The sequence below is a fragment of the Beta vulgaris genome, chromosome 3 (assembly GCF_026745355.1).
Source record: "Beta vulgaris subsp. vulgaris cultivar EL10 chromosome 3, EL10.2, whole genome shotgun sequence".
Lineage (NCBI taxonomy): Eukaryota > Viridiplantae > Streptophyta > Magnoliopsida > Caryophyllales > Amaranthaceae > Beta > Beta vulgaris.
In genome coordinates, this window is record NC_079204.1 from 32,425,124 (window position 1) to 32,484,342 (window position 59,219).

Sequence of the window (59,219 nt, forward strand, 5' to 3'; positions counted from 1 at the left end):
AAATAAACTAATTGAAACTGAAAGAACCAAACTAACAAAATAAAATAATCAAAACAGAAAGAATAAATCTAAAACACACGAAATTAAGAACTGAAAGAACCAAACTAACAAAATAAAATAATCAAAACAGAAAGAATAAATCTAAAACACACGAAATTAAATCTAACTAAAAACGGACTGATAAAATAAACTTTAATTATTTGTCATTATCAAAATAATGAAATAACAACCCACAATAACCTCCTTCCCTTTACCCTTATTCTCACCCCCCCCCCCTTTTTGAGTAACATGATGATCTCACTGCAAAACCTGAGAATAGAGGGCCTACGAACAGAACTTCCTTGTTTCTTCTCCTCCACTACATCATGCATCACTTCATTCTCCGTAATTATTTATAACTTCACCATCCTCTCTAAAAACCCTAATTTTTCTTGTTCCTCCTCCTCACTATCGGTATCAATAATCTCCTTCTCACCCTCTAACAACGAGTCATCATAATAAGTTAAATCCTCCAAGATTTGACAGTCAATCCTCTTTAACGTTTTCCGCAGCCAAATTAGGTGGTAATTTGGGCCTTGCCTCCCCCAATTGAAAGCCCTCCATCTCCTCCAACTGCTCATCCAACGCAGATTCAAGCGCCTTCTTTGCGCTTGGACCCCTATGATGTTCCGCACCCCCAGATTCATAAAAATGACGAGGCCAAGTAGATCTACGCTCGAAGGAGTCAGAAATGTCCTTGATTAACAGGATATCCCCATCGTCATCAGTCTCGAACAACGCATCAGTCGAGGGACTCAAATTGGGGATAAATGTTTCAGCCATAATTTTAATTTGGTGTTTAAGGAAGAAGATAAGAGAAGGAGATCTGGGTTTGCGTTGAACGTTCTAGGGTTTTTGTGTTAGGGTTCAAGAACAGGGAGGAGAGAAGAGGGGCGAGAAAGGAGAGAGAGGAGATAGATAAGATAGAGTTGAAAGATCGAGAAATATGAGGGAGTTGAATCTTAAATGTGGGGGTTGGGTTGATTAAATGTACTGTTGGAGGTTTTAAATTTGGGGGGTTTGAATCTAAAAAGTGGTTGGGTTAAATGAATTATGGTGGGAATCATCAAATTGGGTAGTGTGTTTAGGGATTTAATTAGGGGCCACAAATCAGTTTTAATTTTTCAGTAAGGGTAATGTTGTCTTTTTACCCCCTAAACTTATTTAAAAAGGAAAGAAATAAAGTGTTGCAAATATTTTGAAGCATCACGATATAGAAAGTGTTGTAAATATTATGATACGTAGGAAGTAATATAAGTATCAATATATAACAATGATGAATGATCCAATATTATATTCGCCCGATCACATGTTATATGAAAATTAATTATAATTGCATTTTACGATTATATCGATAATTTTCTGAAAAAATTTATAATTTATATAAACTGTTTGCGACAATTTACGAACTAAACCCCGACAAAGAAGCGATGTAGATCTACCCGAGTTCAAACTTGACCCAATTCATCTCGAGACTCGGCTTGAGCCAACCCAAGTGGCCAACTCCACCCAAAAGACGGCTCGAGCCTAACCAACTCCACCTAATGTCGATTTGTTCTGACCCAACTCAACCATATGTCACCTTGTTGTGAGAGCCGATTTGTCCCGACCCAAGTCCTTTCAAGAGCTGATCAGGTTTGACCCAAGTCAATTCGGTGCCATATTGGGCCGACCTAAGTTCTTCCGATACTCGCTTTATTCCGACTGAAGTCCTTATTAGAGTCAATTTGTTACGAACCAAGTCATTACGAGAGATGATTTGTTTCGAACCAAGTCATTTAGAGAGCCGATTTGTTCCGACCGACCCAAGTCCATCCAAGAGCCGATTTGGCCCGTATTCACCTTATTCCATTCCGACCCAAATTCAACCAACCCAAACACCGGCCGACCCAGCCCCACCCGACCCAGTTTTGGCCTAGCTACGAAAGCTCCCTCACCAAGATGGACCCAACCCAACTCCACCCAGACCCGCCCAATTTTGACCCTTGTCCCACTCTCACCTGGATTGTTATGATCCAAATATTTCCGACCTTGGTCGGGTCAACCCACCCAGTGGCCAAATTCGGTACAACTATTTTAATGCATTAAAAATTTGACTTCTTTTTAAGCTAATGGGAAAATGTACTCCTTTAACGAAAGAAGCTCGAGAAGATTGTTTACGTGGTTAGTGCTTGCATTTAAGGAAGACTACAACCTAATTTACTTGTGGAGTCTTTCTAGATTGGAGTGTTGGGTTTACTAAATCTGATATTTGAACTGATCTCTTGAATTATTTGAAATGTTTTAACTTAGTGTATGAAACCTACAAGATTTCTTATCGGTTTCTACATGTTGAAGTTGTGAAGTTTTTTTATCTCAAGTTTGGTGATTTGGTGTGCTAAAGTTCCAATTATAATTTTTGACTTGTATTATATGGAGAGGATAGACACTCAAATTGAAATCCTATTTTAGTTTAATGAAGGTTTGTCCAATATTAGAGGGTATATGTCATAAAATTTTATTAAATATTAAATTAATCATTTAAGCTTTGAGATTCGAGTTTGATACTCTTCCTTTTAGTTCGATGATTGTCATTATAGTTGTTTAGATTAGCTCGACTAGATTGAGTGTTTTATGTTTTTTTTAGACAAGTGTTAAAACTACACTAGACAACATCAAGTAGAAGAACGAAAAACTCTAGCTAAGTCATGAGCATATTTAACTTGGTCTTGGGAAACCTTACAAACCAAGCATAAAGGAAGAGTGTCAGCCAAGTTGATTATATGTTGGACCGTCCATCGAAGCACCACATTAGTTGAACTTTTGTTTTGTAACAGTTGGATGCAACCAGTAGAATCTGTTGAGATCTTAACAGAGCCAACGTCACTTTGAATGATCCATTGAGGACACAAAAGAAGGGTTTGAACTTCAGCTTTTAAGGTAGTTTTAGCAAGAAACTTGCCACCACTATAAGAAAGTTGGTTGTGACTAGTATCACACATAACCTAACTAGCTCTTGCATGTTTTGTGTTTTTGTCCCAAGATCCATCTATCTGTATAATATGAGCAACCAACACAGAAGATTTCTGACCTAAATGGAGCAACATAAAACTAGGAGGAGTAGTCTGGATATATTCTGGAGGATGAAGGAATCTAAGTTGTTTTTGCAACAGCTCCACATATCATGTATGCTGAGAATTAGCAACAGCGATAGAAACTTGATTCTGAATTTGCAAAGAATTAGCAGCTTGAAAAATGGTATTATTTCGGGAAATTCAGATACCTCATAATTGGGATAAAAATTCAGCAATTTTGAGATTTTGTTGACCATCATGACTATTATACTGTTGGATACAGGAGCAAATCCAATCTTTCATCGAAATGCTTCGTCTACATTTGATTGAGTTGCAAGCTTGCTACTCATCCCTAGAATTTGGATTCTTGGGCACATACGGAAGAGATGAATATCATCCTCATTATCATTATGACAAAATGGATAAGCAAAGTTAGACAAGATACCCTATGAAGCAAGATTAAATTTGAGAGGAAGGACATTATGACATATCTTCCATAAAAACAATTTTCATTTAGGCTGAATATTAAGGTGCCAAATAGGGGTGTGCATTGTCGGATATCGGATCCGATCCGATCCGAAATTTCGGGTACCCGAAATTTCGGATCACCAAAAAAGCGATCCGAATCCGATCCGAAATTTTCGAATATCCGAAATTTTCGGATCGGATTGGATCCGATATCCGACAAATATCCGATATCCGATCCGGAATTTGTCTTTATTTAAATCTCGCTAAATCTATCCGTATACATGCTGTCCAGAATTAAGTATCATCTTAGCAAATAATGCAATCCATGTAATCCAACCATGTGCCCAATATATTAATCTTTGTTTTAAGAAAAATGGAACCAAATATTAATTTCTCTTTCTACTGTGCTAGAGAAGTAACAATGGTTACAAAGAGGCATATCATGAAGTCTTGACCGAATCTCCTCCAACCAGAAGACTAAATACATGGAGCTTAGAGCCAACTAAAAATCTGGGTTCTTTTGGAGAGAGAAAATGATGATTTTTTTATAGGATTATATTGTTTATTGCAGGTTGTAACAATATATCAATCTCTCTTGGCCGATGAGATAGAGATGACGCGACGCTGTGAAGAGCAGTGGCCAGTGGGTGAAGTGAAAGAGAGTGAGTGTGAGGAATGAGGATTGAGAGAGAGTCAGAGAAGTGAGAGAAGGGTGGGTATTTGATTTGGGCCGGGGTTTCTAAACTACAGTCTACAGCAGCAAAGGCTATTAGGAATTTAGGATATTTATTAAGGAAAGAAAATTAAAATCGGATTTTCGGATGATCCGAAAATAAAAAAACCGATCCGTATCCGATCCGAAAATCCGATTTTTTTCGGATATCCGATCCGAAATATCCGAAAATCATAAAACGGATCGGATATCCGAAATTTTGGATCGGATCGATGGATAATTGGATCGGATAATTCGTATCGGATCTTTTTGCACACCCCTAGTGCCAGATAAGCTTGAAAATAGCAGAAGAACGACATTGAGCAGCACCTGATTCAGCTAGTTAGAAGAGCGAAACGCGTAACCAATTTTTGTGGTAAAAGAGCGAAAATTATGAAAATTCCAAACCATAACATCTGGCTCTTCTCTAAAAGAAAGTTCATAACTTAAAATATTTTGAGCATCCTTGAAGAAACAAAACTGTCTAATTAAAAGATTTTTCCACTTTGGAGTTGGATCAGAAGAAACGAAATCACTCACCTTAGCAGATTGAACCTACTGAAGAGTGATGGAAGATTTGGCTTCCGGAATAACATCGTTGACCCAAGTATCAGAAAAAGCTCGAATGCTCTGACCATTACCCACTTTCCAACTTCAACCTTTCCAAAGTAATAATTCAGCATGAGCAATACTTCTAGCTCCCAAGAATGCGATCTAAGAGACGGTTTATTCCTTTGAGAACTTAAAAGGGAAGGATCCATAGGATTAAAAACCCTACTAAGCAAATTGTGAGGTTGAGAAAAGATAGACAAGCCTTTTTCATAAGAAAAGATTTATTAGTCATAGCAATGGCTCTAATTCCAAGCCCTTCTAAACCTTTTGGGAGATGAACAATAGAACTTTTCACCCGATGAATTCCTTTAGATGCAGAGCCAGCCCACCAAGATCTTATAATGAGTGAATCAATATCAGAAGAAATTGCTTTAGGTAATTCATAACAAGAAATAACATGAGAAACCATGGCTATTAGAATAGTATTAATGAAGACCAACTTTGTAGCTTGATATAATTTGAGAGAGTTCCATTGAGCAATTTTTGCAGCAATCTTATCAAGGAGAAAAGAGAAGTGTTGTTTTTTTTGAACCTTGTAGATCAATAGGTGCACCAAGATGTGGAGAGAAATTAACAACCTCAGTATAACATAAACACTCTAAGATACTTTATTGAAGTGAATCACTAACATTTGGAGAAAATTTTCTGGTAGATTTCTCACAACTCCCCATTTGACCTGAAACATAACTAAATCTTGCAATCAACCGCTTCATATTCATAGCAGCTTCTTTATTTGCTTGAAAAAATAACATCACATCAGTTGCAAAAAAAATATGTGAGATAGAAGGACTTCTTCGAGACATCTTAATACCTCTGAAGGAATCAATATCTTTCCGTAGAGAAAGCATTCTAGAGAAAACACCCATCCCAATAATACATAAACCAATTGGACGCAAATGGTTAACGTTCTGAGGGGATGAGTTCTTCGGAATCATGACAAAAATAGAGTGATTCCAAGACTTAAGGAGTTGACCCAATATTTTGAATACCTTCAACTGTATTCTGCCCAACAATTTCCCAATGTGTCTTAAAAAATTTCATAGTCACACTGTCTTACCCTAAGCATTAACTTTCATAGAAAACCTAGTTTCTTAATTTGAGTCGCATAAGGGATAGAAAGAAGGTGATTTTTTTTTTATGTTCACTTAGAGCAGGCAAATCCAATTCATGTAAAAGGTTCAAAATATCACTAGTGTCCGCTAAATTTGAATCCTCAGAATAACCATTGTGCAAAGCATTAACAACCAAATGGAGCATATCTTGGTTACCAAAGACACCATGTGGTAATGGGAATGAATTTGTGTGTAAATTTGTGAAAAATATCATTATCCATTCCCATGATAATGCTAATTTATCCTAAAGTGTCTACTTTTCTTCTTGAATTTTCATTCCCATCTAATACCACCTTGTAGGCTAGGTGGTAATGAGTGGTAATGAAAATTTCTTCCCCTTGGAGACAAAAACACAAGTTTAGGGGTGAGATTGCTTGGCTACGGACAAAAAATGACTTCCCATGGAGATTTTAAGGGTGCTTTCCTAATAACATTACACTTAAAATTCATTCCCATTACCGCAATTTATTAATGACTACCAAACGGGCCACAAGTGCCATCATTGTTTTGTAAAGAATGAATAAGGTTTTTGGACTTTCTAATTTTAACTTTTGCATAGCAAATTCTAGCTGAAGAATCTGCATTAGTAAGCCACAAATCCTTCATTCGTTGCTTCCACTAGGTGAAGGCTAATTCGGCACCTTTCATAAGCTCATTATTAACAAGAATATAATCTGCAGCTTGTTCTAAAGGATTCAAAATATTTTTTCCAATCTATATTGTTAACTCTTTTATGATGAATACACCCATTTTGAAGTCTGTGACGAACCTTAGAAATTTTAGAAGCCAAGATACAACTATAGGATTTCCAATGAAAATCTCAATCCAAACTTGACGAATTAATACCTTAATCTCACTAATTCACAAACACTAATTTTCTAACTGATAAGGTCTTTTGTTTGAAACAGAAGGGCAAATTTAGAAAAAATAATAGCTCCATGATCTGAGCAAGTGATAGGAAGATTTGTGATTAAACTAAAAGGAAAATTCATATGCCAAGAATGAGACATATAAGCTCTATCTAAGCGTTCAAAGATGGTAAAGGGAGGAAGCCTTTTATTTGTCCAAGTGAAATGGGAGCCTGAGTAAGGAAAATCAAGAAGGGAGGCATCAATTTTGAAGTCATCAAACTTATCTAACTCATTAAACTCTCCAATGACTAGAAAACAATCCAAATTGGAAAGTAAAGGAACCAGTTGATCCCATATGCTTTGCCTATTTTGGTAACAAGGCTCACCATAAAGAAACACGATATACCAAACCAAACCTGAACCATCCTTGATCTTACATACTACATAGTTGTTAGAGACATTAATATAAGTGATGTCAAAATTACTCCAACTTAGAACAACTAAGCCCCCTTTAGTCCCTAAAGCATCATAAATAAACACAAAAGTGGGGGAAATTTTAAACTTACAAGTAGAAACAACATCAATAACATTCATCTTAGTTTCACTAAGGAATAAAAACAAAGGATGGTTTGTAGCAACAATGTTCATTGATCATTTGTTGGTTGTACATGGCCACCCAACTCACCAGGGGGAGAAAAAAAAAAATCAATGAACAATGAGCATCACAGTCCATTGCCGTCGATGAAAAAACTACCTAGATAATATGCTTTTAATTAATTACCAAACATGGTTTGGACATTACCAAACCTATTCAATCATAATTCACTTCAATTACTCATCAAAGCGATTTTATGGGGATTGTACAATCGTGCCACTGGGTCTATTAAGCCCAATACCTCACACAATCCCGTGGACTTGAATTTTGGGCCCCCATTGTCTCTCCTTGTACTAAAAATCCAAAATTAATAACATATCATATGCTTTTGGGTAATTACAAAACATGTTTTGGGAGTTACCAAACCTATCCAATCACAATCCATCCTATAGGGATGGGACAATCATGCCACTGTGTCCATTAGGCCCAATACCTCACCAAACCCTATTGACTTGAGTTTTGGGTCCCCCATTGTCCCTCCTCCTACTAAAAAGCCCAAATTACTCTCAAATCATATGGTTTTAGGTAATCACCAAACGCTGTTTGAGCCTTATACCAAACCTATCCAATCACAATCGTTTCCCATTAGTTAAATAAGTCATCCTATGGGGATTGGACAGTCATGTCACTGGGTCCATTATGCCCATTACCTTACCAAACTCCAATGGAGTTGAGTTTTGGGCTCTCGTTGTCCCTTCTTGTAAGCCCAAATTAAAACCAATCATATGCTTTAAGGTAGCTACCAAACATGTTATGGGGATTACTAAACCTACTAAGTGGAGGATGTTCTCCCAATCACAGTCCTTTATCATTACTCATCAAAGCAATCCTATTGGGATGAGACAATCATGCTACTGGGCAAATTAGGCCCAATAACTCACCAAACCCCATTGACTTGAGTTTTGGGCCCACATTATCTCTCCTTATACTAATAAGCCCAAATTAACCTCGGATCATTTGATTTTAGGTAATTACAAACATGGTTTAGGGATTACCAAACCTATCCTTTAACTCCATATCTTACATGTTACAATTTTATAATTCTATTTGGCTTTTTTGGATTAACAAATTTATATTATATTAATTAATTTGTACTTAGTATTATTTCGTTCAATTGTTTATTTTTCAATACACTTTGAAATTGGAGGTTTTGAGACTTCTATTAGTTTCTGTCATGTTTTGGTAATTACCGGAATCCTATTTAGTGATTACGTAAAATATTTGTTCAGTCATCTTCTCCCAACTTCATCTTCAACCTTTAGATTGTTTCTCTCTCCTAAAATTCATAATCTAATAAATACTGAAAAAACGCACAAATCGGTCCCACATCGGCGGTTTTCCAACATCTTACAACAATCCAAACCATGTTTTTGTTAAATTCATAATGACCTAGAATTTTGATTTTTGAGTTTCTTCATTTTGAAACTCAAACCTTGATTTCCATGGAAATTCAGGCGTTCATCCACTTTATGTTTGTTCATCTATTTCATGGATTTACAAATATAAAAGAGAGGAAAGTGAGAAAAATTCCCCAAAATTTTTCTCGAAAATCTAAAATTAGTTCTTCGATTTCACAACTTCTCCATCACAAATTCATGATTTCTTCATGAATTCTTACTATTTCATGGAAAGAGAAGGGTCCAAGTAAGAGATCTACTGAAAATTCCAGAAGAATTGAAGATCCATGGAAGATTTGAGGGAGGAAGGGGTAGAGGAGAGGAGAGAGAAAATATGGGCAAAAAAAAGATTTTCCTAAAAAAATTTTTTGGCCGAAATTAATTTTTGGATTTTTCAAAACTTTTTCGAATTTTTCAGCTTTTTTTTATAATTTTCGAAATTATTAAAAATATTTCCAGAAATTAGAATCAATGATTTTGGAATTTTCTAAAATCATTTCAAAGTAAAAAAGAAAACGTAGAAGAAGGCTTATGTGGATGGCTGACATTCATTGTGGCCCCACATTTTTCATGATCCTATTTCAAAATAGACCATCTTAAAATTTTTGAATAATTTATTATGTATCCATCTTATTTAAAAGGAAAAATTGATAAGAACAGTCCCAACTCCCAACTATGAGCGTTCCGTCATTTTCAGTCCCAATTAAGGATTATTTCTAAGAAGTCCTAACTTTGGGTTATGTTTTATGAAAACAGTTCCGATTGACTGGTAAAGTATTCAACGGGTTAAAAAAATTTTAAAAACCAATTTTTGTTCTTCCTCCTTTTTTTTTCTTTCCTCCCTCCTCCCTCTCCTGCCACCCCTCTGCCTCCTCCTCCCCTAGCACCAGTCTTCCTCCTCTACCACCCTCCAAATTCATGACTTTGACACTCTATTCCTCTCTTTTTTTTCCTTCTCAACAGTCAACTGATATAGTCAAGCAGCTTTTGAAAATGGAGTCACATGAAAACCTTCCACCTTTCATAACCAACCCACGAGACACCACCACTTCCACCACCTCTAAACTTTCATCCCTACCACTCCTCTTCTGAATTTCTCTTTTGTTGTCGGCACCGAAGCTTTCTATCCTTCCACACCCATTACAAATATGGTCGCTCCACCCCTCATCTTCTCTCTCCCCTGCCAGCCCTCCTCTTTTCTGACCAAAATCAAATAAAAAACTAGGATCTCTAACACCCCCTCCTCCTCTCCTTCTCTATGTTTGGTGCCTCATTTTTCTCTCTCCTCTTTATTTTGAGTTTCTCCGTCCTCATTTATGGGAAACAAGACCCATCAGACCCCTTCTTGTTTCTTTTTCTTCGTGGCTACATTTCCTACTTCATATTTCAATTGTTTGCAATTTACTCTTGTTTCGACGTAGCACCATCTCATGGCCATTGTTTTTCACTGCATCATTATTTTTTGTACCAGTTAATTCAGGGACTTTCTTCTCTCTTATTTTTTTGCAAAAATGACTTTAATCTTTCTTTGTTTGGTTTTTGCTCTTTTCTTTTGAACTAGTGATTTTTCTTTTTGATTGTCATGCCTATATTCTAGCTTAATGATGTTTAGGCATCTTATTGATTTATCATTGTTTGATATTTTTGTCGATTATGTGCGTAATTAATGAGGGGTTTTTAAGGAAGGTGGCAGGGGAAGGGTGGCAGGTTTGGGGAAGGAAAGGGGTGGTAGGGGAGGGGAGGGGAGGGGGACGGGTTTAGGGAAGGGAAGGGGTGGCAGGGGAAGGAAGGGTGACAAGTTAAGGGTTGAGAAGGGAGTGGCGAGGGAGGAGAGGGGGTGCTAGGGGAGAAATTGTGGCCATTCCAACAACCCACCAGAGGAAAGAGAAAATGACAGGTGGAGGAAAAAAATCGTTTTACATGATGTAGCAGGTAATTGACCTGTTGTGACCAATTTTGTGAAAAATGATGCATAGTTGGGACAGCTCAAAAATAATCCTTAGTTGCGACTAAAAATGGCGGAACACCTATAGTTGGGACTGTTGCTATTAGGGGGTGTTAACGAGTCGAACCGAGACCGAACATGTCCAGGCTCGGCTCGAGAATGATTGAGGATCGGCTCGGCTCGAGCTCGAAGCTCATCGAGCTCAATAATTTAGGCTCAGCTCGAGCTCGAAAGGTTCAATTCCAAGTTTGGCTCGAGGCACGACTCCAAAGCAAAAAAAAATTCAGATTTTAAAAAAAGTTCGGCATAATTCTTATTCATCAGGCTTTTGACAAAAAATACAGCCCAACATAATTTTGCCAAACTTTAAACTACTATGGAAATCAAATAATCATGCCCACCGAATATATTAGGCCTAACTTTCATTTGTTGTATGACCAATGCTATCCGTGTGCCTTTTTAATACACCCTCTTCATCCCTTCCTTTGCTCTCTCACCGATGTGGGACGTAAGAAAACTCCAACAACAAACAATACTTGCTAGTTGCTTGACAAACGTTGAACTTTACAATCAATTTGCTGTAATTTTTTTAAAAATTTGTAATTTATAGTGCTGCACCACCAGTCGTAAAGTCTTCTCTTTTTATTTTGACAGTTGTACCTTGTAATGTCTTCAATGTTTATATACATAATTTGGAACAGATTTAATTAGTTAAGTAAAGAAATGAAAGACTTCATAAATAGGCCAACAATATAATTAAGACATAATGTAACATGAAGTATATGAAAAGGTAGGAAAATTTTATGGAGAAAACAAGGTTGTTGTTTACCTTCTATGTCGATGTGGGACATTAAATCTTACATAAAAATTATCTAAAATAGTTTCGAGCTTGTTCACGAACTCTCGAGCCGAAATTAAGGAGGCTTAGGCTCGGCTCGTTTATGTCTCGAGCCGATCCCAAACTCGAGTCGAGCATCCCGAACTGAGGCTATGTTTAGTTCACCTGAAATTTTCTGACCTGAACTTATCTGATCAGATTTTATTTTTCTGATCTAATCTGATCTGATCTGATTTACAAGATCTTATCTTTTAGACTTTTCTCAATATATAAGAAAAAATATAGTCATGTGGGGTCTCGTTTGATTCGTCTCAATGAGTAGTTTATTAATATTCAATTATTATAATTTTTACTAATATGTAATGAAAGAAATTTAATAGTAATAATGATTTTTAAATATAAGCATGATCTGATCTGAACTGATCTGAACTTATTTTTTCTGATTTGATCTGATTAGATCTGAAATAAGCAAAAATAAAGTAAACTGAGAATTGTTTCCCCATCTAGTGTTGGAAATAAAAAAAATTTCAAATCTAGTGCTTGTCTAAAACTAATTCCTTATTCTGGTGTCCATGTAGGCTTGGAATCCCAAACCTATTATTTTACTCCCTCACCTTTCTCTCTCCAGTAAAAAAGAAAAGAAAAAAAAAATCTGATTTCATCCTTCACGCCAGTTTCCTCCACAACTCCTCTATAGCAACACTTCACGTCATATCACTCACCGCACCACCCACCAGCCACCGCGTCCGCAGCGGCGCATTACTTCATCCAATCGCAGTGCCTCCCTCCAGGTAAATTGCACGTTTTTCATGCTTTTCGAAATATTGAAAAAACTCATCATGCCCTAGTTTTTCGTAATTCTTGAAAAAATTGGTATGGATTAAGTTAGATTATGCTCAAATCGACTCTTGAATTGAGTTTAGGAAATCTAAATTACTTATTTCTTATATCTTGTAAATTCAATTGGATTTTGATTACTTGGTTTCTCTTGCTATGTGGCGCACCACCTAAACTTATTTTAGAGGAAAAAGAAGCTTATTTTGTAGTCCTCTATTTCTGAATATAGCTGAAGAAATGGAAAATTTGATTTATCTTTGTATGCCACTAGTATTCATACACCCAATTCCTTTATTGTTTGTAGAAATGGAAAACTCAAATTACCCATTAACTGGCCTATTTATGATGACCAATTTTTTATCGATCAAATGAATATTGAAGATGAAATTCAACATAATAGTCAATTACAGACTTCTACATCTACTATGGCCAACCAACAACAAAATGAACCAATAGGATTAGATCAACTTGAGTTTGTGTCTTTGAGTTGTAGTGATGCTGATGTTGATGGAGTAGACAGAGAAGGGGAAGAGGCCAATGAAGAGCTTCATGCGGTCATTGGTGACAACATCCTTGTAGAGGAGGAAGTAGATGAAGAACAGAATATTGTGGCATTAGGTGCTCCAGTTCAAGAGTTTGCCCGTTTAAGTGATATTGATGATGCTGAAGTAAATAAATGGATTAATTGGATTTCCACGGTGTCTTATAAATCAGGTGTCGAGTTTTGTGTTGGACAAGAATTTGCCTACAAAGCTGCATTAATTGATGCTGTTACTAGCTATTCTGTTAAAAAAAATCAACGTTTTATGGTGTTTGAGTCTAGACCTCACACAATCACTTTCAAGTGTGGTCGAAAACCAGTTCAGTGTTCTTGGAAGCTTAGAGGTTCACAAAAGAGTTATTCATCTGAACTATTTACAGTGTGTCTTACCAAGGTCCTCATGGTTCCACATGTGTTAGCGACACCCTTCAATTAGATCATCGAAATATGGACTCTAAGTTCATTAGTTACCATATAAGGAATCTTGTTGAGATAGATTTATCCATAAAAGTTCGACATCTGATTGAGGTTATCAAACAACAATTTCATTTCACAATCTCATATAAGAAGGCTTGGCTCGCAAAACAAAAGGCAATAGCTCATGTATTTGGTGATTGGGATGAATCTTTCCAAATACTCCCACACTTTATGCAAGCAATGAAGGAAGCTAATCCAGGGACTATTGTTCACTTTGATGACCATCGAACTGCTGATCCCAAGTTTGAGATGTTCCAAAGAGTATTCTGGGCATTTGGACCCTCCATACAAGGTTTCCAGCATTGTCGGCCCCTTATAACCATTGATGGGACCCATTTGTATGGTAAATATAAGGGACACTTCTTATAGCTATGAGTGTTGATGCTAACAACCAAATATTTCCCCTTGCTTTGCCATTGTTGAAGCTGAAAATGGTGACAGTTGGCCATGGTTCATGGCATGTATTAGGAGATTTGTGACACAACGAATTGGCCTGTGTGTACTTTCAGACCGACATTTGGGTATTATGAAAGCTATGAAGGAAGATAATAGCGGTTGGACTAAGCCATATGCATACCATAGGTTTTGCATTCGCCACTTGACTTCAAATGTCAACACGGAATTCAAGAACAGAGAGTTGAAAAACAAAGTTGGTTGGACAGCTTTCCAGCATCAAAAGAAGAAATTTTATCACGGTTTGAATATGATAACAAAGATGAATGAAAAAGCTCTGAATATGGGAAAGATCGATGATTCAAAGTGGTCACTTTGTCATGATGGAGGCTACAGATATGGCCTCAAAACAACTAACTTAGCGGAAGTGTTCAACAATGTGCTTAAGGGAGCTCGCTTCTTACCAATCACGGCACTCGTGAAGCTTACTTTCTTTCGAGCTAACACATACTTTGTGGAGCGACACCGATTGTCAAAAAAAAGGTTGTTAGATGGTCATGCATATAGTGTAAAGATAACTAAGGACTTGGATGCTAATACAGAAAAAGCTATGCACCATAAGGTTGATATGTTTCATCACGAACAAGGCATTTATCAAGTTACAATAGGCCGTGGTAGTAGGAGTGATAGAAAGGGTGGTCATTCCACACCGTGAATTTTAGTCTCAAGACTTGCACATGTAAACAAACTTCAATTTATAATCCAATCCATGTCATGTGCTTGCTTGCTGTGGAGCATATAGCTTGTCTCTTCTCAGTTCATTGACCCTTTTTTCACATCTGAAGAATATATGAGAACATATGATGCTAAATTTTTTCCAATTCCTGACAAAGACGATTGGTCTCCTTATAATGGACCTAATGTAGTTGCTGATGCTGACCAGAAACGCTCTAAGGGGCGACCTCCATCCAAACGATTGCGAAATGAGATGGATGAATCAGTTCGGGGGAAAGTAACTTGTAGTATATGCAGACAAAAAGGTCATAACAAGAAAACATGTTCATTAAGGTAGTGGTCTGGAGTATTACTTGAAATTCATATCTATATTTTTTTTACTAACTTCATTTGTAATTGGCAGATCACGTGGAGGTTCATCAACATCTGCATCCTGAACCATGTGACCAGTTTCTTTTTATATATTGTCTATGGTGGAAAAAGATTCAAGGAAAGAAGTGGCACCATTTGTCACATATTAGTTGTGATTAGGCTTTTGAAAATATAATGAACTTATATCTAATGATTTTGTATCTGAACTAGTTACATATCTTGTTTTTTTGTACCTCGAGATATTCGGTGTTTAATTATTTTGCCGGCACTATGTTTTCAATGTTGTATTATTTTGGTGACATCATGTTTTTACCTCAATTTTGGCAATCAAGATGATTAAATTAGCAATGTGAAGAAAGCAATGATCGTGAAGGACGGCTGGTGATGTTTTCAGAGCAATTCAGGCTCTCATGCTGTGAATTTTGTAGTATATAGGCTATAGGTCAACCTGATTATTCTTCAGATCTTAGAACACTAATGCTTGACATATGCATCGTTGTTTACAATTTACAACTATATATGTTGGGCTCGGATGTGTGTCGTAACCCAAATGATTGATTGGCTTGAAATTTTGATGTGTTAGTAGTCAGCACCAAATAGCTTAGATAGAAATAATGTGGTAGTAGGCGTTTGTGATACTACCCAAATGATTCGTTGTTTGAAATTATGATATGTTTCATCTCATTATAAAAAATGTGACATCCCCTATCAAAAGAAAAAAGTCTTTATTTTCCACAATTCACAAGATAGTGAGGACTTGAGGAGGGTTGGAGTATTGTTAAAGTAAAAAATATTAGCTTTGTGATTCCAAGCCTATATGGACACTAGATTATGGAATAAGTTTTGAACAAGCACCAAATCAAGAATTTGTTTAATTTTTAACACTAGATTGGAAAACGATTCGTAAACTGAACATAGCTTGAGTTTTGACCGAGTTTTGATCGAACCAAACTCGAATAGTTTGCAAGCCACTTGACTCACACGTTGCTATCAATTTTTCCTATTTGAAAACTTTGCGTTTTTGGATTCACGCCATGACTAGTGGCTTTGGGTGATCCGTACCCCGATCAAAGTATGTTCTGAACGTGGCAGAAAACTCGGATCCCAAGAACACCCGTCATCATGCATGTAAAGTAGAACAACCCAACTCCAAAACTCTCAAACGAAGAGTAGTAATCTATACCAAACATATATTGAAATTGAAACATATCCCAATCTTAGGACTATCCTATGTCTGAGCTTATCCGTAGTCCACTTTCCTTCTATATATAAATTTCTCCATGAAAAAATCCCATCACAAAACCAAATAATCAATACTAAAAAACTCGTTACAATGAAGCTTGGAGCGAACTCTTCATTACCACTCTTATTAACATTATCACTGGTCCTACTTGCTTTTGCTTCCGTCTCACAGGCCACCGACGAGCTGAATAAGGACCCGACGCAGTCGCAGACGTGCGAGCAGCGATGTCAAAGACAACAGCCGTATTTCGAAGAGCATCTGTGCAGGCAAAAATGCGAGGAAGAGGAGAGACAAAGAGGAGGTGGAAGACAAGATAATGTGCAGGTCATGGATGTAATCCCAAATGTAGTAGGAGATGCACAGGAGGAGTATGAGCGATTTCAAGAAACGTGCCAGGGCTCGGGTAAAGAGCAGTGGCAGTGCCAAAGGAAGTGTCAGGATGAATACGAGGCCGCGACGGAGAGAGAAAGGGAAAGAGGCCGGGGCCATGATGAGCATCATCATCACGGTGGAGGAGGAAGGTAAGTTAACTGTCATACTTTTATTTTTTCTGAATTGGAAATATAACTGTCATTTTGTGATTGTTCTGAGCGAATCAGTTTGGAGCACCAAAAGAAATATACAAAGTAGTTTGACTAGTAGAAACTAGCTTCTAAAGGTACTTTTTATAGAAAAAAAAAACTACCTTATTGAAAAAACTTTAAAAAACATTGTCAAATTGCGAATTTTCTAGTAGATCCATAATAAAAAAGTGTTCAAAAGTGTTTGTGATTGTTCTAGAAGAAATGAAACGAAAAATAGGGTAGAGCTAAGAGAGTTATTGTATGAGGTCTATCCAATGTTAAATGCATAGGCATATAATAGATGGATATGAACATCATGAGCCATCCCATAATAAAATCAGTTGTTAAAAAATAGGGTAGAGCTAAGACAGTTATTGTATGAGGTCTACCCAATGTTAGATGCATAGGCATATAATAGATCGATATGAACATCATGAGCCGTCCCATAATAAAATCAGTTGTTGCTGTCTTGCTGATACCTAATCCTGGTTAACTATTCATCTCAAATGACTTTAATTTCTGAGAATTTCGTCCTCTTTCACACGATTTTGCCCTCTATAAATTCATTACCTTTTTCTCATAATTGTTTTCCTCCCATCTCATGTTCTCTTCTTTTAACCAGGTAATTATTCTAACTTAGGATTCATCTTATCTTTAGAATTGAATATTTGATTTAATTGGGGTAAATTTGAGGCAAATTGCGTACAATTGCCTTAGCGTTACGTGATTTGTTAGCATAATTGCACTTTTGCCTCTTTTGTGCTTTAATATAAAATCATTTTTGCTACAAAATTAAATCTAATGCTTTTTCCATTGTTTATAAGTTTAAATGCAAGTGAATGAATGGGTTCGCTAGATGAGGTCAGATAGAAGAGATAGGATGGTTGGGGTAATATAAGGGAGTACTTTCGTAATCCCACATTGAAAGGATTAAGTAATCATGGTTAGGGAATTTTTTAATTTGGTAGTGCTTTTAAAAAAAATTATAGCTACAAGGTAGCTTTGTAAATTAACGGGATATAAGATAGTTTTTTTTAAAAAAAAAAAAAAAAAGTGCCTGTAAAAAGTAGTTTTTGACAATTTTTACTTTGATTTATTCAGGAATAATTCTAGAACTAATTATCACCAATTTTACATGTTAAAATTTAAAATTATTTGGATCGAAAGTCCTTTTGTTCTCTATCCTAGGGGTGTAAGCGGACTACGAAAAGTCCAAAGTTCAATCCAGTCCAGTCCAAACTTGTCGGACTGGACTGGACTGGACTGGACTGAAAAATTTTCGGACTGGACTCGGACTCAAATTTTTGAGTCCAAATATTTTTGGACTGGATTTGGACTCATCCCTTTGGAGTCCAATAAGTTCAGTCCAGTCCAAATATATTTTTATATATAATATATATTTAATACATATATAATGTATATATTAAAAAAAAACTAATACTATTTTTAGAATTTTGGAGTTTTCAACCTTCCTTCTCTAAATATCTCAACTAGCGCCAGACAATTTTACTTGGCGCCAGACTATTGCACTTAGCTCCATTTGTTAAATAAGTAAATTATACTAGCAGTACTGCAGTAGTAGGCTAGTAGCCGACTAATTCTATCTCATTTCACTCCTTAGTCCTTACTACTCACTTCCTCTTACTCTTCATTTTCTTTCTACCTCTCTATCTCGACTCTCGCATTCTCTATTTCTCCCTCAGATTAATTATCAGTCTCTATGCTCCCTCTCAACTTAGATCAAGGTAAGCATCTAATTCAGCTTTTTATTCATAGTATTTCACTTTAATTTAAGCTTTCAATCTAATTTGTGGATATTGATAATTGAATCAGATGTCAAATGCTCAAGTATCTAAAAAAAGGGTTGTGAATCATTGAATCTAAATAGGGAAAAAAGATGTAATAATTGGACTGGACTGGACTGGATTCGGACTCAAGAAAAAATTATCGAACTGGATTGGACTGGACTCAAAAAATATTTGGATCGGACTTGGACTCAATTTCGCGAGTCCAAAAAACTTTGGACTGGATTTGGATTTGGCAAAGTCCAATCCAGTCCAATCCACTTACACCCCTACTCTATCCTCTCATGACCACTTATTAGGGTAAGGTAGGATCTACTACAAAAAAAAGTCCTTTTGCAGCAACAACTCCATCACATAGGATAGGAAAAAGAGTAAAAAGGGATGGAAGACGCTACTAGTGATTAGTGATCGCTTATCTATACAAATATATTAAAAGGTGTGCATAAACAAGAAATTGTGTCACGTGGCGCTCTCCCTAGGAAGTTTGTTCATGTAATGCATGTGCAATAAAAAATTTAGAAATCGCATAGCATGGGATTTGATCCCGAGACCTCACGTACATATACTAAAGTCTTAACCACTAGACTAAGTTGTATTTAGTGTTATTATCATAAAGTATTATATTAATAAATGAATTTTTTCTTACCCGAGGCATAACCCGGACCTAATAACTAGTTAGACTTAGTAAGGAATCTCAACTCTAACATCACCACTACACATGGAATATGGGGAAAAGAGTAAGAGATAACGAAGGGGTCCATGTTAGAATTAAGTACACTTATGGTAACTGAACTTTGGATGTAGTTGCAGTTTACTCACCCAAATTTTAAAAGTTATACTTTGCTTACTCAAAGTACAACGATGTTAACTTTTCTGTTAACTTCGAATTTAATATACAAAAAAAAAAAAATTATACAGCCCAAAAAAGGAGACTGACAATTATACTTTGTAGGTCATATATTGAATTCCCAACAGAAACTTAATCTGGCTATTTATGGCTCCAAAAAAAAATGTGTTTTTTCTCCAAAATTCTCCAATTAACGCCCACTTCTCCTTCTTTGTAATATCCCGAAAATTTAAACTTGATTAACATTAATAATTAGCTTAAATAAATTGTTTAAAATTTATTTATTTAATCACATCTCTAATATATTTGAAACAAAATAAAATCAAGTATTTGATAAAATAAGCTAAGTTATTATGGTGGTATAATAAAAGAAAGTAGGTAAATACTAATTTTATTAATAGCAAAAGAATTAGAAACTTTTCAAAAATAAAAATAAATCACCATGACCACACAATTCATCTTCTTCCTTAAGTTTTCTCTTCTTGTTTCCAAAGACATTCTTGAACATCTTGATCCCCAAGTAATCTTCAACATTAAGTAACTATTAGTTTAATAAAGTTTAATTCCTAAAATTTACTATAAATAATATGCTAATTTCACTTTTCATTTCCATCCAAAAATCAGAAAGTTTCAAACACCAACTACCCACAACTCCGGCCACCACCACCACCACCCGTCTGCCCCTTCCCCTCTGTCGCCTAGACCCCGCTCACACCGTTGCCAACCAGTCACCAGCACCACCGCCTTCTCCTCTATCCCCTGCGCAGTCACCAGCACCACCGCCTTCTCCTCTATCCCCTGCGCTACCCCGCTATACTCCTCCTCTTCTCCCTCCTCTCTTTCTCGCTGCTCCCCTTTCCCCCTCATCTCTCTCCTCTTCCGCCCCAAAATTCAACTTCATCAATAAGACTAATACATTTTGTGGATGAGAATGATTGCATGGAGGTTGAAGGTCTTGTGTGGGTGGAAGATGTTAACAATTAAAATTGCTACCGCTAATTAGTAATGTCTGTATATTTATTATGAGTTAAGTACAAGTCCATTTTTAGGTGTATGGAGTTAAGTATACTGCTACTGAAACCCCTTAGGTTTATGGAGTTAAGTATACTGCTAATATAAGTCCACTTTAAGAAATAAATATACACTTTGCAAATTTGATGGAGTAGTTAGTAAAAATTATCATTTTCCTGTCAAAAAAAAAAAAAAGAAATAGCGAGGAGAGAGATAATTGATAGGATAATGGGTAAAAAAAGGCAGGGGCATTAAAATACCCATTCATTAGACCTCCTAGATTCTTGTGCGTTAAATTATTTTAATTAAATATCATAAAGTTAGTGGAAGCTAGTGGGCCATGTTAACAAAAAGTACTTTGGGTGAGCAAAACTGTAACTTTTAAAGTTTGGTTGAGTAAACTGCAACTATATCCAAAGTTCAGTATCTATAAATATACTTAACTCGTCCTAGGTTAGATGGGGTATTTTTTTTCTAGAATGTTATTTTGTGGACTTTGTGATAACAAATTAAGGAAGATTATTTGTTGACTTTGTGAATACGAAGGAAGGAATTTATTTGAATGCCGGAAGGAGTATTATATAAGCTGGTATGTAATATATCCATACATTTGACTAAATATTCTTTTTGGAAAGAAGCAAGTCTAGTAGAAAGTAAATAGTACATTTGACTAAATATTCTTTTGGAAAGAAGCAAGTCTAATGGAAAGTAAATAGTACACTCTATGTAGGGACTTTCAAAAGGGGGGTTGTTTGTGAGAAAAAAAGATGGACACATATTTAGGACCAAAGGTGGTGCTCGCAGGTGGCTCAAAGTTGGTAGGGAGGGTTCGTTAACGATATATTGTCTTTTGAAACAAGTTAAAATAAGTAAATCCATTGACGAAGATGTAAAGCATCACCATCACATAGTGGTACTTCGAGATTGCAGTACTAAAGCATCAAAATTTTGAAAAGGGATGTAAAATGTGGGAATTCCTAAGCACATAAACTAGATTTATGCTAATTTTGAAGAGGAAAAGATTAGTTATTTTGGTTGATTAATGCATGTAAAGCAAGCAACGCAATCCCACGCTAAAACTAATAACATACAGAGCCTTGTCACAAAGAAAAAAAAAGAAATATTAAAAAATAGATAGGCATTGTTAGCAATAGATACGTATGTGGAGGCTCTAATACTCCCCAACTTTCATCATACTGGAAAGCCATTGAGATTCAAGGTTGGTCTAGTGGTTGTTAGGTATTCTTTCCAACCTAACTGGGGTTCGATTCGCATCACTTTTTTCAAGGATCCTCAATTTCCCCTCCTTCTTGCAAGGGAATTTTCCTTGCTAAAAAAATATATATTGGGAAGTCATTCTCAATCTTTGCACATGTTATTTATATCTTCAATAATGTAAAATTTTCAATGTAAAAGTAGTTGTCATCTTTTTCTTTTTTTCCTTCTTTTCTCCTATATTTAATGTAATTTCTATTAATTTTAGGAATAATTGGTGCGAACAACACCAACTATTGATTTGGTACGCAAAACAACATGAACTAAACGAGATGTGATGCACAACACAAACTTCTTGAGGTGGGTGCAAGAAACAACATAAATGAAGATTTTTTGGCTTCAGATTCCATTTAAGTTGAGGAATCTTCAATATTTTAATATATTTAAAAAATCTCTTCCACTTAATTAGTTTTACTTTTTTTTAGTTTTCCTCCCTTATAACTCCCAACATAATGTGACCCCTTCTCATTTCCCATAAATTATACCCTTTTCCAATCTAAGAAAACTCCTAAATTGATTATCTCTTTAAAACTTTAAAAGTTGAAGATGAGTGTCAGTTCTTCAGCAAATTCAAAGAAGAATGCAAAAAGCTATGGAGGATTTTCAAGTTAAATACGTTGCAGCCATATATTCTGGGTCTACTTTATCCCAACAATGAACATTTCCCCCTATATATATATATATATATACATATATATATACATATATATGTATATATGTATGTATATATATGTATATACGTATATATATGTATATATATGTATATACGTATATATGTATATGTATATATATATATATGTATATATATGTATGTATATATATGTATGTATATGTATGTATATGTATGTATATATATATGTATGTATGTATGTATGTATGTATGTATGTGTGTGTATGTATGTATGTATGTATGTATGTATGTATGTGTATGTATGTATGTGTATGTATGTATGTATGTATGTATGTGTATGTATGTATGTGTATGTATGTATGTATGTATGTATGTATGTATGTATATATATGTATGTATGTATATGTATGTACATATATATATATATATATATTAATATATAATATAATATATATATATATATATTAAATTAATATATATATATATATATATATATATATATCCCATTTTTATCCAATGTTCCTCCATGTACCACTTTAATTGTGAATCTACCTTTCATAGCCTAATATAAAACCATTACAGCAAACAAATTGCAAAAAAGATCAACAAAAAATATATATATACCAAAATCATGACAAAAGAAATGTTCAATTCCCTAAATTAACGCATTAAAAAAAAAAACCAATTACAAACCCTAATTACTCATTTGAAAACATACACTATACCCATATTATTGTGAGCATAATTAGAGGATGCGAAAACATACAAAACTTGTTGGGGTGACCTTCAATCGTGCAACAATGGAGCTTGGTGACCATGGTATTCTGACAATGGAAATTGAAAGGGTAGTTTTTTGGGGTTTAATATTTTTTTTTTTTTGAAAGGAGGGGTTTAATACTTTGAAAGGGGGTCACATGTGGGAGTAAAAAGGGAGGGAAACAAAAAAAGGCAAACTAATTAAGTGTGAGAGATTCCCAAATATATATTAAAGATTACTTGGCTTAAATGGAATCTCAGGCCAAAATCTTCATTTATGTTGTTTCGTGCACCCACCTTATGAAGTTTGTGTTGTGTACCGCACCTCGTTTACTTCGTGATGTTTTGTGCACCAAATTAATAGTTGGTGTTGATCGCGCTAATTTACCCTTAATTTTATTATCTTTGACACACTCACTCTACATCACATGGGTTGCTGATCATGATCCCACTCGAAGAGAACCTTTGTGAATAACAAAAATTAACTTGGGAAATTTTCTTTGGTATCCTCCAACTTTTGTTTGGTAATTTTTTACACAAATTATGGTATATGTTAATTCCGTTGGCTTAGTTAGTGATTTCCGTTTAATGTATGTTAGTTGTATAACCTAGGTTAGTTTGTAGACCCATAATTTTTGGGCATGAGTTTCCAGATGATCTGGTGATTTTGACACCCGAAACAAGTTTTTTTTTAAAAAAAAAAAAACAAACGCCACCGAGCATCCTTTATGGAGATGAATTTCGACGAGCCGGTCAAAATGACTACCAAGACAGTAATTTTTTAAACACGACATCCGAGGCGATATTAAACGGATGATTTTAATGACTTGTTTTTGAAAAAAAGGACCCACACCCTTTATAGGCAGGAATTTCAACAGAGTGGTCATAATGACTACCAATACGCTAACTTTTTGAGTACGACTGTTGAGACGATCATTAACGGGTGATTTTGACGTTCAAAAAGACTTTTTTCAAATAATGGACGTCAATTAGCACCCTTTATTATGGGCATGACAAGCCGGTCAAAAAAAGTCGTTTTCAAGGTCAAAATCACCCGTTAATGATCATCTCTACAGTTGTACTCAAAAAAAGGGGTCAGTGACCTAGATTACACAACTCACTGACATTTAATGGTAATCACTAACTAAGTCTACGAAATCAACCTATACAATCATTTGGGGGGTACCAAAGAAAAAAAAAAGATACCAAAGAGAAAAGTTGAAGGTTTGGGGTGACATGACAATTTTTCCAACGCTCATTGCTAGGTACCCACAACCACGAGAACATGATTACACACATTGTCTGCGGGAATGTGAGGACAGGGAGGAAGGTTTTCCCAGGCAAAGGCAATGCAAATTACATTGTGAACAGGAATTTGGTCGTCATAGGGAGAGACACAGGCGTAGAGAGGGTGATCGAGGCCGTCGAAAAGGATATAATAACCATCACAAGACCAAACAACAGCGTGAGAGTGATAATCCTTACTACTTTGACTCCCAAAGTTTTGAGTCTCGCTACTCAACTCAAGAAGGACAAATGAGGGTACTCCAAAGGTTTTCAGAGAAGTCAGACCTCCTGCTTGGAATGGACAAATTCAGGGTTGGCATTTATGAGGCAAATCCTAAGACTTTCATGCTTCCTCACCATTGGGATGCTGACTCAGTTGTCTTCGTCATGAAAGGTGTATATATAAATACTCTTATCACATGATCATTTTATCTATGTCTAATGTAACTCATATATCATGAGCTGAACTTCTGCATACAACTTTTGTAAATGTAGGAAACGCCGTTGTGACACTTTTGAAGCAAGAAAATCGCAAGACCCTCAATCTAGAACGTGGCGATGTGCTGATGATTCCTGCTGGCACAACTACCTACTTAATTAATAGTCATAACGATGAGAAGCTGGAAATAGCAGAGCTATTACGCCCTGTTAATACTCCTGGTCGTTATCAGGTATATATATATATATATATATATATATGTATTGCTGCTATCTTCAAATTATCCTGAAATAAATAATATATTATAGGAGGTGATTTATGCAACTGTGAGATGTTTTCTGTGCAGCAATTTTTCGGCGTAGGTGGTGAACAGTCGAAATCTTTCTTCACTAGCTTCAGTACAGAAATCCTCCAAGCCGCACTCAATGTGTGCTCTTTACCACTAGCCCTCAGTCTGATTTCATAACTGAAGCAAAACTGCAATGACGACTTGAACTAATTTAAAGTTTTTTATTCAATTTGTTGCTAGATACCAAGGGAACAACTCCAGAAACTGTTAGCGCAACAGAAGGAAGGGGCAATCATCAAAGCCAGTCACGAGCAAGTGAGAGCATTAGCCCATAAAACGTCTAGGAGACAATTTGGAGATTCCAGAGGCCAAATCAATTTGCTGGATGGAAGACCGCAACTGTCCAATAAACACGGGGAGTTCTTTGAGGTCACTCCGAATGAGTATCAACAGCTCGAAGATCTTGATATCTCAGTGGCTTATCTTGACATCAAACAGGTAATGGCATCTGCACTTGCAGATTGAGAAACTAATGCAAACAAAAGATAAAGAACTACTCCCTCCGGTCTCCTAAAGATCTTACTACTTTTACTTTATTCATTATTTGGTAAAAGTTTGTTCCCTTTGCACACTACCTTACCCCACTTGTCGAACTCATGTAATTCTACATTCTCTCACAACCACATTCTATCTCCGATCTTAATAAATAAAAAGAACCCACTTTCACCACTGTAAAATAGTATGTGTTTTGATTGCAGACATAAACATTATGAGCTAATTATAAGCTTATGTAAATACTAGGGATCAATGATGGCACCGCACTATAATTCTCGCACAAGCTATGTTGTGTTGGTGGAGGAAGGGAGTGGATACTTTGAAATCGCATGCCCACACTTAGCAAGCGAAAGAAATAAGAAGCAACGAGGTGGCAGCCAGAGTTACGAGAAAGTCAGGTCACACTTGTCAAAGGGCGACGTCTTTGTTGTTCCGGCTGGACATCCAGTTGCTATAGTTGCATCAGAAAACAAGAACCTGAGAGCCATAGGGTTTGGTATTAATGCTCTAAACAACCAAAGAAACTTCCTTGCAGGTGTATAATTGTTCCTATTCCTAAAACATGAAAAGGGAATATCATGTAATGCTTACTTTTTATTGCCTTTGGTCTTATATTTGTTTTACTGGGGCAGGGCAAGACAACATAGTAAACCAGCTCGACGAAGAGGCAATGGAGATGTCTTTCAATTTGCCGGCAAGAGAAATGGAGGAGATGTTTCAGAAACAGAGGCGATCTTATTTCATGGCTGGGCCACAACGACAGCGGAATGCCCTGCTGTCAGCTTTGGATTTTGCTGGGTTCTAGGGGATCGTTGGTCGGCATTAGAGTTGGGAAATGTGAAAACGTAAAATTGAAGAATAAGCTTGACGAGTAGAATTTCCCTACTGTAAAATAAATATTACTGTACTGTAATGGTTCGCAGTTGGCTAATTTTGTTTGAGCAGTCTTCCAGTGTCACCTGGGATATATAGCACTATTATGTCCCGAGTAAAACAGGAACTGAGAATTTCTTTGAAGAGTTTCTAAAATCTAGTAGATGAAGAAAGATCAATTTGAACTGGTAGTATTTACAAGTGTTTGTAGAACATAGACTATAAAGACTATAGCTATAACTCCAGTAGTGTGGCCGAATTGTGTGTTGAAGTGGTTTTCACTTTTAGTGGTTACAGCAGCATTTTAGAAATGCTAACAAATTGAAGGTGAGATATGATTCAATTTTTGTTCCTCTACACAATGAGCAACTAATACTACTGAGTACTCGGTGCATCTAGTGACACGTACAAAATCTACTTGTTGGGATGTTTGACCATTTTAAGGGTATTATTTTAGTTTTTATTTGTGATATTTGATCCTTTTTCCTAATATAGTAAGCTGGCCAACTATCTTTCACTTACTTTACACTGCAGTCCACCTTTTATCACTTTTTTCCTCACTTTTATTCATCATCTCTCTACCTTTTGCTCTGTTTTATATTAATAAGCAAATCTTACATTTTTTCCAAGAAAAAAAAAAACATGAGTACAAGCTAGTTAGGAGCTACGACTTCTGCCAAAACACAGTCCTAAGTTGCGATTCGCGAAGGTGATTTGGACAATAAACCTGTGTCAAGTGGAAAACCACTTCCCCCCTCATCATCTTTCAATAAATCCTTCCCGGGTTACCTATCATACCACCCAAGCCTGGTGGGTTGGGCCGCTTGGGGAGGGCCAGCACTTGGGGGTAGAGACAGGATGGATGGATGGATAGTAACTGTCTCAAGTGCTTTTGACAAGAACTAATCCAAATTCATGGGGATATACAATGCTGAGATTGTCAGACAAATTGAACATTACTTCACTGAGAATTACACCAGATTAATCAACTAAATAGTTGTTTCACCATAAATGAAAACAGTGGGGGTAGTCTAAAAGGTGACAACAAGGTAGCGACAGCCATGAAGTCTCGAACAAACTAAAGACTCCCTGTTACATCAACACTACCAGCTTCAGGAAGTATGAAAACAACCTAATTTTTTGGTGCTCAACTGGTCAAAACCTCGGCGGAAGCGGCACTTACGTCAGCAGAAACATACGATTTATCTTTAATAGTCTCACGCCAGGCATATTCCCGTGCTCCATCCTTATCAACAATTTTGATCACGAAATTTGGTGGGGCCACAACCAGCCTGGTCCTGATCTCTTCTATGCACTCATCAACCAGCTTGATGGCTTCATCAAGGGACATGTTACTGCGGTAGTGCCTGTCCATCATGGCAAGAGAAAAATAGGCGCCATAACCAAAAGCTGCCTTGTCTACCTTGTGGAGAGTTGCAATGTAGTCCACGAAGTACAGTGCTGGTCCAGTTTCTTTGTCATAGCCAGCTAACAATATGTTCACAGAGTATGGATTCTGCAAATCAACAATGATTTCAAGGAAAATAAGGGAATGCATAGGTTCAACGAGCCAGTTAAATAGAAAGAAACAGAAAAGAAGGATGGAAGCATTATCAAGGATGGGGAGGGAAATACAGTAATGAGATAAATTCAAACCAAATGAGAACAAGGTCAAATGGGTAAGAAAGTTACAAATTTCATGGGAATACTGAAGCAGGTTCGCAATTTCAAAAACAAGTATTGAGCAAGAAATCATTAAACCTCTGTGATAAAGAGTTTTAAGCTTAGCCTCACGATAAACAAGTATTGAGCACAAGTTGAACCAGTATCCCTTTTTCGCTCTTAAAAACCTTCTTAACAGCAAAATTAGCCACATGATACAAAGTGTAAATATTCTAAATATGACTTCATTTCTCAAAGCAGATTCTTCCTATTATGTATGTATGGTTTTCATCATGGTTACACACTAGATCCTAATTTCAATAGAAGTAGGCTTTGTAACTTAATATAACACAATACACGTGCAAGAAAATGTAGATGATATGAGCTCATCTGTTCTTCGAACCATGAATATAGAAAAAGTATCATTACTGTATTCAAGGAGTTGGCGTACTCAAATGTAGTCCAAACATAAAATTGGATAAATTCTATAGCACAATAGCAACTAGACAACTAACTTGATAGACAATGAAAAGTATAACAGCATTCTCCAACGAAAAGCATCTAGCTACAGTAAGTAAACATGATCAAACAGAAGATTGAAAAATGGACCATGGTTGTCCCAATAGTGCTGGTAAGCATTTACGGTGGCATCCCATCCAACTAACAATGAGATGCATGATTGCATGGAACTTCTGACTAGGAATATCATATTACAATCCCAACTTAATAGTAACTATTTGACATCTTAAGTCATTTCAGGATAAGTGCTCACAAAAACTAAATGGTAGTGGTTGGAAATGTGTGGATTTGCACAATTCGAGAGGTCCACATCAAATCAGTTGAATCAACAAAGCTACATTGTCAGTGAAATTAGAGCATACGAACTGTTCCTCACTATCAACAAAATCGCTCTAAATTTCCCCCAAAACTCGTGAACTAAATAAACAGTCCAGCTAATCATTACCCAAATACCATTGAATATGTTAAACCAACTTCATCAACCAAGATAATAACAGAAAACTGGTAGTAGTTTATATTACAATTGATTATCATTTCAATTTCTAAGATGTCTTATTGGGATTTTCCAAGTACTCAAAGCACAAGTAGAAGTAGAAGCCGCTGCCCTCTGTTCTACTAGCTAGAGAAAGAAAAATTCCAACTGTTCTCCCTCCCTCCAATCTATGAAATCCATTAAGGCACAATCACAACTCCTGATCATTAGATGACCACAGATCCAGTGACCAGTAGTGACCACACTACGGCACCACTAGTAATCGGCTCCATATACTTTCCCACCCCCTCCATCTCTTTCCTCTCCCCAACTAGTAATCGGCTCCATATACTTTCCCACCCCCTCCATCTCTTTCCTCTCCCCAACCTTGTTCCCATAATCCCCTGTCCCAATGTCTAAATCTATTAGCTATGATGTTCAAACTCTGGTACGCGTTTCCGACACGGATACAGATCCAAGTGTCGGTCCTTGAACTCTCAAAATAGAGGACTCGGGGACTAGTTTCAGAAGGACCCAAAATTCAGACTTGGACTCTAGGACACGGCAACTACTCCCTCCGTTTCAAATTATAAGGCATGTAAACCACTTTTACACATATTAAGAATTTAGTTAGTTTTAGTTAGATTTGCATAGGTAATAAGAATTGCATTCAATATTGTATTGATAATAGAGAATAACCTATAATCTTATCTTGATAGTATAAAATTGCATTTAATTTTACATTGGTAATGTAAAACGCCTTTTATTTTGAAACGAAATTTTTTAGCTAAAATGCCTTATAATTTGAAACAGAGGGAGTAATAAACAAAATATTTAACAATATAGATAAAGAAAAATAATATGATTGTTGACTTCCAAAATTATAAAAAAAAAGTACACGTATTATTATTATTAAGTTAGTCCAATACTCTTTACTAAACTGTTTTGAAACTATCACACTACATAAGGAATAAGCCAGTAATAAATTAGGAGAGGAAAGTATTTAGTAAACTTGGCAGCCAGCTGAGTTAAATTTAATATTCCCTATGTTGACCATTCCCAATTTCCCACATCCTCTTCCCCTGCCTCCCATAATGTTTATCCGGATCCTACTCTCAGGCTTTCTCACTCTCCCTTTTCTGCAACAACATCCTACTCTCCGGTTTTCTCCCTTCTTTGCAACAACATATGCAGCTCACGAGTAACTGGGTGGGATCACATCACTCTGGCAACCAAAAGCCCCAACGCCTCATTCTCCTTTTCTTAATTTGGTGCCTAATTTTCAGATCTAGGATTTTTGGAACCCTAACAATTGCTCCCCTATCTTACTCTTGATTTGGTACCGAGTCCGTTTTCACCTCATCGAGTGTGACCCAAATCACATGTCCGTAACCACGTCGCGTCGTGTTGACACGGGTATGTCAGGGGAAAACGCCAAGTCCGAGCATCACAGTCTATTAGATATAAGGAACCTACTGGATTTACCAAAGCTGACCATACTAAAAAACCACATCCGTTGATCTAAAGTTTGATCCTTAAGACGTAGATTTAACTTGAAAAGCTTTCTGTTGTTCTTGTCTTTAACTTCAGAATAATTACATAATACATATGGCAGGTACTAGGATTAACAGCTCATATGCCAACTCTCACATTGCCTTTAGTCGATCTTATCATCATTCATCAAGAGAAACTCTATTTTAATGTCAGAACCATAAATCATGACTATAAGAGGCTCAATAGAAACAAGTTTCTTGTCCTGATTACCATACAGGAAATTGGTGATTAGAGCATAACGTTGCCTAACAAAGCAAGCATTTGCACGAACAACGAACCACAAACAATGGGAAGAAACCAAAGAAAACCCATTTGTTGCAATTTCCTCTTATTGGAACTTTTCTATTACTTTTGAATTTGTCTTTTAGTTTATAGTACTTCTCTCATACCTTTCGGCATTTCTCTTTTACTGTATGGTTTTTGTCGTTTTTTTGTTGTTGTCCAAATAAGTAATATTGCCTCTAACCAAGGAAAACCCACTTATTGCAATCTTTCTCTTACATTTTAGAATTTTTCTCTTACTTTGGAAATTCACTTTTACTTTCTTGTACTACTCTATTACCTATTAGTACTTCTCTCTTATTTTTTTTTAGTAATTCTCTCTTACTTTTTGTTGTCGAAATAAGGTAATATTCCATCTAGGAAAACTTTTTGAAACACCCAAGTGAACAAAAAGGAAAGCTTAAAGAAACGAAATTAGTATTATATGAGTACAACTACCCCGATCACATCAGGAATCCCCTTACCTTGCCTTTACCCACTCATACCCCCTATCAATACACATGTCTTGAATATAAGAAATGGGTAAAACTTACATGTATTTGGTTTGACACATGAATTTGAGGTAAAATAAAGAGACTAAGTAACATAGCATTGTATCATTTCGGCCTTCCCCTAACCACCACAATTAGTGATAAAAGCTCTTCTATGTCACGGGTCCACTTTGCCTATCGTACCCAATTATAATGCACATGATCCTTTGAACATATATCACTATAGAACAACACAAAACCAGCATGCAATGCGTTTGCTACCTCTGGCAGGTTAGTGTTCAAACAACAGCTAAATAAACACACATAATGAGCAGGAAGGGTGATTGAATTAGCAAGATAAGGAAAACAAGATAAATGAGCTTTCGAGAGGCTCACTCTCTCCCAATTACAAACTACTCAACAATTCTCTAGGTGGTTTTCTCACTCCTCTCCTCCCCTTTTTATTCTCCAATCCCACGCACACAAACAACCAAGGACACCTCACCCCTTTCCTTAACATAATGTCAGAGTACAACCCCTTTTTCCCCCACTCACCTAGGCACATCATAATTGCTCATAACAGAATACTGAGCGAATCATTTCTTGTGCTCCCCTTCTTGCGTCTAACATACATGAGCTTGACAGGTGGCCTGATTCGGTGCATTGCATTACCCTGCCCCCAAAGACTCACCTTGTCCTTAAGGTGGAATCATGAAAACGAGTCGTGGCCAGTTCCACATCCTCCCAAGTAGCCTCAAAAGCAAGTACCCGTGCCTCGGTTCTTAGAGAGCTTCCAACCTGAACTTCCCTGACATCTAACATTTCCTCGGGCTCCACTACCAATTCAAGATCTTGGTTCAACTGAGTAGGCAGAGTACTGGCAGATGAAAAACTGGGTGAATCTTCCTCTCTGGAAGTAAGTGTAGGCGATAAGCTAATGCTCCAATCCTTTGAAGCACCACAAAGGGACCATAAAAGCATGCATCCAGCTTCTCAAAAGGTCTTTTGGCTAAGGAAGGTTGACGGTACAATTGAAATTTGAAAAACACGTCTCCCACATCAAATTGCACGTCACGGCGTTTAGCATCTGCACCTATCTTCATTAATTGCTGACCACACACAAGATCAAAATGTAAGTCATAAAGCATGGCCTCACGTTCCTGTAGCATCTCTTCCACGGAGTTAATTGGGGTGTGTCCAACCTTAACAGAGGGTCTCTTCCATACACAACCTTAAAAGGAGTGATTTTGGTGGACTGATGAAGGGACGTACTATGAGAAAACTCGACCCAAGGAAGCCATTGTGCCCAAGACTTAGGATGGCCACCTACAAAACAACGCAAGTATATCTCTAACCCCTTGTTAACCACTTTCGTGTGGCAATCAGTTTGTGGGTGATAAGCCGTACTATACTTAAGCGATGTGCCCTGGAACCGAAATAGTTCCCTCTAAAAATTACTCAAAAAAATCCGGTCCCGATTAGACATAATGGAAGTTGGAAACCCGTGCAAACACACCACTTCTTTAACAAACACCTCAGCAGCAGTTACAGCCGAGAAAGGATGGCGCAACCAATGTTATCAGGATCGGGATCCTACTTTGGATCGTAGGGGTTGGTAGAATCGAATCGGTGGGATCGAATCGTAGGATCGTAAGATCCTACGATTCGGTTAAATAGAGATAATTATACTAAAATATGGTGAGAACATCATGTTAAAAATTTACACATAGTAATAATGAACTTTTTAATTAGCAAATGATGATAGTTTTTCAATAGTATAAGATTGGAGTAACATGCGACCAAAATCTAATAGGAGAAATATAATATGTGAAATTACTTTATGATTTTTATACGGTAGGATCGGATCGTAGAGTCGTAGGATCGTAGAATCGTGTTAAGATCCTACCATGTGATTTTTTTTGGTTGGGCAGGATCGAAAGATCCTACAAAACTAAGATCCTACGTAGGATCGGGATCGGTAAGGTCCTCCAGGATCGTAAAAATCGTAGAATCGTAAGATCTGGATCGGGATTTTAACAACAATGGGCGCAACCCAATGAAATGCGCATACTTAGACAAGCAGTCCACCACTACCAATATAGTATCAATCCCTTTGGACATCGGCAAGCCTTCTATAAAATCCATCGTAATTTCCTCCCAAACCAAAGATGGCAAAGAAAGGGGTAGCAACAAACCCGCTGGGTGATAACCTCTGTTACCCGGACTCGGCAAAATTTGCCAAATACCGGTGTCGGTACGACACGACACCGACACTGGTACAAAATACGTGTCCGATCCGGCAACCTCCACTCGGACACGGCAGCCTAAACCCTAGATACTCAAACCCTAGAATTCGAACGTGAAGAGTAGAAGAGAAGAAGAGGAGAAGTGGGAAACTCATCTGACTCGCCGCCGGAGCATCGAACTCGCCGGTAAGCTTCATGTTTCTTCCGTTTTGTTCCTTCTCTTCTTCTCTCTTCGATCTTCTCTCTCTTCTCATCTTTTCTTTTTCTTTTTTTTTTTGTTGTCCTTTATACAGTAGAGGGGAAGCAAGTCCACGTGACTTTGTTTCTTTTTCTTTTCTTTCTTTCTTTTCCTTCTCATCTTTTGTTCACGTGACTTTGTTTCTCTTTCTTTTCTTTTTCCTTTTTTCTTTTTCTTTTTCCTTCTCTCCTTCCTTTCCTCTGTTCTACTTTTCTTTTTATTTTTTTTTCCCTATTAACAAATACCTTAATTTTATAAATATGCTATAAATAGACAATAAGAAAATATAAATTAGCATATTAATTATTAAATTTTATATTATATAATATTAATCTCGCCATACCCGTACCCGTGTCCAAATATCGGACAGTGTCCCCGTGTCCTGAACTTTTGGAAGTGCCGTACCGGACACTCGGATCCGTACCCATATCCGACACTCCTAGCCGAGTCCAGGTAACATAGGTGATAACCACACACATATCGCTCCACATAGTTAGCCACTTCCTGCCTCATAACAACCCAATACCATTCTACCGCCATTCAGAGACATGTCTTAAGTTCACATTCATGACCCCCCGTAGGTGTATCATGGTACTCATGCGATAAGTGAGAGATAAGAGTGGAGTTGTGAGGGATGACTAACCTACCCTTATAGAGTAATCGGTCATTTGCCACTATAAACCCTTTGTGGTCGCAGTTGTGAGACACTAAATCAGCCTTAATCTGCTTTAGAAGAGTGTCATTTGCAATTTCCTCCTCCAAAATTTTCCAATCCACCTCCTGTAACCATCCCTCCTAAGTCCACTATGCTTGTGTTCTTTCGGGACAAAACATCAGCCACGCGATTGGATGCTCCCGGTTTAAATTAGATCTCAACTCACCCACCTCTGAAAATCTGCCCCAATCTACCTCTATTGAGCCATGAATCAAAGACTTTGTTAGTCGGTTGGAATTATGAAACGCCTTCCGAGAGGTAGCGTTTCCATTTTTGCACCGCCAAACAAATCGCCATTAACTCCTCATCTATAGATTTTTGTTGAGATCGAACACCAAGAGTTTGTTGTAAAACGCAATAGGCCTTCCTTCTTGCATAAGTACTGCACCCAAACCATAGCTAGAGGCGTCGTTCTCCGCCACAAAAGACTTTTCAAAATTCGGCATGGAGAGCACACAGTGGTGGCGAGCACACAATGGGTTGGGTCATAGCCTTCTTAAGTTTCTTAAAGGCGGCTGTAGCATATTCATTCCACCCAAAGCTACCCTTGCGGAGTTGATCGGTTAGCAGTCGAGCTAAAAGAGCATAATTGGCAATAAACTTCCGATAATACCCTATGAGTCCGAGAAAACCCCATAACTCTAACATCGCCTTAATCTTCTCCATATCCACTGCTACCCTTGCCACTGAGATCACATGGCCTAGATAAGCCACCTCTGTTTCCCGCACTTTTTAAGATTAGCAAAGAGCCACTGCTGGGCGAGTGTGCTTAGGACCACCTGTAAAGGCTGGAGTGCTCCTTCTCACTGATGTCGTAAAAAAAACGAGTACAAACTTCCTTAGGAATGGCCGGAACACTTCATTCATACGAGATTGAAACGTTGTCGGGGCGTTAGTGAGCCCAAACGACATTACCAAAAACTCATAATGTCCCTCATGTGTTCGAAAGGTTGTTTTATGTGTATTCGAATTTCATGATATCCCACCTTAAAGTCCAACTTCGAAAAAATCGTAAACCCATGTAACTCATCTAAGAGCTCATCAATGACCGAAATAGGGTATTTATTCGGTACGGTTTCCTTGTTGAGCGCCTGATAATCGACACAAAATCACCAAGGCCCATCTTTTTTCTTCACCAATAAAACTGGGCTAGAGAATGAACTTGTTGAGGACACTATAATTTGGGCAGCCAACATCTCCTCAATGAACTTCTCAATTTCATCTTTTTGGAATTGCAGGTACCGATACGGGCGCACACTTACGGGATTGCTGCCATCCTTGAGTATGATGGCGTGTTCGTGACCACGGTGGGGAGGCAGACCCTCCGGAGTGGCAAAAACCAGTGAAACTCTATGAGTAAATTCTCCAACATCTCTGGTTGCACCTCTCGATTTCCCTCCTGTTCTACTCTCTTTTCCTTCTACACTTGATTGACTTCTACCCTTCCCTCTCTAAGGAACGGATCATGGCTTGTAAAGAGACTCTTGATTGGGCCAAAGTTGGGTTCCCTTTTAGGTGGATTAACTGCCCCTCCACCTTGTATTCCATAACTTGTGTTTTCCAATTAGTAACCACATCACCAAATTTTTTGAGCCACTGTACCCCAAGAATCAAATCAGAATTCCCAAGTTCAAGTGGTAAACAATACCCTTCCCCCAAAATATTAGTTCGTACCGAAAATTCACAGCAGAACTCCGTAGACAAAGAGACCACCATACATCACTTCATATATGCTCACTTACACAAGGGAGATCAAATGAAGGGGTTGAGACTCGCTATGAATCAAGAATGCATTGCTGCAATAAAGTAGCCACAAAATATCTCTTGAAATGACAGAAACTCCATTTATACATCAGTAAGCATGTATATCTGGGTAATGGGTGGAAAAGGAATATTGAAGTAGAGCATGGACAAAAAAATAACAAAGAGAATTTGGAATAATGGCATCGCCATATTGGCACAATTGGTGGGATGACGATGTTGTATACAACTAACAAGAACATCAATGACATTGACAAACAAATAATGCTAGAAATTAATTTATGGTGCCATAATAACCCAGAATAAGAACAAGACAATCCAATAGAAATTCTTGAACTCATAGGAGAGCAATATGCTAGCTACTACCTATGCTCTCTTGTGTTCTATCCATTTTTTATAGCTTCAATGAGCAATATGGGTAGCACAGAGAGTGTTGCATGTGAGTTTTTGTAAGTAGAAAGAGTGTTGCCTGTGTATTTGTGTAAGAAGATATACGATAAAAAGAAAAGTCCGCAAAAATATAAAATGTAAACGTAGGTAGCACAAAAGGCAAAGGCGAATACTGGGTAAAAATGAAAAAAAAAAAAGCAGAAAATAGTACACTGTATTCTATATTCATTTCATTAAAGCTCTTTGCAGGCTCATCTGAACTTTATTTAAAGATGCATAATAACAACAAATACATACCTATTTTTAGAGAGAAAAATAAATAAGACCTTGACATTTCATCTCTAACCCTCAAATTGCCACTACCTCGCACCTTTGCTTTTACCATCTATTATGTCTTGCTGTCACTACAAATTATCCCTTTACGTTGTCTGTGTTGATTCTCTAACAAGTTTCACGTTGTACTTCAAAGCATATAGTTTCTCTTTACCTACGGCAAAAATATCCAAACCAAGGAAAGGGAGAACAGAAATATGGAGCACCAAGAGACCTCTGACTTAAAAAAAAAAAAAAAAAAAAAAAAAAAAAAAAAAAAAAACTATTGCTGGACAATGCTACTATGGAATATTTCTTTCCTGATGAGAACTAATGCCAACAAATGCTAAATTTTGCAAGACACATCTTGAGTTCAGCTATCAGTCATAGAAAATAATAGTTTACTCTTTACAAGGCTGTGATATATATCAAGGTATGGTATAATAACCTCCCTGTATATAAAATTTTAAATTTCCAAAACATGGTTAGAGTTTCAAGGTACCTATGCCAGATCCTAGATATAGTAACCTTGTGCATGAGCTGTGAAAACAATTTCCAACTAATTGAGCAAAGTAGAAATAAAGACAAGTCATTAGCTACAAAGGAAAAGAAATTACGATATAAAGACTAAAGGGGATGCAAGGAAAGGAGGTAGAAAGAAGAAAAACAAAGGTTATCACTATGGTGAGGTAAGGAATGTCACTTAGCAAAAGCAGACATGTTAACCATGATAGAAAGTCATGGCCAAATCAAATATGTTATGAAATGATTCGTCACAAGATGGGAAATGGATTGAGACCAGAGAGGGGGAGAGAATCATAGGAACTAAGGTGTAGTCAATGAAGAAACTCTCCAACTTATAGAACTAGTGCCGTCAAATTTGAATGCTCGAGAATAACTGCACATAAAGGGTATAACCTAGATGTTCCTTCGACAATTTGAAAAGATCCTATGCCCTAATATAACTAAACACATAATGTCTACTTCTCCAATATACCCAAAACACCAGCTAGTATACTAAATAAGGATAAGGTATGCCATAAAACAACCCACCTATGGAAACAAAAAAACATCTGTTGGTTTCTCCTTTAGCTTAATTTACTTAAGAAAGATCAAATCATTGTCTGATCTATAGTATTAGAAGAAACACTAAGAGTGAAAATCTTTATAAATGCTTGAGAAATCACAAAATCAACCTTATAAATCCATACAACCAAATCAAACCATAGAAGTCAATCTATAGCTAAAGAAAAGTGGCAATCTTCTTTTACCTTCGACTTCGAGTCCACATCTTCTCACCAAACACCAGGCAATTTTTTAAGTAAACCTAAACCAAAAGAATCCAACTAAAACCCACTACATATCCCCCAGAATATTTCAAAACAAACCCATATTCAGTGATTCAGTCACCAACACCAGAAACAAAACGAAGCTCACAAAAAAATCAGACCCTAGATGTCTTCTTGCCGAATCCTAAAAATCCCACTCTACCATCATACACACAACCACAACAACAAACCCTTAGCCCCAAAATGATTTGGGATCGGCTAACATAAACGGTCATAAGAAACCGTTCATGAGAACAAAACCATCACCATACATACATACATTCAGAATAGATCAGTAAACCACGACTTCATCAAAAACCCAGATAATAATAATCCCTAATTAACCAAGCAGAGCAAAACAAAACCTTTCTTAACGCAGTAGCGAGTTCACCACGAGTGAAATTAGCAGTAGCAGCAGTAGTCAAAGGGATGCCATTCCTAAACTGATACAAAGAAACATTCTTCTGAATGTACTCCGTAAATTGAACTCTGTAAATCGATCAATTAAACAAAACAAATGTTAAGTTTTTCGAAACTCAAAAAATTCGGCAAATATTAGGAGATGGAGATACACAAAAAGCAGAGGAGAGAGGAAAATAAAACCTGTCCCCAGCTTCGCCACTAGCGCCCATGAGTTTGTGCGAATCGAGGATCATAACCTTGTCTTCGTTGGATTTGTGCACCAAAATGCTGTTCACTGCCGATGTATCGGCTGCAATTACGGCGAATCCGTCGCCAACTAAGCCGAAAACGCACTCCATTTTTGGTTTTTGTTGATGTTTTGGAGGTAAATATTGTGAATTTGGATTGCAGGAAAAGGGGAATTTGATACTTTAACAGTGAATGGGAGAGAACAAAGGAAATACAACTCCTGCTTTTCTTTTTCTTGTAGCTGTTTTTCTCAAAAGGAAATCGCTGCTTCTTGAAGAACAAGTTTTCTCAAAGGTGGGCTTGGCCTCTTGGGCAATTTACATGACAGCTTACGGAGTCACCGAACAGTGAACATATGATACTGATCGGCCCACGAGTTACCCATAATTTGTTATACCGTTCTTTCCATAATAGTCTGAATACCACTATATAAAATAAATTAATGAAAAAAAAGCCTCCTTCTCTCACTAAGATAGGGTTTTCACCCAACGTGTCTGGCTTGTGTCGCCGCCTTCTACGGCCTTTTGTTTGGCAATCATGGCGGATGAATTAATAGAAAAATATTCGAAACTAAACATATTATGATGAGGAGAACAAAGTAGTTGATCTAGGTAGTGTTGTTGGGTCTCTAAATTTCGAGATCAAAACAAACTGATGTTGGTTGGTAGGGCTATCTCTGAACATCTTGTAAACCTTGATGCCCTAAAACGAACGATGTCACAAATTTGATCGTTGAACCGTAGCTTGGTGGTTGGGGTAATCGATGTTAACACTTTTATATTCCAGTTTTCACTGAAAGGATAAAGAGAAAATATTAGCGGGAAAGCCATGGTGTTTTGACCAAAATTGATTGTGCTTAATGAAGTGTTGGGTGATGAACAACCATCGTAGATGGTTCTTGATACACCCCCCTTTTGGATTCGTTTATATAACCTTTCATTCAATTGTCGCTTCGACGCAGAGCTTAGGGTAATTGCCTTTTGTTTGGGACTTGTGCTCGAAATGGATTTGGATACCTTGCCTTTGAATGCTTTTGTAGGGTTAAGGTCTTGCTAAACAAATTCAAACCTTTTGCGTAGGGAACAACATATAAAACGAGGATGAATCTTTGGCAATTATTGAATACAAATATAAACGACTTTCTTATTTTTCCTTTTGATGTGGAGTATCGGGACATAGTGATAGGGATTGCAGTAATGAGACGCCTGAAGAAAGTGATAAGGAGTTGGGCCAGGGGGCTTGGCTTAAGGCTTCCCCACATAAAGGTAGGCGGCACAATAAAGAAGAAATATCGGCCATTAAGCCCGAAAAAAGGTATTATTTGTCACGAAGAAGGATGGGGTGGGTTCTTCAGCCATTTTGAAAATAAACACCCTCACTGAGAGGTAGTTGGCTGCACGGAAGATGAAGAACACCGTGCGGAGGTTGTTATTCCCAAGAAAGATGTTGGTGGCCTTGTGACATTGAACCCAATGTTTGAAATTAATGAAATGGTTGTTGAGGAAATTGTTCTTAAGGGTCCCATTTATATGGTGGGATTGTTGTGTCCCAAGGAGATGTCCTTACTTACTTTTCAGGTTGTTACATTTTCTCAAAGTCCCAAAAAAACATAAAACTCAAAAGAAATGACTAAGCATGAAGAATAAGGGTCATGACCTGTATGTTATGTCTTCCTAGATGGATTGCTCTCCTTCATCCCCCCTGATACGTATAACTATGTTGTGTGAGAAAGAGGAGACTAGTAGTGGTAAACGGAAAATAAATGAATTTTACATGAATGAAGACTTATTGAATGTGAATCATAGAAGGAAAAAATTGAAACTTGCAGGTGCCTTAGATCATGGCTTTGGTCCAAGTAGCGAAGGTTGAAAATGCCCAATCCCATGATCAACAATGAAAATTCTAAGTTGGATCTGTCAGGGATCAGCCAACCCTTGCACTGTTAATGCTCTTCACTTTTTATGTTAGCGAAATAGGTTCGCCAAACATTATTTTTCTTATGGAAACAATGTTGGATCCAAAAATTTTGGAGAAAATTCGTAACAGTTGTGGGTATATTGGTGGTTTATGTTTGAGTAGTCTGAGAAACTTAGGGGGGTGTGATTGTAGTGGGAAAATGTGGACATTAACATGATTTCTTTCTCTTCTCATCATATTCATGCGTAGGTGTTGGATGAAAATAAGTATCCTGTATGTCATGCCCTAGGGATTTATGGATGGCCGAAGATGGCGAACACACACTTGACTTGGAATCTCCTTCGACAGGTGAAGCAATAATATGTTATGCCTTTGATCCTTTTCGGTGACTTCAATGAGATTACAAGTTTTGAAGAGAAAGACATATGGTCCTGAATATTCCCCTTTATTAGTTTTGGCCTCCTGACCACCGGTTTAACACCCGACCCATACGGAGTTTAGTCCATTATTGTCACCAATGTGCATCCACAACAACAACTATCCTCAATAACCAACACAAGTTCTTCCGGTGCATTTTGTCCTCATTCATCGCACCTTGAGAAACTTACCAGGAGGTCACCCATCCCTAGACTACTCCCAGCCAAGCACGCTTAACTAACTATTGAGTAATTAAGGAAATAAGCTCCCTAAAAGAATGATGCATCTTGTTCGAATAAGTAGCATCTTAAATCTCTTTAAAGCAATCATGAGGGGTATTACAATCGTTATTGGTGGCCCACACGAAATGAAATATTCTCGGTTAGATCGTGATATTGGTTGGCTCGTCTAGGCCATCTTCGAACTTGGATGCTTCAATATGGGGATAATAGAGAGTTAGACTTGTGGAAATTGGTGTGAAGGCTTGAAGATCCACCAAAAATGTATCACCTCATCTAGAGAGCATGCAAAGAAAGTTTGGTAGTGAAGGAGTGACTTTTTTCAAGACATGTTAATGATTCCCCTAGTTGCACAATGTGTGGAGAGCCAAGTGATACAATCATACAACACACTATTGCTTGTACTCATGTCAAAGGCATATGAAAGGTTAGTAGTTTTCATGCGCTATTGTCTGATGCCCCAAACTCATCTTTCATTGAAAGTTTAGAATGATTGTGAGTGAAGTGTCTCGGGACGAGCTTTGTACGATGTGGTCTCTAATGTGGGTTGCTTAGTTTTGTCGTAACAAATGTATTTTGAAGCGCAAAATCTAGATGGTCCTACTGTGGCATGCAATTTTTCGAAAATGGTGGAGAAGTATTATAAGTATGTTGGGAATGTGTTCAGGCCTACGATTGGTGCAAGCTCTAGTGTTGTTGATTGGATCCCCTGGTGCTGGCTTGTTGAAGGCGAACTTCGATTCACATACAAGCCCCAATGGGGAGATTGGATTGGGGTGGTGGTGCGGGACAATAGAGGGAGTATTGTGATGTTGGGCACAAGGAGAATAGTTGCGAAGTGGGATGCGACTTTAGCTGAGGCAGTGTCTGCGAGTTATGAGATTGAGGCATCATTCAAATTTTGTGATGATAGCCTTGAGCTTGAAGGAGATGCTCTCTCTTTCCTTGCATCACTAAACTAAATAACAAATCAAATCACCTCCCCCTTTCCTACCGAAGATAAAGATCCAGCCCTCGCCACATGCCTCTTAGATCCGACCTTCAATCGGGGATATTCATCCCCCCACCTCAAAACACCCGAAACTAGTCCATATTATTCTCTCTCCGGCTACCGAAATCACACCCCGAACTAGACCCTACATCACTTTTCCTGAGACTTGGATAAATCAGTATGGTGAGTTCAAGTTAGACTTGACGGGGGGCCATTGGATTCGGGTTCACCCTAGGTTACTCCACGAAGTTCTCCTAAAACCATCCCAGGCACCTCAAGCTCTTCCAAACACGTGTATGGTTTATCTTGAGGAACCCATGAGCTTAGTCCCAACTCACCTCCCCTAGCGGACGTGGAGAAAATTTCAGAGACCATTGGGTTAGTGCTACGCTAGTGGATAAAAAATCTAGCAAAGGAAAATTCACACCAAGTTCTGCTATGGGATCTACAATTCCTTAGAGACCCTGTACCTGTGCTTCCTCGCGAGCGAAAAGCCCTATCAATTACAAATAAATAGTTTATGGTTCAAGCGGGAAGCGAAACTGACAACATCAAGGGGTTACACTTGACGAAGCCGTGCAACCAAATCTCCATAAAATTGGCATTGGGCGTCTCGAGATCGAAAGGGAAAATTATGTCGGGGGTCAAAACAAAAGTGAACGTGTATTTCTCTTTAGCTCAGTAGCAAACCGAATGGTGACGATGGATGCCAACACCCCACCCGAAGTGATGGAGGAGTTTCTCAACCTTCCCCCTCTCACTCCTAGGATATCCATTTTACTTTGGAACACTAGGGGGATATCCCGCCAAGGTTTTCGCCGCAACATTCACCAACTCATTAGTTAGGGACCATGACCCTATGATTATCATTATAACAGACACTAAACTAGCGCGATTCCATATTAAAGAGATCGTAGATAGCTTTCCCTTCAACGCATTCGAGACAATGGAGTCGATGGGGTACTCTAGCGGGATTCTTATGTTATGAAATGAAGGCTTGCATTCCTTCACACAAATAACAAAAGAACCCCGAGCCTTGCATGGCGTTTTTCAGGTTCAAAATTCCCATTCTTCTCTATTTCTATTATTTACGCAAATACTCAGTATAAAAGGGAGGTTGGATATGTGGCATAATCTCATTAATATTGCTTGTGCAGTTTTTTTTACCTTGGTTAGTTCTCGGTGACTTTAATGAAATAACTTTTGCTCGTGAAAAATTGGGTGGCAATAGACGGAAAGAATATAGAATGAGAAGTTATAAGGAAACCATGAATTCTTATAATTTAATTGATTTGGGTTTCATTGGGAGTAAGCTCACCTGGTCCAATAAAAGAAGGACCAATCCAATATTTGAAAGGCTTGATAGGTGTTGGGCATGCCAAAAATGGATCTTAAATAACCCGGATGTCGTTGTCAATAATCTCTCCATATTATCCTCTAACCGCAAGGTAGTCCTTTAAACACTTAAAAAAACTAGATCTGGCCAAAAAGAGATTCTTCAAATTCGAGCCCATGTGGTTATCGTACCTAGACTTTGATCCGTGGATTAGAAGCATCTAGGCTGAAATCCCCCTCCCTCTTAAGTCCAAGCTGGATAAAGTTAGCATGGAAATTCACCAGTGGGCCTTGTCCCAAAATTCTCCGTTTAAGGAAATAAAGAACCTGCTTGCCCATATTAATGAGCCTAAAAAGCTTATAAATGAATCCATCGAACTGATACCTTTTTTACTTAGAATCTGGTTTAACCAAGGCCCTTATTCTGGTTCTTGAGAAAGAAGAGACTTTTTGGAAGATTCGGGCCCGTTCTAATTGGTTAATGTTAGGAGATAGGAACACTCATTTTTCCACTTGTCTACTATAATTAGGAGAAATAATAATAGAATTCATATGCTTAAAAATGAGGTGGGTAATGATACGTCACACTCTCTTGAGATCACATATATGATTTCAGATTATTTTTTTTGATATATTTTCCTTGGACCACCCCCCTCCCCTCCATGGAGGAAGTTAAGGAGGCAATCTTTTCCATCTAGAGTAACAAAGCGCCTAGGGATGACAATTTTTATGCCCTTTTCTACCATCACTTTTAGGAAGATGTTAAAACCGATTGCTTTATTCTTGTACAAATGATTTTGTACTCTCTTGAGGTTCCAAAATACTTAAATTCCACTCTCGATCATTTCCCTTATCTCTAAGATAGCTAATTCCTTGAGAGTCACCAACTTCAGACCTGTTAGCCTTGTCAATGTAAATTATAAGTTGATCTGAAAGATTCTGGTGCAAAGGCTCAAAGCCCACATGCAATCCATTATCTCTCCTAATCAAAATAGCTTCATCAAGGGGAGGGGCTCTAAAGTGAATTTTATAATAGCTTATGAAATCCTTCATTCTATGAATAAAAAAAAAGGTAAGAAATGTCTTTTCGCTCTAAATTTAGACTTGGAGAAAGCGTATGATAGGTTAGAGTGAAAGGATGAGGAGCTAGCTCATGTGGTAGAGCACTCCCCTATGATCCTTAAGGTCAGGGGTTCGATCCTTACCCCCAGCATTATGTTGGGGTATTTCCTTAGCATGCTTTGCATGCTTTACCAGCCAATGTGTTGGTAGTTCCTACAAGGCTAGTAGCCTTGGTAGGGGTTAGCCCTTGGGCTGACTTAATTTCCCAATCAAAAAAAAAATGATAGGTTAGAGTGGCCTTTCATTGAGCATTGTCTCACCTCCTTCAAATTTAGCCAAGATTTCATTAAAATCATCATGATCTGCGTGAATTCGGGTCCCATGTCTATCCAAGTAAATGGAGCCATGACCTTATCTTTTTGCCCCTCTCGAGAAATTAGACAAGGTGACCATTTATCCACTTACCTTTTTATTATTTGTTTATAGTATCTTTCTAGGGACTTTCACAAGGCATGCTCTGCTAAAGCTTGGTCTTTGTTTAAAATTAGGAGATGTGCAATGGGAATCTCACACCTTTTCTTTGCTGATGACATTCTTATTTTTGGTGAAGCCAATTATGACACCCTATCCTCTATGATCGAGGTCTTAAACTCACTTTAGAATTTCAATTCAAAAAGTAAATGAAAGTAAAAGTATGATTTATTTCTCTCCGAACATCCCCTAGAAGTCAAGGATGAATTGGAACAAGAGCTTAATATCCTCAGCACTAAAGACTTATTAGGGACCTACTTGAAGTTCCCTTTATGCCATAGGAAGCCCTCCAGAAATAAGCTAAACTTTATTATTGACAAAATGAATAGTAAATTGGCGGCTTGGAAGGCGAAAGCCCTCTCCAAAGCCGGGTGAGTGATCCTCATTCAGTCTATCCTTTGGGCAATTCCTAGATAATTCATGCACATTAAGTACTTCCCCAAAGTGTTAACGAAAAAGTTAGGCTCTATTTGTAGCAAATTTTTTTGGAATGGTAGTAGTGGGGAAAAAAAAGAGTTGAACAGCACGGGAAAAAATCTGTAAAAAAAAAGACCTTGGGGGCTTAGGGTTCTTATCAAACCTAAAATTAAATAAGATTAGTTTGACTAGATTGTGTTGGAATGACACCTTTTGGGCGGTATGAGAGAAAAATACCTTCTTTAAAGTTTGAGCCCTACTTGCTTCACGAAAGACTCCCATATATGAAAAAGTATATACCAAGTAGTACTTGGTCCAGTGGTAAGGAAAGCACCCTTCCAACCTCAAGGTTGGGGGTTCAAATCCCCACTAGAGCCACTTTGAGGGTAGGGATTCCCCTTACCCTTCCCCCTTACTCTCAAGTGTCCGGCCCATTAAGACTCGAGCGGGGTCCGGGCTTCTTCTTACCAAAAGAAAAAAAAAATATGAAGAAGTATCAGGATGGACTGGGATTTCGTTCTACAAAAGAAGCCTCGCCTGGTCTGTGGGGAACCTATATCCCTTTGGGAGGATAAATAATGGCTTAATAGTGAGAGCTTGCGTTCTTTAATTCAGGGTCCCCTGAATAGGAATGAGGATCAGGTCCTCCTAAACTCCATAAGAATATATGATCTGAATAATTTTTTGTCCTTCCATACCCCCTGATGTTATAAACCGAATTAACGCTATAAGATTTTCTAATGATCATGATAGAACTTTCTCCTTGTGGTCTCATTTGGGTGGGTTCGACTCGAGAAAAGCCTCGTCATCCATCGAGGCCTATAGCTCGGATAACTCATGAGCCTGGATATGGGACTGCATGGGGATCCCCAAAACACCGCATGTTCTTATGGAAGCTCTGGTGGGGGCGTCATTCCTACCAACATCAATATTAGTAGAATCATGGCTACTTGTAGCAGATTCTGCCCTTTTTGTCCAAATAAGCATAACTGACCATATCTTTAGAGTTTGCCATAAAGCCGATTCCATTTGGAAGCTTTTAAATATTGTTTTGGACCTTCACCCCCCCTTCAAAGATTTTATCAAGTCTAATTGCCTTAATACACAACCTTTGGCTAACTGTCCGACTCCTCATAATATCACCTTCATTTTCTCTCTCTGTTGTGTCTGGCTCCGCAAGAATGCTTGGATCTTCAGGATGAATAATATTACTCTTCCCACCTTTCTAAAAAACTCTCGTTGGGCCGCCACTGAATAGTTCTTCTCTCATAACTAACCTAAGGGCCTGTTCTCTTTAGCATAAAACAGTTGAACTAAACTGAATGAAACTGAATTGAACTGAATTGAAATGAATAGTGATTAGGGGTGAGCACAACCGGGTATCCAGTAGAATTTCATAGATTCGGACCCGGACCCAGTGGGTATTAAAAATCTGGAATTGGAATTGGTCAAACCGGGTCCTAAATTTTTGGACCCAGACCTGGACCCGGTGAGTACCAGGTCTAGAACTGGGTACCCAGTTGAAAGTTTAACAACATACTAAGATGGGCCAATTGAGCTATAAAATTTTTAAAAAAAATTAAATGGGCCTAAAGGCCTACTAAGTACTAACTTTTTACTTAACAACTATTATCCTATTACCAATTCTATATGAGTATATGAAAAAAAACCAATTCTAAGTATCGTGTACCCGGACCTAGACCCGCTCCAAGGAGGTACCCAGAGCTGGAACCGGTTAAACTGGGTACCCACCAGGTACCAAGTCCACAAAATTCTACCCAGAATTGGAACCGGATGCAACTGGGTCCAATTTTTTGGACCCAGACCCGGACCCATTTGGATCGAGACCGGGTCTGGACCCGGCGGGTTCATATCGGGTCCGGGTACCCGAAATTTCTGCTCACCCTTAATAGTGATAGGTGAGAGTAAAAGTATTGTCCAGAGCTGAATCGAACTGAACTAAAATGAACTAAATTGAACTCAATTGAACTGAACTGAACTGAATTGAAAATAAGCTGGGGAGAACAGACCCTAAAGTGGGTAAAGCTCCTAGCAATCCCGTAGCTAACAGTTTGACCCCCTATTAGCAATCCCCTTCCTTGGTCCCCTCCCGCCTATCAAACCCGGAAATTAATGTGGATATACGCGTCCTTCCTCTATCATTCCAAGGCTGCTTTCCTAGATGGGGTCTGTAGAGACCATGCGGGTACCTGGGTCGAAGGCATCTACATGGCTACGCACACTCTTCATGCTTTAGAAGCGGAATTGAGTGCAGTGTTGATGAGCCTACAATGGGCTTAAGAGAAAAATTGGCTTCATTGCACAATTTCTTATGATTGCAAGATTGCTGTTATGAGTGTCCTCCAAAAATCTTGTGGTAAAAATTATGTCTAAAAAATTGTTGATGATTGCAGGGAGTTAATGTGCGCAATGCCAAGGGTAAAGGTGCAGTTTGAAGCAAAATCGACCAATGGACTAGCGGATAGAATTACTAAATTTGCAAAAGGGATATCCGACTTCCGAAGACATTAACACCCTCCATTTTCCTTACTCCCCTTCCCCGGTTTGTAATAACTATCTAATAGACAAGAACTCTTGAAGTAGTGTTAATTTCTCGTCTTTCAAGCAAAAAAAAAAAAGCAGTAGATAGAATTACATTTGTTATTGGCATTGGTGTCTTTATCATACGTAACGTATTTTTATCAGAAACAACATGCTAAAACAAACTGTTTTTTGGTGACATAACAGTGTAAGCATTCTTCCTTACTCATTGCTAATGATAAAACATTAGATGAAGAATAGAACATCCCAAAGCAAGTTTAGGAAAACAAGGCCAAGGAATAAACATATAAAGAGAGCAACAAACAGCGGAAGCAGAACAGATCAGTCGCTTGACTACCAGCAGATGACAAATTATTAATTCCATTCTCCACTACATGTAACATTGAAGTAGCATTTTTTCTCTGATGTGGCTGTCTCTCCACAGCAGTATAATTGCCAGTTCGAGTGGGGTCTAATGGAACACCGGTTGCCTGAGTAGGAGTAGGATGCTTCTGGACTAGTGGGTTCTGTTGTTCAGTCCGGATTTCCTCGGTGGAATTGTTTGGTGGAAGTGGAAGAGATATTGGCATTGTACCTAAATCTTCGCAAGGAAAGTAAGTTTTATATGCAGAAGCACAAACACAAAAAATAAAATAGGATAATAACGAAACTAACATATTTTGCTCTTGTTTGGTTGATAATGGAGTCGTTAGGTTGACATATGTGCAGGAATCAGAATAACTTTCCGCAAAAGATATTGCCTACCTAGTCCCTTAGTAAGTGAAACTTTTTTATGGAAAGGTTTACTTCTCATGATTGATCAAATAGTTTCATATTCAACTAAACGAGCACTATAATCACTTTATGTGAAGTAGTGAAGAGTATTTTACCTCGGCACATAGTCAAGGGAGGAACCATTATATAGCAGCTTGACAAAGACAAAGAGAAAAGAGTGGTGAATTGTGGAGAATTTGTTGATAATATGGAACACAAACAATGAAATCCAACTCGAAAAGCTTGGTTGATGGCTCTGCAGCAAGGCTCAAAGAAGATGTATTCTCCTTCTTGGTTGAAGCACTTGTCAAGCTGTAAGCCTTGCAATGAGCACCCCGGGTTTTGAGACCCCACTTTTTGAGGTAAAATACACGAGAGTAAGATTGATGCTAGAGCCAAGTTTACGCATATCATCACCCTTAAATCCATTACTTTTTTGCTGATCAGTAAGTTCATCAATGAACTATATATGTGTAATCTGTTAGTGTAGAAGTTCGTACTTCTTCTTCATTCTATTTACATGATTCCTAGAGTTCCCTTTTATTGGTTTAATTTGTTTCACCCTTTATAGGACGTCTTAAAATCCTTTGCATTAGAATGGGGGTGGATAAGTAATTTGAGATGAGTCACACGAATGGAAATGAAGTCATGGAAATGTGAAGGGTGTCAACTATAAGGGAAGCCTAAAGTGAATGATTAATTGCACAATCAAAGCATGAGTGCATGAGCTATTCACGCACATTCATCTGAAACACATCCATTGTGTTTAAACATCTCTAAATCAAGATCATCTCTTAGGTTGTTGGAGTAGCTACAAAGTTCTCTTTTTCCTGGTTCCACACAGTAATGTAAAGGAAACTATTAGAAAGTATTATTTCACAAAAACATTTACATAAATAAGTGTCTAATATGGATTTCCTGGGAGAAACACAATCACCCTTACAATAGGAAGCAATGGAAACACACCCAAAACAAACAATCACAACTGTCAAAAGAATGGTCCGCGTCTATGTATATCACATAACAACAGGTAATATTGATCTAGAAGAGCTTCATTATCATGAGAGCAACTGAAGGAATCAGGAGAGCAGGTGAAAAGCTTAGAGAAGGTCTTGCAGCTGAAGGAGATAACGAAGAACCGGCTCCTGGAGTTGTTGATGTTGTTGATGGTGGAGTCAGAGTCGGATTTGCATCAGAAACTGGAGACAAGGCTGGTGTCTCAGATGTAGGGATTGTACCTGCTGTATAGTTAACATTTTTATTAAGTGAATAGTACTATATATTTCCATCATTCATATAATTGAGAATCTGTGTTTACTTTTATCATTTGATGGAATTTCAATTAATTTCTTGATAGAAGAGACTACCTGAGGGACCAGGAGAGATGGCAGCTGCAGGGGAGGCAGATGGGCCGAAGGCAACCGGACCTGCCAGTATTGAAAAATTGAGCAAAAAGACATCATAATGAAAGAACAAATTTAAACAATATGCTAGTCAATTTGAGTTGATAGTGAGGTTTGATCATAGGAGATCATAAAAAATAAAATGAAATTAATTACCTGGAGCTGGAACAGGAGCACCAGGAGCAGCTGAAATCATAGTAAGATAGTAAATTAAGACCAAGAATAAGAGAAAATTACAACTACATGTAAATTTAGGTGTTATTGAACTTAAACATGTTTTAAGCTCAATTAAAATTCGCTCACATGACTTTCTTTAGATTTTATACGTGTCATTAATTAAGGATAATAGAAGGAAGTTAAAAACTTAACTTACCAAAAATTGGAAGTGGGTTCTATTTTGGTATTAAGTAAACGAGATAGCGGCCTTTTAGTGTAGTTAAGTAACGTAAAAACATAAAACTTGAAAGCACAATAAAGTAACTAACCTTGGCACTGAACAGGAACACCAGGTTGATTGCAAGCCCTGGGGAGAGAAATAGCCATGGTACGGTTGATTGGAAGGCGAAAGGGAACACCTCCAGTTACGATTTGGCAAAGGCAGTCAGTGCCATTGCTCATAAGAGACCTTAATGCGTTGCAGCAATCGGCTGTTGGCGAAGATCCTGAGCCACTGCTGTTGGTTAGATAGTTTACGCACGGAGTGAAGCTTGAGATCATTGAGGTTGTGCACGGCGAAGTAGGAATTTGTGCATAAGCTGGTAATGTTAGCACTATGAAACAAGCTGCTAATGCTAGGACACCACCGTGGAAACCTTTCATCATTTTTAAGAGGATTTGATTTTCTTGTTAATTGGTGCTATTGGTTTAAGTAAGAAAAGTGAGATGATTAATGAGTGATTTTAATTAGTAATGAAGTATTACTGAGTTGGGATTTTTGGTGATTTGAGGAGAGATTAGTATGCAGGGATATATAGACTAATTGAGGTAGCAGGAATTGAAATAAGGAATATTTGGTAGTTTTAAAGTGGGTTAGAAGCTCAACTACTTTTAACTAATTCCTAATTACTAAAAGAGACTAAGGTTTGGTGGGTTTGGCCTGTTTTTGGGATTTACCATCTGACTTGGGAAAACACTTCAATCCAAAATTTGTTGATTGGTGATCAGCTTAAGTCACAGTTATTACCAAATGGAACACTAGTAAGTTGTAACATTTTTCTTTGTCTTTTGGGGTCAACGGTATCATAAACTATAGTAGTCAGCAAAAGAAAGAGGTTTCAGAAAGCCAAGCACAATTCACAACAGCATGTCAAGTAACTTCCATCGTTATTTTACTACTCCCTCCGTCCTAAAATATAGTTCTCATTTCCCTTTCTTCACGATAATTTATGCGAGTAGAATATAAGAGGGATAATAATTTTTTATTGTTTATTTAAATAAAAGTTATATGGGAAAAGATGATTTTAGGAGAGATAAAGGAGAATAAATGGTGAAAGAACATTAATTGTAACATTTTGGTTAAATAAACAAAGGAAAAAACAAAATTCAAGAAGCAAATAAATAATGGGACACCGTTTTTCTAGACAAATGACGGAAAAATGTGGAACTAAATATGAAAATTGATACTATATTTTGGGACACCCAAAATAGAAATGTGAACTATATTTTGGGACGGAGGGAGTATTATTTAAAAGTTTGATACTCTATTCCACTTCTTCACCATTTTGAATCATCATGGAAGAACGATAGCGATGGTTGCTTCATGGACCAACAAAAATTTAGATGACATTTCTGCTCCGGTTGTAGAACGGTTAGCAGTGTTGGGAAGAGTCCACCTAGAAGTGGAGTAGGTGTCCGCTAGTGAGTAGTTGCAAGGAATAAACGTAAACTACCCTCGGGAGAATGCGAGGAAATTAAACCTCATTCGACGCTAAAGTTAGTATTATGTACACAACTACGATTTAGAAAGAGAAAGTAGAGAGAGACAGAGAAAAAGTAGTGTTCAAAATGTACATGTAGAATAGTATTGTTGGGTTATTCATAAAAGTATTATTCCTTTGACAGGATGCGTATTTTCGTACATGTGTATGGCTGTGATGTACCTGACATAAGAAAAGATTCATCTATTTTGTATTATTAGATGGCCACCAACAGTGTTGTCGGACAACTTTGTTGGACTGATCTCAAGCATTGTTATGATGGTCTTCTGGTCGCGTCCTTATATAGTGTTCACAGACAATATCATGCTAGCATACTTGGGTCATACAAATAGCTCTCCAGCGTCGTGGGGGGATTAACCGCTAATGATGTTATTTTGGACGCGTGTAATTTTGTCGTACTTAGTAGAGCTGGCCATGGGCCGGGCCGGCACGAAGGCCGGCACGGCACGACACGATTTGAGCCCGGCCCAGCACGAACCCGCTATGAGTACGACACGACACGCCGGCACGAGTGGTGGGCCGTGGGCCATGCATGAACAACATTCTAAAAGTTTGGCACGAACCCGGCACGAGCACGACGGGTCGGCCCACAAGTTGGCACGCTTATTTTGGTTAAAAGTTCATAATATAAATTAAAATTTGTATAAGGCACGATGGCATGGCACGGCACGAGCCGGCCCGGCACGACACGTGGGCCGGGTCGTGCATGGGCCTTAGATTTTACAACTTAGCACGAACCCGGCACGACACGAGCATTTCTTGGCCCGTTTTGGCACGACACATTGTGGCACGAGGCACACGGGCTTGGCACGTGGGCCCGTCCCGGCACAGCCCGTGGCCACCTCTAGTACTTAGTACTTTGGAAAACTATTGGGTGCCACATGTCGCTTGAGGGAATTGAAGAATTTCAAAAAGTTAATCATTACCTTTTTTCGAAAATCCCGCCTCTTTCTTTATTAGGGCTTTGCATGCGGGTGACACTTGACATAGATCTAGATGAGGAGTTGAAAGGGTCGTTGATCTTGGCCATTGATTTGGCGCATATATAGGACATTCTGTCCTTTGTTAGTTTTTTCACCTTTTCTCTCAACTTCTTCCTCTTCTTTCCTTGTTTTCACTGGTTTCTCTAACGAACTACCCCCATACTTGAAGCTTCACTTGCTTGAAACTTGATCTTTCTTAACCAAAATTGCTTCTAAAAGTTGCTAAGAACCTTTGCTATAACTTTCCGGTGCTGGTGCTATAAAAAATTTCTCATGTTTCGTCGATTATATTCTAGGTATCTCGAGGGCTTGGATTTTTCTTTTTCCAGTGATTCTCCGGCGAAAGCTCAAATCTTTCCGCGTTTTATTGCTCTAAAAACCGTGTTCGTTCTTTTTCGGTGACGGAAAACTGCCTGTTTTCACTCTTCCGGCGAGTCTTTATTTCCACGTATTCCTCCATTTTTCCTAATTTTTGCCTAAGTTTTTCTTTCTTTACTACAGTAATGTCAGACTAGTCTGATAGCCAAAACACTCCTAGTGACGTGTTCATCATCGAGAGCGAACCCTCTTCCCCTTTGTCCGTCAATAATACTCATTCCTCTAAATCCAACCTAGGTGGAAAAAGGACTACACTGTTAGCGGACATACCCCATACGACCGAGAGAGAAAAATAACATAGCTTTAAGTTCCTTAACGACCCTGCTACTCTTGAGAAACATAACTTGATAATGAGATATTCGTTCGCCAGTCAAAGTGGAGACAAGCAGACGCTAAGATTGGTAAGGCATCAAATTCTTGCTAGGAAAATTGTTAGGAATCCTCTTCCGGATACTGTTCCAGAAGTTGATATTCTCCCCCTTAGAGAGCATGTTTGCTTAGATAGCTTAGCGGACTGTGGGGTTGAAGTGTCCGAAAACTTTTATGACCGTTTAAGGGAATCTGTTACCCCCACTTACCATCCTGTCATTGATCTAAGTGACGAAAGTGACTTTATTGTAACCGTTATTGCCAATCAGAAGTCTATTTACCAACGTCGGAATACACCTACTGGCCCTTCTACTTGCATAACTGAGGACACGAATGATAACATGAACATAAACATTGGCACTAGTGTGCCTTTGTTCGAGATAGATGTAGGAGAGAGCTCACGAGTCGCCAAGCATAAGGTCGATACTTTGAATGAGCTCGATGATTAACTTCATTTTCATAGCCCGGGTTCTAACGCTCTTTTGTTACCAGAGGATTACAATGCCGGGGCTTTGAGCGTAGTCATCGACTATCCTCGGCGTGAAGATGTCGTCAACTTATGTTAACCTAAGGTAGCGAACTTCATGTATCAATTCTCGGACAATTATAGATTGTTGGTGCCGGATGAGTGCTTGATTATCACTAACTATACTCCAAGCCATGTCGCTGTTTATACCCACCCCTTTGAGTTTGGGCACCATATCTCACTTAGACTCTTTTCTTGGGATGATCCTAAATGCCTTTGATGTTTGTCTGGCTCAATTGACGGTCCATAACTTGATTGCATTTATGGACTGTCTGCTTTCTGGACTTCCCAGAAACCTTACACTTGTTCCGCCATCTTCAATGGTTGAAAAAAGGGTTTTTCTCGGCAAAAAGGATGGTGGTCGCTTATTGTTGCTGACAAGATATTAATGGTCGACCCAAAAGTTAGTGGTCGAAAAGGTTCGCAGGATGCCTTCTTTTCGGTGCAGGTGCCTGCTGACTACCCTATTCGCGGCCACTTCACCCAGCCCTGTCCTCATATGGAGCATTTGCCTATGACCGAGAGCGAGCTCGTGGCATATAATAACTTTGATTGCGACGAGGGATTTTATACTTATGAGGACCGGAAAGAGGTCACGTACAAGGACCCCAACCATTGATTTCCCAATACCAAGTATATCCTTAGGAACTTGCCTTTGTCGAGCATGCATAATTTGTCATATGCGTGATAATGATAAGTTTGCTTTCGGATTGGTTCGTCTACTGACACCATTATTCTGCTTTCTTAACATTTGTTTTTTGTTTGCTGTTTACTTCGCAAGTCCTTCTAATCTTGATTTCAGCGTACTCTACATAGACGATAATATGGAACCGGCAAACAGCTCACCTGCAGCCCCTGAAGATGACTATGAGACGATACACGATAGGGGGGGGGGAACCGTAATGGTCCTTGGGGCGGTAATGTTGGCCACAACCCCGACAGATGTAATGTCGTTCGCGACTCTTTTGTTACTGCAGCAGCTAGCTCTGTCGTAACTCGCGTCCGCCTCACTAGTACTCGTGGCAGATTGAATCACATGCGATGTCGTGAACCTGCTAAGGCCGATTCGGCTATCAACAAGAGGCAAGCCTTGGAGACCCCTTCTACCTCATCCCATCCAAGTGTGTCGTACATATTGAGATTTTGGATACTAACTCTCCTCCTCTTGAGGAATGGTTAAGCAGCTTTTGAATGTTGATCTTGGCAGCCATATAAACACTGTTGCCAATTTTTTTTTTCGGGCTCCACTCTAGCATCCGACAAAAGGTGGTGGAGTTACTTAAGACTCCGAGATTCTTGTCTGAACTCTCTCCCGGAATTCATTATCGATTCCATGAGTGGATCGAGGATAAGGAGGTGATGTTCAGTGACGTGATGAAGGCCGCTTTTTCCAGTTGGCCTATCGTTCCTAGCAAAGTCGACCAACCTGACTCGGATGTGAGGAAAGACGACTCCTTGTACGTCGACATTTTTAGGCCATTTGTTATTGTCGAACACAACTTGTTATTTGGTTTGATATTAGTTCATGGCATGTTATGTGGTCGTGAATGTACTTAGCCTATCATATGGCTTAATTTTTGTACTTGGCCTGTTATATGGCCGTGAATGTACTTAGCCTGTCATATGGCTTAATGATGTACTAGGCATGTCATATGGTCATTAACGTGCTTGGCCTGTTATATGGCTAAATGTTGTATTAAGCCTATCATATGGCTTAATGTTGTACTTGGCATGACATATGGTCATTAACGTACTTGGCCTGTTATATGGCTTAATGTTGTATTAAGCCTGTCATATGGCTTAATTCTTATACATGGCCTGTTTTATGGGCGTTAATGTACTTAGAACAAAAATTTACACAATGATCAGGACGATAACAATCTTCTTGTACTATTTCCAAAACAAAGTTGCCTCTTAGCCCATTACATTTACTATCATTCAGAAATAATACTTTTTTTTTTAAGTATGCTAGCGTTCCAACAATTTTTCAGCCCTTATTCGTCCATGCCCTTCAGAATGAATGAGCCGCAAGCGACTTCCTTAGCGATGGCATAGGGTCCTTCCCAGTTGTTTGTGAGCTTTCCTTCTTCATGGGCTTTAGTTGTTCTGCGCAGAACTAGGTCCAACTCTCAACGCCTTTTCTAAAACTTTTTTGTTGTAGGCCTTGTTGATCCGTCCTTGTAAGTGGTCGCTTTAAGTTCTGCCACCAACCTTATTTCTGGAAAGAAATCCAAGTTTTTTCTTAGAGCTTAGTCGTTGTTCTCCATATTTTTTATATTTGATCCAATAAGAAGGTAACCCCACTTCTACCGGTAGTACAACCTCGGACCCAAAAGCCAACTTAAACGGATTTTTCCTAGTAGCTTCCTTTTTTGTGGTTGTATTCTCCCACAGTACTGCTAGTTCCATGTCGGCCCAGTCCCCTTTGAACTCATCAAGCTTATTTTTTAAAGCATTTTGTTTATTCGCGGTCTCTGCTTGCCCATTTCTCTAAGGGTGATAAACAACTGAATATACAAACTTCACTCAGAATCGTCAAGAACGCCTGTATGACGACCATCAATTTGAACGCAGTCGTCAAAGACAACTACCATTGGGATCTGAATCTGCTCATAATGTTATGCCAAATGAACATTTTGACCTAATTTGCTTTTATCTTTGTTGTCGGCTCTGCCTCTATTAATTTTGTGAAATATTCAATACCCACTATCAGGAGCCTGCCCCTTGTTGCTGTTGTAAACGCTCCCAAGATGTCCATTCCCCATTAGGAACGATATCGGACATGATATGGGTTGTAGGTTGTTAGCAGGCCTATTAATGATAGGAGCAAACCTTTGACATTTATCACATTTATTCACATAGCTCTGGGCATCTGCCAACATGCTTGACCAATAAAACCCTGCTATGAGAGCCTTTAATTGTAAAGCCTTTCCGCCAATATAATTACCACAAATACCCTCATTAATTTTCATTAGTATCTTTTCGAATTCCCATGTTGTCACACGTTTCAGCAAAGGCAAGCTAAAACATTTTTTGTACAATTCATCTTAATGGATAATGTACCAACTTGCTTCTCGTTTCATTAGTAGAATAAATGCTTATTGCTGCGGTCAAAAATTGGCCAATTTCTGCGGTTTTGGGCGCGCAACAATTAAGGGGGCAGCAATAGGTATTAATTATATTGCTGCGGTTTTGTCTAGGAACCGCAGCAATAGGTATTGGTACAGGCAATTTTTTTTTTTTTTTTTTTTGCATTTTGCAATTACATTTGATAGAATAAAACAGACAACTAAGTGACTAACCCATAAAATATTGCAACACTATAATAACAACACAAAAGTAACTAAATCAAACCACCATATGTCCATATATTCAATAAAAATAATATTACAAACCCTAATTACAAAAATATATAAAAAAATGAAAACAGATCTAATAAGGAAAAAAATTAAAAAAACAAAAAAGAAAAAAAATAGAAATACAGAAGTGCATAAAATTAATATCGAAAATTAATTAAGCCCTAATTACAAAAATATATATAAAAAAAATGAAAACAAATCTAATAAGGAAAAAAAATTAAAAAAACGAAAATTAAAAAAATAGAAATACAGAATTACATAAAATTAAAAAATGGTGAACGAGGGCCACAATAGACGGCGATGGTGCGAAAGAACTCGACCAAGCGGGGCGAACGACGGCGTTGGTGCGAACAAACTCGACGAAGCGCGGTGAACGACGCCGCTGGTGCGAACGACATGGGGAGAACAAACTCGAGACAATGAAAGTCGTCTCCACCACAAAACAGATCGGAATTATCGAAAAAAAACAGACAAAACAGATCTGAGAGTCTTCCTCAGAATTATCGCGGTCTTCGTCTCCACCACCGTCGAAGATGAAGGGTGAGGGTCAAGGTGAGAGGACGAGGGTGAAGGGGAGTGGTGATCTGAGAGTGAGGGGCGGCGAGAGGAGAGAGGAGTGAGGGTCGGCAAGAGGAGAGAGGAGAGAGGAGTGAGAGGAGTGAGGGTCGGCGAGAGGAGAGAGGAGAGAGGAGTGAGAGGAGTGAGGGTCGGCGAGAGGAGAGAGGAGAGAGGAGTGAGAGGAGTGAGGGTCGGCGAGAGGAGAGAGGAGAGAGGAGTGAGGGTGAAAGAGAGAGGAGAGAGGAGGGAGGGTGAAAGAGAACGGATGTGA

At 38.1% G+C, this 59,219-nt stretch overlaps 4 protein-coding genes across 5 annotated transcripts; 2 read left to right on the forward strand and 2 right to left on the reverse strand.

The window, feature by feature from the left end:
* The first annotated feature begins 13,507 nt into the window (after positions 1-13,507).
* Positions 13,508-14,645, forward strand: LOC130590794 (uncharacterized). The gene is made up of 2 exons (XM_057393351.1): positions 13,508-13,880; positions 13,963-14,645. The coding sequence occupies exons 1-2, from the start codon at positions 13,508-13,510 to the stop codon at positions 14,643-14,645; spliced, it is 1,056 nt and encodes a 351-aa protein (XP_057249334.1).
* Positions 14,646-16,231: 1,586 nt separating this feature from the next.
* Positions 16,232-26,796, forward strand: LOC104908111 (vicilin Cor a 11.0101). Its single transcript, XM_010697191.3, has 7 exons — positions 16,232-16,801; positions 24,434-24,849; positions 24,951-25,126; positions 25,241-25,321; positions 25,424-25,681; positions 25,985-26,273; positions 26,371-26,796. The coding sequence occupies exons 1-7, from the start codon at positions 16,371-16,373 to the stop codon at positions 26,541-26,543; spliced, it is 1,824 nt and encodes a 607-aa protein (XP_010695493.2). The 5' UTR covers positions 16,232-16,370; the 3' UTR covers positions 26,544-26,796.
* A 752-nt stretch (positions 26,797-27,548) lies between these two features.
* Positions 27,549-39,500, reverse strand: LOC104908112 (proteasome subunit beta type-2-A). The gene is made up of 3 exons (XM_010697192.4): positions 39,164-39,500; positions 38,926-39,049; positions 27,549-28,127 (listed from the first exon to the last, which is right to left on the reverse strand). Exons 1-3 carry the CDS (start codon positions 39,319-39,321, stop codon positions 27,759-27,761), a joined length of 651 nt encoding a protein of 216 aa, XP_010695494.1. The 5' UTR covers positions 39,322-39,500; the 3' UTR covers positions 27,549-27,758.
* Positions 39,501-50,284: 10,784 nt separating this feature from the next.
* LOC104908115 (non-specific lipid transfer protein GPI-anchored 20) lies at positions 50,285-51,905 on the reverse strand. 2 transcript variants are annotated; one of them, XM_010697195.4, is made up of 4 exons: positions 51,324-51,905; positions 50,995-51,024; positions 50,803-50,862; positions 50,285-50,673 (listed from the first exon to the last, which is right to left on the reverse strand). In XM_010697195.4, exons 1-4 carry the CDS (start codon positions 51,658-51,660, stop codon positions 50,477-50,479), a joined length of 624 nt encoding a protein of 207 aa, XP_010695497.2. In that variant the 5' UTR covers positions 51,661-51,905; the 3' UTR covers positions 50,285-50,476. The 2 variants fall into 2 exon arrangements, with proteins under 2 accessions (XP_010695497.2, XP_010695496.2); XM_010697194.4 differs by having other exon boundaries at positions 50,285-50,676; positions 51,324-51,900.
* Between the last annotated feature and the right edge of the window lie 7,314 nt (positions 51,906-59,219).

Bases quoted from the DNA above. Each gene is read 5' to 3' on its own strand.
- LOC104908111 (XM_010697191.3), top strand. From the start codon at position 16,371: ATGAAGCTTGGAGCGAACTCTTCATTACCACTCTTATTAACATTATCA. The intron at 24,850-24,950 runs GTGTATATATAA...TTGTAAATGTAG, and splicing joins AGTTGTCTTCGTCATGAAAG to GAAACGCCGTTGTGACACTT. The intron at 25,322-25,423 runs GTGTGCTCTTTA...ATTTGTTGCTAG, and splicing joins TCCTCCAAGCCGCACTCAAT to ATACCAAGGGAACAACTCCA.
- LOC104908115 (XM_010697194.4), bottom strand. From the start codon at position 51,660: ATGATGAAAGGTTTCCACGGTGGTGTCCTAGCATTAGCAGCTTGTTTC. The intron at 51,025-51,323 runs GTTAGTTACTTT...CTATGATTTCAG, and splicing joins TGTTCCTGTTCAGTGCCAAG to CTGCTCCTGGTGCTCCTGTT. The intron at 50,677-50,802 runs GTAGTCTCTTCT...TTAACTATACAG, and splicing joins CATCTCTCCTGGTCCCTCAG to CAGGTACAATCCCTACATCT.
- LOC130590794 (XM_057393351.1), top strand. From the start codon at position 13,508: ATGGACTCTAAGTTCATTAGTTACCATATAAGGAATCTTGTTGAGATA. The intron at 13,881-13,962 runs GTAAATATAAGG...CCATTGTTGAAG, and splicing joins TGATGGGACCCATTTGTATG to CTGAAAATGGTGACAGTTGG.
- LOC104908112 (XM_010697192.4), bottom strand. From the start codon at position 39,321: ATGGAGTGCGTTTTCGGCTTAGTTGGCGACGGATTCGCCGTAATTGCA. The intron at 39,050-39,163 runs GTTTTATTTTCC...ATCGATTTACAG, and splicing joins AGTGGCGAAGCTGGGGACAG to AGTTCAATTTACGGAGTACA. The intron at 28,128-38,925 runs GTTTTGTTTTGC...GTTGATTTGCAG, and splicing joins TCGCTACTGCGTTAAGAAAG to AATCCATACTCTGTGAACAT.